Here is a 68,903-nt window from a genome sequence, read left to right on the forward strand (position 1 = left end):
ACCATGGCCATACCATGGCCGGAGTCAGGGGCGCACCGGCCGCAGATCCGGGCAGTGACCCTCGGCGGCTGGCTCATGACGGAGGTGGAGGCGGGTTCCTTTCCGGCGGGGGCAGGGGCGACGGTGGTCGGCGAGGGTGGAGGCGGGTTCCTTTCCGGCGGGGATAGGGGCGACGGTGGCCGGCGAGGATGGAGGCGGGTTCCTTTTCGGTGGGGGCAGGGAGGGTGGGGGCGGGGGCAGGGACGACGGTGGCTCGTGAGGGTAGGAGGCCGGAGGGGGAAGGGGCGGCGCCGTCCATGGGGCAGCGGCGGATTCCCCCAGCGGCGCACTCGTGACTCCGCGCGATGGAATCAGGCGGCGCACGGGCAACCACAAACGGGGCAGGGTGTTTTTTTTGGGAAAAAGGTCCGGCAGTGGGGGGGTTTAAGTGTAAAAAATGCCCACCTCTCACCGGATCCGTTGGATTAGAATCCTACGGCCCTGATTGCTAGTTTCCAAGTTTCCACACGTTGTTTGGTTTCCACATGATATGGTGCCTTCATTCAAATACCTCTATCATATCCATGCTCTAGGGCTGCTATCACTATTTTTAGTGTACATTGCTCTATTTCATCTATGTGCTACACCCTAGAGCACTTTCTAGGTCATCCATGCCATACCTATCATAGGATAACCACTTTCCAAGCTCTTAACCTATTCATGCTATTCATAGGATTCTTTCTCTAGTTAAATGCTTATTAAATCTCTTATTCTCCCTATTCCTATGCGTGTGCAGTTGTGTTCTTTGGGCTATGACAGTGGACAGTATGGGCACTTGAGCAGACTCAGTTGTAGTTAGCTTGAGGCCAAGCCTCGGGCTCATAGCACAGACACTGAGGCCAAGCCTCGACTAGGTTCAGTTTGTCTTTACTGTTGGCAGTGACAGGGGGAGTTTATTACAACTTGTGTTCTGTCAGTGGGTTTCTTGTGATTGATCATGATAGCAGACGTACAAGGAGGTAGTGGCAGTGCAGGTGGTGGTGACGATCAGCACCACCCTCCCCGTATCCCGGTAGAGGCCAAAGGGAAAGGTAAGGTGATTACACAGAAGAAGAAGAAGGTCGGACGTGGGGGTGCTGATCATTGGGACAGAGCTGTTGCAGCAGCACATGCAGCAGATGTAGTTGAGATAGGTTGTGCAGCTGCAGCTTTCAGGATCGTGGATGGAACAGGTTCATCAGCAACTCCAGACTCACCAGCAGCTCATGAGGCAGAGTTTCCACAACCCGTGTTGTGCCATTCTGGTCGCGCACGTACACAGTCTACAGCTACACCTGCTCAGGAGCCGCCTGCTTCTTCCGCTCACCGTGGAAGGAAGCGGGGCTGAGAGGAGCCACCACAGAGGCCACAACTAACTCAGAGGCAGTAGAGATTATAGGAGTTGCAGTAGCAGCAGTAGCAGTAGGAGGAGCAGTCTGAGGATGAGCAGTCGAGTAGTGAGTCCAAGCTCGAGCCAGTTCAGAGGCTACCAACTGTTGGTGAGATCAGGAGGGTGTCCGGTCACCTTGTTCAGCAGTACAGGTGCACCGAGGACCGTGAGGACTGGTTCCCATGTGAGAGAGATTGAGGGACCTTTCTATACTGAGCTACAGTGGATCTTTCACAAAGCCTTCTACTCTCTCCAAGTTCATCCCTATGACCACAGGCAAATTATTCTTAGTTGAGTGGCACCTAATATTGGGCTTACAGAGGAGCAGCTCAGAGGCTACTTCAGCTATTTACCTGGCCTTGTCAACCTACTTGAGTTACCTGGCCGCTATGTGATAGACTGGATGGAGATCTTCTATGCTACAGTGTGGATATCACCCACTAGGGACCGCATTTGTTACATGTATGAGGAGGAGGCATATACTTTGTACAAGGAGGACATAACTCGAGACCTTCGAGTTGAGCTTCACGGTGACAGACTTCACAAGCTGTGTCACCCTCTTGTCAGACCTCCTAGGTAGAGGCAGGGTACTCGTATTGTGCCATTGAGCTCCGAGATGGTTAGTATCTGCTTTAGATAGTTGTTCAGTCACGCCTCACCACAACAACCATCTGACCTCACACCGATTGCTCATGCTATACTTGAGATCTTGGGGTGGATGATACTTCCCCATTCTGGCTACTGTGAGGCTATCTCCGTGCTGTAGCAGTGGGTTCTGAGTTACATTCTGCACAGATAGGACTTTGACATAGTGGACTTTCTGTTGTGCGAGATTGAGGATACAATTGCAGATGGCATGAAGGTGGGCAAGAGACTCCCGTACGCACACTTCTTGAGCTATATTCTTGCTCGTGCGGGTCCTGAGGCTGGTCCACAATTCGACACCTTGCGTAGGTCTCATGCCTCCTTTCCGGCGTACAGACCCGCCAAGGCGAGTGATAGGTGACGAGGTCACTGAGCTACCATGAGTGCACAATAGGGTTGGAAAGAGGAGCAGAGGATGTAGGCAGCCGCAAAGGGCACCGACCTCCGTTCAACTGAGCACCAGTCAGGCTTGGAGGGTTTTCTGCAGATCGAGTACGTGTCAGATGACTCCTCCAACGAGGACTACATACCAGATATACCTCTCCCTAGCAGACCTCATGACCACGAGGCAGGTGGCTCCAGCTCTCAATCTGTTCCAGCTACAGAGGCACTAGCTCCTCCTACTCAGCCTCCACCAGCTACAGAGGCACCTCAGATCTCGCCTGATGTTCGGGCTCTGTCACAGTCGATTAGTCAGATGTCACAGATGTTCTTTGCTCTTCACACTCGCCAGACCCAGCAGTAGTAGGATCACCTCGAGGCCATCAGGGCCATACAGCAGCAGCAGACTCGCATGTTTGAGCAGTTCGAGCATAGTCAGCAGCAGAGAGAGCATAGGTTTTAGTTTCTTTGTGACAGGCTCGGGGTGACACCTCCTCCAAACATTCCTCCTCTTGGTGCCCCGCTTGCACAGAGACCCTCACCATAGTTGTTGCCTACTTCACAAGGTCTTTAGTTGCCCCTACAGACCCCAGCTTGACCACCACCGTACTCACCTCTACGGCCTATGCCATCTCCCGGTGGTTCATAGCTGAGACCATCAAAGTTTTCACCTCTACCATATATTTCGATGAGTTTTGCTACTCCAGGGTCCGTGATGCTCGGCAAGTTCTCCGCTTAGTACTTGACAGCATCAGCTACAAAGTCAGCTCTTGCGCCTCTTGGATCCTCGACAATTTCACGGTCTCTTGGGTTCTCTTACAGTGAGCTGATAGGGATGACCACACCTCCACTTGCCACTACGACTCTGACATACCCTCCAGTAGTTTTCGCTCCACCTCCAGTTTCTAGCTCCTCACCAGTTCAGGAGGTTGAGCGTGCAACAGCAGCTGGACAGATCACCACCACTCTTGGTACCTCAGCTTTGACAGATTCAATAGTTGTTACTGCTCAGGTTACCATAGAGGTTGTTGTCTCCACTTCAGTTGCTCCCAAGGACCCACCTGCACACCCTCACCAACTTCTGATGCTTAGTCCTTTTGGTGCTTGACGCCAAAGGCGAAGAGAGCAAGAGATGAGCGTTAGGGGGAGCTTTTGGTAGCATAGGCTTTTGGATCTTTTGTCGTGCTTCTCCTGCATCATGTTTACATTCGTGCACTTTGTATATATTTCCTTGCTACCATTGTGTGACATGTGCTTGCACTTACTTCGTTTATCTTATGCCATGTCACGCATTGTTTGCGTATTTGTTTTATCTTATGTTCTTTATCATACACGTTGTTGGACTTGATTTGCATGAACTTGACTAACCCCTTTATCTTATCTCAAACAAGTTCATGCACTTCAAGTTTGTTGTGCCTCACAATTTCTCTCTTATATCTTATTTGAGGAAGTGTTGTCATCAATCACCAAATAAGGGGAGATTGAAGGAGCATCTAGGCCCCTAATTCAATTTCGGCGATTAATGACAATATGATCATTGTGACTAACGCGTGTTTTGCAGTGGCAAACAATAAATTAGTGCAATGATGGGCTTTCATGGTATTCTTTGCCCCCATCATGAGATTGAAAATGTGTCGGTTCAAAAGACTAGCGTGAAAACTAAGGATAAGCTAGTTCCAAGTGTCGTTTGGCGTTGAGAGACACTTGGATTAGTATAGGTCTTTTATTTTCCTTTGATCGTACTATAAAGGGGGGCGAAGAGTAGTAGCTTGACCTAGATGAGTCCTTGAGTTGAGTGGATGCACACTTGTGAAACTAGGCACTAGGTAGCCCATTTGAAGCTTTGGGATGTGAAGAAGAAGCGGTGGAACTCAAAGAAGGTGAATTGGACGAGTTTCAAACACTTAAATAGCAGAAGTTGATGCCACCGATTGATTCGATGACAACTGGGATGTGTCACTGGTGTGTCACCGTATGTGTCGGTGACCACAGGATGCGCAGTATGCTAAATTGAACCACCAGATGGAACGGTGGGCATAGTAATGTGCCAGTGGATTAGTCGATGCATCTAGAACTAACCGTGAGGGACTGTCTCCACTGATTCGATGGTTTCCTAGTTGCCCCACCGAATGAGTCGGTGCAATCGACTCGGCTCGCGAACGGCTCAAAATCGGCTCGGGTAGTTTTTGATGGGAAATAAGGCCGCACAAACTGTTACGGTGGTAATAGTGACTGAGCACTGAATGACTCGGTGGTTGTGTCAGTTACCGTTGCTAAGTGTGCTTGCTGCTTGCACCGATTCATACGGTGACCCCTTTGGGCTGTCACCAAATCAATCAGTGCTGTTGTTTTCTGTGCTCGTGAACAGCAACGGCTAGTTTCTTTCCTTGGCCTATAAATACCTCTTGTGGTGGTTCATTCCATCTCTCTTGGCAGGCAGTGAAGCGACTGAAATCTGCCAATATTACTATCATTAAGATTACTTCATGACAAGTCAAGTCCGGGCTTGTGACAAGATTTTGATACAAGAAAGGTTCTCAACTCGAGGCTAACCTATTATATCACCATCCAAAATATAGGTTGCCGAGGAGTAACAACAAAAGACCGACTTGATATGACAAACACCTAGAAGTCATCTAAGTTGCCCACGGAGGAAGCGCTTTGTGCCGGAGAAGGAGCGTCACAAACTCGGAGCGGAGACTGAACGCCCTCGAAGTCCATGCTCGAGACACCCTCAACCTCCTCGAGGTCTTCCTCCTCCTCCTCCTCCTCCTCCTCCATCGGGTCATTCTACCCCTGCTGCTCAAGTGCATGGATTGCATTTAACTCGGCATGGTGCTCATCCAAGTGCGCATTGGCAACAGCTAGCTCCATCTCAACATCCAACTTCTCCTGTGCGAGTACCTGCATGTCGTGCTCCATATCTGTCACCTCCTCCTCCAGCTCGGTGATCCGGGTCTCCATGTCAGAGATCCGTATACCTCTCTGGATGAGCTCTAGGGGCAGAGGTACGATCACACGCACGCTGCACCTTTGAACCCCGTGCTCCTGGTACTCATGTCCTGCATAAAGGGGCAGCGACTGGTACCCAAACCACCTCAAGGTATCCCACAAGATAGCGGGAAAACCCTCGAAGTTTAGGCACGTGCAGTGGGAGGTTCCATCCGTGCCGCAAACCACATGCCCAAGAGCGGCCATCTGGAACCAAAGATCAATAAAAGAGACATGAGATCAAAACTTGAAATGAGTAACAGATTCTGGTATGTTAGAGAAAAGCTCATAACTCAACAAGAATTCATCCAAAATTCTCAAATTTTACCAGCATTTTCTTCATATACGTGGTAACAAGTTTGATATTCAGAGGTGGAGTGAAAACAGATCCTAACAGGGTGATATACTCAGGTTTTTAACAGGTGGTACATGCTGCAATTTCAGAGACAGTGCAGCAGTAAACTGAGCATAACTCCCAAACTAGAGATCCAAATAAGCTGAAATTTTACCAAAAGGTTCTCCATTCAGTGCCCCACAACTTTTCTTAAGCAGTGCCTAGCAGAGAATGTCCTTAAGGAAGTCAAAAAAGTAAAACTCCAACAGGTGCATAAACTGGGTATTTTAGTAACAAGGAGTTACAACATTGATCATAGCTTACAATTTCCTTGGGCAAAAGTTACCAAATTTCACCATCAGATTGATTAAATTTTTTTACACAAAATTCTCATATAAAGTTTCCGGAGATAACACATGAAAACAACCCAAAAGATTTTTACAAGGCAACATGCTGAAAAGGGCAGCTAGAAAATCCTTAACGCGGGATAAACTTTAAACACATATGCGGGGATGATTTAGCTTTTTGGTTTCATGAATTTTAGTTCATGATTCATGCATGACCTACATCATCTTCTCAACCAAAACAATTGCAAAAAGTTTTGGACTTACGTGGTTGGTGCCGGTGGCAAGCATCAATTACGTCTCTCCCTATAATAACTAGTCGGATTTCTAATATCGCTTCCTACGCGAACGCGGTTAGTGTACCTGCAGAAAACACAATAGAACTTGAACCTTTCGTGCTAACACTCACGAAAGTGTCCTCATTCATTACCGTTCACTATAGAAACGGCACCCATACGTTTAACGCTACATGGATAGCGCAACAACCGTGGAAATAGGTCCCTTTGAATAGAACCATATAACCCTTCGCATACTCATGATGCGGAATCATGCGCATGTATCATAGACGTGGGCGAACAACTGTGATGATAGGCTCGTTGGAATTGAACCATACCACCCTTCGCATGAATCGTCATACGGAACCTTGCACACGTGTGATAGATGTGGGCGAAAACAACCGCGATGATAAGATCGTTGGAATAGAATTCCTATCACCCCTCGCATGCTCGTGATGCGGAACCCTGCGCATGTATAATACATGTGGGTGAAAGCGCTTGGAGTCAGTAAAATAACCAATAACTAATAGCCACCTTAAATAACCCAAAGTTCGCCTAGGGCTTCTCGCACTAAGTTTATCCTTAACGACCGTACGGAATTTCAAATAAATTTCTTGCAAGTTTTATTTAGAAAAGGTGTTTAGGTTCTATTGTTTTCTCTATCATGCTTTCACGCTCTGATACTAACTATGGCAAAACCGCCCAAATTAACTTAGCCAAACCACACTTAAGTCGCCTAACACGTGATCATATACTTTAATCAAGTTAACTCGGTGGTCCGTCGGATTTCATCCGATAAACCACTTAATACAAGATCGAGAAAGCATAGCTCACACGAAGGTGAGTGGTTCCATAGATTACAATAGTCTATCCAGATTAAATAAGTGCATCAAATTATTACAACATCAAGTTCAAAATTCAAACATTGTTTGCAGAGTTCAGGCAACAGAAATAAATAGGCGGAAGCTAACGTCATTGCAGGATATCATGACGAAGCCGATCATGACATCAGTGATCCCGATCCTCGCCGTCCGAGGAGGGATTCCACTCAACCGTCCAACCAGAAGGAAGCTGGGGAGGCCAAGTGCCACTTGCAGTGAGCTTAGAGGCGTCAACATCACCTGAAAAGATGTGCCACAATAAGGCTGAGCGACTACACTCAACAAGACTTAACCGACCGGTGGTACTACTCTACCAACACCTAGACATGCAAACTTTTTGGCTAGAGGGGTTTGTTTTTGCCAAAAGCAACTAGTGTAGGTCCTAACTTTCAATATTTTAGCCACAAGTTATACGTTCATTTACCAATCTAAGTTAGCAACTATACTAAACAAGCATAGTTTCTAAATAATTAATTACAGGTAACAAATTTTTATCATCATCATCTTTCATTCTTACTCAGTGTAGAATAGCGATCAAGTAGTCCCAAACCGTGAGAGGTAGACAAATCGATTCGAATTTCTTAACCATGCATGGCGAATCTAATCTCATGACATCCGCGCACCGCGAAGAGCCGCTTCACTTGTCAGCCATCCCCATCAATTCCCAGACCCGTGTCGGGCCCACTTCCCTTGGTACAAGGCTCCATAGACCCGGCCTCTGCCGTTCTATGACTGCACTTGTCACCACATGCGGCCGTAAGGGAACTCCATTCCAGAGATAGTGGAATGATCCGCTTACGTCCTGCTTCAATCAGGTACTAGGCTTCCCCATCCCATACTAGGTACGAGCTGAGATTAGTACTTTCAAACACTTGATCACGAACACTATCATATCTTGACCTTAGTTTAATTTCATGTAGACAGACGGGGCAAACCACCAAATACCGAACATAAGCCCGACCCCGTCCATCGTCCTTATAGTTGCAACATAAGTAAAGCAATCATCTCCTATAACTCACGAGTGATAGGAAATCACTCGACTTTTACCGAGTCCTATTAAGCATTGCAACTACTCAACTTAACATACTAGTGTTCAGATCAAGGGTACTATATTCATGTATCTACGGTTTCAATCAACTCCTAGAACGTAAATGCGCAATCAAAGCAATCAATTGTATTGCAAGTATTTAAAGATAGGAAATCATGCTCCGGAGCTTGCCTTCACGCGATGAGTTAGCGAACTGGTCTTCGGCTTGCTCCGGTACGGGCTCGACTCCGACTGGCTGCAGATCAGCTACGGCTCCTTCTTCTGGCGCTGGGTGAAGCTCGTATATCCCGTCAACGAGGTTCAGCTCTACACGAAATGCAATGCATCAAGTTGAATTCCCAAGCTTTCTCATAGGATGCAAAACACGAATTAGTACTGAAGAAGAAGTTATATTAGGGCCACATTCACTTAAACAAGGTTCTACACCTTCTTTGTCTGCATAAAGAAGGTGGGTTGTGGTACAAAACCTAGGGTTGATTTGATGATGATTGTGTACATTTATGTACTTAACTTTATTAAACTTTAGATTGGAAAGTTATCCTATTTCTGAATGTTCTTTTGTACCTCTTCTAAAAATTACCTTTATCATAATTCGAGATATTCTTACATTTAGCTTGGTTCATCTTCCCAATTTTATTTCCATCCTCAAACAGCAAGCTATGAAGCCACAAATTTGACAGGAACTTAATCTTATCATAGATAAGCTACTGTATAAATTTGAGGTCCATTGGAGGTGCATAAAAGGAATTAGAAATACTTTATTACCTTAAGGTAGCATATACTTAAAAAAATTTAAAACAGAAGCCATAACGAAATTGGTCATAAAATTTTAACAATGCGTTATAGGGGTGATATAGGGCCTTTGATGAATTTTTGATAATTTTTAGTGAAGGGCATCTTTTTCCATACATTTACCCTATATATTCTTCCCTAAAAAGGAAAATGGTTTTCCTTTCTGTTTCTGATCAGGTTCCATATTTTTCCTACAAACTACACTATACCATTGACTTATTCTAATTGGTTTCACATTTTTATCATCTCTGGTTTAATTATTGTGCAAAGAGACAAGAGCAACCTTAGATTTCCATGATAAAACTAAAATAGAGATTTAACCGTCTAAGCTAGGCTCCAAATGATTTTTATAAGCTTCCATTCTCTTAAACAAGCACTTGAGAGTTGGATTTACCTTTTTAATATCTTTCTGTGATTTGTTATGATTTAATTATCTTAAACAAGGATTAAATTATATAACATTAATCTTAGCAGAGACATATGCCAAAATTAGTTTTATTAAAAACTACACTTTATACTGAGTCTAGCAAAATTATTTTGACATTTTTCTGAATTTTTTATGAGTTTTGGTGAATTTCTAAAGTTAACTACATTTTCTGTCGATTATAAAAGAAAAACCGAGGCAAACTTACGGCCCCTAGGTCTATACTTTATTTATGTAGGGGTCCCTGATCTTTCACTAAAGCCCCTTATTCGAGTTTCTAAACCGCAATCGGGTCCCTGGGTGCGCGGTGGCGGCGGCCGGCCGAAATTCCGGCAACTCGCCGGCGGCCTTGGGACGATAAGTGGCCGAGGAGGCTTACGGGCTCACCTTGGGCCGGTTTGAAGCAGTTGGGGGTGACGGAGAGGCCCGGTCGGGGCGGAACGGCGCAAGGGCGGGGAGCTTCAAGTGGCGGCGAAGTCCGGCGGTGTTCCGGCGGCGGCGGCACTCTTCGCGGGCAACGAACGAGCTCTAGAGCTGCGCGAGGGGGAGGCGAAGCGGCGGGTGGTGTCGGCGAGGTGCGGGGTCGAGCGGAGGTGGAGGCTCCACGACGAGCGAGCTCGGCGGTGTGTGAGCGCGGAGCAGAGGAGCTTGCGGCGGCGAAGCTTGGCGAGCGGGGTGAGGTTCTGGGCGAGGGACAACTGGAGCGGAGAGAGGCGAAGGGGAGCACGGTGGTGCCGACGGGGTTTATATAGATGTCGAAGCTCGTGGCTGGCCGATGGGTTGGAGGGGAGTGGGGCGCATGCTGCCGTGGCCATTAATGGCGGCGGCTCCATTGGCGCAGTCGGCGCAACAGGCGAGGTGCGGCAGGCGTGCGAAGCGAAGCGAGCGTGCGCGGGAGCGACGGCTTTGTTGGGGCGTCGGGTTGGCGAGGCTTGGTCCGAGGCGTCATGGCAGGGGTGGCGGTTGACGGAGGCGGTGGCACTCTGGCAGGCGGGCGCGGGGGCGCACGCTCGACAGGGCAGCGGCGGGACGTGCCCTCAAGCGAGGCGGGCTGATGCAGGACGACAGGGCGACCCCGACGCTTACTCGAAGCGGGGCACGCGAGGCGTCGACCTGCTGGGCCGGAGACCGAGCGCAGCAGCTCCGCTGGTGAAGTCGCGCCACGCGGCGGCGGCGCTCTAAAGCGCGCAGCGCACGTGCCCTGGCGCGCTCTGGGCCAAGGGATTTGTGGGATCCCTCTCCGGACCGATTTCCAAGCGCAAGATCCTCCGATTCTTGAACCGCATAATATTAACTTCCTTTACAAAAGTTGTAGTCCTCAGACCAAAGTTCAACTTTTATAATTGAACCGAGTTCAAATTCACGGTAGATTCAGAGATACAAAGCTGCAAAGTTTGGAGGAACGCCGGTTTTCCAGACTTGGAGAGAAACGGCGGTTTGGCCAATTTTTGGGTCTTTGGCTGATTGGAGCCTAAAATTTGAAAAGATTCTGATGCGAATTTGACCAGGATCCAATTTACAAAGTTGTTGTAAAAGCTTAGTTCTCAAACTCTTATAAAGGGTTTTTCTGATGTTCTGTTCAACTATTGAGAGATAAACCCACGCCAAAATGCCTGGTTGAGCTGTTTTCCAGACAGCCTGGATTGCTGATTGAGTCTGGGTTGACCGAACTAGCTGACTTTGACCTGGGTTTTGAAGGCCTTCTGTGCAGATTTAGAACTTACTTCTTTATTCAAAGTTGTTAAGGTCTCGAATCTCTAAAACTTTGGTAGAGAGCTCAGCTTGAGTTTATATTATAAATTTCGAAATAAAGAGCCCCAAAGTTGAGATTTCAACTATTTTTCTTAAATTGACACATATTCAAATTTTGAGTTTTTGAAGGTCTTCTACTTGGATTCAAATAAAACACCAAAAATAAAAGTTATTGGGAAGGTTGAGTTCTACAACTCTTAGTTGGACAGATTTTTAAGTTCATAAGCAAAAATTTAAGTTATTGTTTAAACAGCAGTTTAGCTTGTGAGGGGCACAAGTGTCTTTTTACCTGCCTTCTCCACTGCCAAAGTTCTTCTTTATGCTCTAATGACTTTATTTAAGATTTAAACATGGTTTAATTAGGCTAGGTTGTTACACTAGATGGCTTGGTCATGGTGTTCTTGGTGAGCTCTCAAGGAGGTGTCTTATGAGAAGCCTCAAGAAGTGTTGTGCTCAGTTTGGAATCCGCCAATCCGGAGTGGAGAATGGATTACCACTAATGAGCACTTGGTCCTTGCGTGGATTAAGGGGGAGCTATACCCTTGCGTGGGTGCTCCAACAAGGACCAGGGAGAGTGCTGATTCTTCGATACCTCAGGAAAAAATCGATGTTCTAACCCTCTCTTTACTTTCCGCACTTAAATTCCGCATTTACTTTCCGCATTTTAATTCCTAGAATTGTCATGCTAGTGTAGGGTTGGAACTAGGTTGCAAAATTTTTGTGCGAGTAGAATAGACACACTTTCTAAGGTTTTAGGCACATGAGGTGAACCGGCTTTAATTTCTGCAAAAATTTGTAGAAGTCTAATTCACCTCCCTCTTAGGCATATTGATCCTTACACAGGGCTCCTCGTCAGTAGGCAATACAGGTCCCCGAATGATGGCGATGGCGGGGGTGATGGGCCGGCAGCAGCTCGCTGACCGTTTCAGCTACGACAAGTGTGGCGGCGGCGACTTTAGTTATGTCATCGGTACCAGAAGAATCATTATTTTTTAGTGATGAGAATAGCTCCTATAGATTATCTTCTTGTTTTTTAGATGAGAATAGCTCCTATAGATTATCTCTCCTTACGTGCATGGAGATATGGAGTCCTAATACAGGTACATAGTCTGGTGTGTACAACCGTTTTTTATTTAGTTGGTCACGTTTGGACTCCTCAAGAGGGGTTCTTGCCATATTTGTGATGGATTTATTTAGTTGGTCACGTTTGGACTCCTCAAGAGGGCTTCTTGCCATATTTGTGATGGACATATTGGCAGTTTTCATCTAAACCGTTCAAGGGCTTGCCATATTTGTGATGGATATATTGGCAGTTTTCATCTAAAACGTACAAAGAAACATGGGTGGTTAGATATTTTTCTTTTTTCTCCGATTAACGTGAGAATTTCTTAAAAATCCGCTTAAAAAGTTATTTGTTAAGTCATCTAAAAGTTATTTGTTAAGTCATCTCAAAGTTACATGTGAATGCATAAGACCTTCTATTAGACAACACCAATATACTTACCTAAGTCAAGCACTGTGGAGCAGCAGTTAAAACACTTCGATTCATTGTGGAGAAGCAGTTAAAACACTTCGCTCTAAGACCGTCGTGGACGCCGCTGCGGGCGAGGCCGGAGCTTCGAGTTGCGACGGTTGAACACCTCGCACCAACCCTCCGCATCCCGACCGCCTCCATACTAGTGTATAGAAAAAGGACATACGCCACCACAAGATAACACGGATTTCAGAGTGAACCTAAACCTACTTGATCCGCTTTTATGCTACTCTAATTTCATCATATGTTCAGCACTACATTTTGGTTATCTAGACCAAGGAAATTCGGAATATTGACATTCTTTCACCATGTATATGTAGCTCGCAAAATATTCTCTGCATAGAACCCTGATGCTACTAGTATAACACAAGCCGGGTAGGGGTAGCTACGGCAACCCTGGGGATACACTGTTCTGGCCAAAGATGTCCGGGATGCCGTCCCAGTTCCCCTTCTCCCTTGCTTCCCAGTATCCACCCACATAGCGGTAGCTGTCATCCTCGTCCTTCTTAAACCACCTTGGTTTCCATCCTTTCTCTTGCAGTCGCCGGGCCTGCAAAGTGCAACAGTTACAGGTGCACCAAGTGAAGAACAGAGAATTGACTCTGTCCCCAATAATTGAATGCTGGCTGCAGTTGTTTTACTAATTCGCTGCCATCATGTTGTGCTGAGATAATGAACTATAACTGTGTTCAGTCTTAAAAGATCTGCTACTGCATCAATTTTTAATTTGCTGAAATACTGTAGTTCATCAATCCAAGCCGATCAGTACTGATACAATTCAGATAGAAAAGATTCACTAAGAGATGAACATCAGATCCACATTGCATTCCTAAGTTTATTTATGAGATGAACATAGTATGAAACTGTCAATTGTTATCACTACACGACAGCATGTGAAATTTCAGGTGCCTATGGAGCAATAAAAAGCACAAGTGAAAACATATATGACAAACAGACCAGGTCAAATCATATATAATTATTGGTTACCTGCCGTTGCAGTTGTTCAAGCCTAAGTTTCTCTGCATTTGCCATCTCATATTCACCGTTTTCCAGATGCCTTTGATCAGGCCTCAAACGAGAATCAGTAGGAGGCAACTTCTTCAATAAGTGAGGTGTCAATTCATTCAGAGAAATTGCAAAAGGAGAAAGGTTGTATCGTGTCTGATTAAGAGACTTGTCTCTCTCCCATAAAAGAACCGCTTCTGACATTGGGTCATACCCCTTGGGTTTTGCACTTGGATCCCCGAGCACATAATACATAGTTTCATCCCATTTCCCAATTAGCATAGCTACTTTTTCCCCTGTTCTATTATCTTGCACAAATCCATGCACCTGCACAATTGATTTGAACAATTTAAAAATCAGACCCTATGCTTGTTCAAATATACATTTAAGTATTTACACAGCTGCAGAATAGACTGATGATGACATTAGCCTACCCTGAAATTCAACCCAGGGAAACAAGGTAAGCAACAGCAAATTTTTTTTCCTCGAACGACGCAGGAGAACTGCATGTCATTTCATTAAGATGGAAGAAAGCGAACAAAGGGTCCAGAAAGCAACAGCAAATATAACTTCCATAACTGGTTCATAAATCAGCAAACATCACCTAGTTCTCTATAAATATCAAAATATTAAAGGGCAACCTGGAGGTTTTTTTTCCTTTTTTGCAATTTTAAAACACTCAAGGCTTGTTTGGTTCATCACCACAGTTTAGGCCAACAGGTTTAGCCAACTGCAGCTGGTGTTTAGTTCAGTGCAAGAATGTGGCTGGTGTTAACTTCTTGCCAAATCTGGCAAAAACAATAAATGTGGCAATGCCAAACTTTTGGCAAAATTATGTGGTAAAGTATGGTAAGGAACCAAACAAAGCCTCAACTGCATGCAGCTTAAGAAAGAGAATCATTTCAGACAAATTGTTATAGCTTTGTAGCAGCGTAGAAGTAGCAGGACCTATTATCTTAATTGAGGCAAACCAGTATAATCTCCTTTACACAGTACTCTATTTTTAATGTATCAAACTACTCCATAAGTCCATATAATAACAGACAGGTATTAGCAAAAGTATAAAAGTACTTAAAAATAAAGAAAAATACATGGTGCGTTCCTAGCAAGGATCAGTGGCAGCTGTATTGTCTCCTTCAATACAGTATTCTTTTTAACATATCAAACTACTTCATGCAATAACAAACATATATTAGGCAGAAGATAGCAGAACCTAAACAAAATAAAGCAGAAATATATGGTGTTCCTTCTAGAATCTTCAGTTTTTTTGGGAAAAATCATAAATGTAGGACTTCGATGTAAAAATAAAGCAAAAGATCCTTTGAACAGCTCATATCCCACAAGAATCTATATTTGCTTGATGTAAATTCACTCTATGTAGAAGTTACCAATCTACCTGGTGTGGATTGCGATCAATTATTGACTGTTCTTTGAATTTAAGCTTACAGGAGTACTGGCCACTTCCATTGATACGCATTGTGCCATAGTGATCACAATAAATTTTGCCAATTATGATATTGTAAATGGAAGTAGTCACTTTACTCCACTGAAATGTTTCTCCGTCATCAAATTGGAGGGTAAGAACGCCTATCGGATCAAGCTGAATGGACCGACCCCAGAACTTCCCTTTCAGATTGGAATCACCCCAGAATCTCCAACCTCTACCTTCACAGTGGCATGCAACAACCACTGGGTGATGACTGACCTGAAATAAATATAAGTTTGTAAAAATAATGTATTTTTAATCAATATATGTTAAGAATACTTTTTTAATCAAAAGACTTCAGAGAGCACTATAGGTTACTACTACTACTAGAAAATTTGCATGGTACTAACAAACGCAATATCAGGAACTAGGAATTACACTACTCAGAAATAGTTCATAATTTTCAGGAACAGCTATGCAACCTTTTCAGAGAAAAAGCGAACTCCTTTATCCGGATAGTCAGCTTCATATGTTTCCCCAAGTAGAGGATTGAAGGGTTTGCATTGCCGGCCTTCAGTTGAAGCATAACCTGATACTGCAAACGCTGCTACATGAAGTATCCTCATCAAGCTATCACCCTACATTGTATTTACCAAGAATCGTTATATTGCAACAAATAAAGTATTGAGGGAGAGAAGCATAGTGCTTAAAGCTAAGGTGAAGGCTACAAGAGTAACATTTTTTCATTAAAAAAAGCATATTGTATGCCATACTGGGGGGTTTGCTTTTTTTCCTCAAACAAGACAGGAGAGCTGTGTGTCATTTCATTAAGAAGAAGGTGAACCAAAGAGTACAAGACACACACCGCAACAGACACTAAAGTATGTAGCAAGCAGCAAGTGGAATAATACAATATTGAATTCTCCTATGATTAGATGTTGGCAGAAGTTCGTGTTTCTAATGATATCAGAAAATTTATGATGAAACACTTGATAGAAACTGTATTGAACAAAGCCAACACCTCAGGTCAAAAGAATGAATGATAGGGCAACACTAAAAGTAAAAATAGTAAACACATTTAGAGCTAAACATTAGCTTCTACAATTATTCAACTCTCTTATATAACCTGTTTGGATTAACCAAAACTGGCTAGGATTTCAGCCCAATCCAGGACTAAAGTTCTTTGTTGGCCAGGATTGGACAAGCAAACAAGGCCTTAAATGTTAAGTCTTTTTGCATGGACCAAATTCATTACGTCAAATGTCACACATAAAACACCTAGGCTGAGATTTCCAGAGACAATTATAGTTACCAAAAGAAATGCCTCACCCACGCACTAATAGTTACAGTTTGGCCTACATCAGGATTTTTCTCCCAAAAATGTTTGATTAAGTAGTTGAAGAAATATATGGAAGATGTTACACAAAATTAAACAGAACTATCAAGAAACACCAGAACAAATTTCCACATAATTAATCCTTTACAGAAGTGTTGAAATGGCTTAGTACTCTACCTGTTTTCCCCACTGTAGTGCATGGTCAACCAAGTAAGAGTACTCCAAATCTTCAAAACATTTTTGCAAAGAAGAGAGAGGCTCATTGAAATAAACAGGTAGACAAACACCTGAGAGATCTTTCCCTATGTTTTCTTTAATTATTGACCACAATCCTATAGGCTTCTCTTTTTCCTTTGGCTCTGGTAGCTTATCTCTGCGTAGCACAAAGGGATATTTAGTAGTTTTGACAGTATTTGTAACAGAATCTCCAACATATTCTGATCCATTGCAACCATTTGCCACAAGCTCCTTCCTTCGACATGAAGCACTTCGTAAAGATTCTGCAGATAGAAAATCTCTTGTATCGAAGTATGTTACTTCATCTTCCTCAGTTTCAACTTCGGCCACTTGACTTGCAGTGTCAGGGTCTGATTCACTTGAACTTCCTCCTGATAAAACTGAATAGAAATCTGCACATTTGGTAAACAGTCAAATATAAGCTCAAAGTGTAAGAATGTGTCGGACATAATAGACTAAGTAAACCCAAAATAGTTTCTTGTTTATTTTCGCAAACAAACTTCCATGTTTCCATACACAGGGAAAATATGCAGGATTCCAGGTGTATATAGCTGGAACAAACCATACAAATATGTGTTACTTAAGCCAAATGTGTGTTAACTAGCAATGCTTATGGGCACAGGTTATGATGCAAATTTAGCCTAATAAGGTAACTAAGATTGGACAACCAGCACATTTAGCCTAATAAGCTAAATTAAGTCAGAATTTTCTTTTTATTTGAATTTTAAATACTTATAGGCACAGGTTATGATGCAAATAAAAAAATAAGCCAATTATCAATCTAACTCACTGCTGCCTCACAAATTACTAAAGATATAAACAAAACAATAGATGAAGCATCTGAACTATTTTTCTGCTGAAAACACTCAAACAGTATTAGAGGACCCTACGGGATTACATAATTTGTATTACAGTATTCTATAGTATGGCATATGTAGTGGAAACCAAAACAAGCCACATGACTACATAATCTAAGATAAAGGAAAACATAGAATAGGATAAATATCTCGTGAGATAAGCTTTAAAGAAGATGAAAGCCAAGCATATAAACTTTATAGAAACTGTATAACTGTTTAATTAAAGCTTGCTAATTACCTTTTTTTTCTCGAACTACGCAGGAGAGCTGCGTGTCATTTCATTAAGGTAGGAGAAAACAAAAGGGTTTGGGTAGCCCCTACCCAGGTACAAAAACACACACCCACATACTCACACACCCCAGCAGGAACAAAACTAAGGCTGCACTAGAAGTATGAATAGGCGACCAGAAGTACAGAGCCTACGCACCCAGGGGTGGCGACCTGGACAGTAGCTCTTGAAGCCTGGAAGCCCCTGCCATACACCATAGGCCTCCCTCATTGCTTATGGCCCTAAGGACTTCCTGAATTGTTGGCCTAACCTTTTCAAAAACACAATCATTTCTGTGTTTCCAAATCTCCCATGCGACCAAAATTATCAAAGAATTAAGGCCCTTGCGCCTATCCTTCTGAACAGCCACGAAAGTTCTCCTCCACCTGCCAAAGAAGCGGGTCTCAGGAGATTCAGGGGCCAGATTTATGAGACCCAGGTGCTGGAGAATCAGAGCCCAAATCTGGCGGGAGAAAACACAGCCAACCAGTAAGTGATGGATCGTCTCCAGAGCTTGGTCACAAAAGGGACAGGCCTCTGGATGAGGCAGGCCACGTTTAGCCAAGCGGTCAGCGGTCCAACACTTGTTATGGAACACTAACCAAATGAAAAACTTACAACGCAGAGGAGCCCAGCTTTTCCAAATCCTCCTCCAAGGCCCAATCCTGACAGATCCCTCAAAAAATGCTGCATATGCAGATTTGCTACTATATGTCCCCGATTGGCTCAACTTCCATTTATAGTGATCTGGAGAATCTTGCTGCAGAACAGTGCTTTCCACAACATCCCAAATCTGAAGGTACTCATACAACACCTGAACCGTAAGAGCGCCCTTGATGTCACCTACCCAACAACGGTTCTGTAGTGCTTGCGCAACAGTTCTTCTTTTTGCCAATCTTTTAGGGACAGCGCTGAACAGATTGGGCGCAACTTCTGCCAATGTATGACCATCCAACCAGCGATCTGTCCAAAACAAGATACCCTGCCCATTGCCAAGTATTGCGTCCACGGCAACATCAAAAAGAGCCCGAGTGTTTCTGGAGACTTGAATTGAAAGACCCGTCCAAGGCCTGGTAGGATCAGTCTTCTCTGCCCAAAGCCAGCGGGCTCTTAAGGCGCAACTAAGCAGCTCGAGGTTAATGATTCCAAGACCTCCATATTCTAGAGGCCGTTGCACCTTCTCCCATGCCACCAAACAATTACCACCATTGGCCTGTTCCTGTCCTTTCCACAAAAAGCCCCTTCTTTTTTTGTCTATCGCCTTGAAGACCCATTTTGGGAGGTCCATGGCTATCATATTGTAAATGGGAGCAGCGGTCAAAACCACCTTCACCAAAACTAGTCGGCCGGCTCTGTTCAACAGGGAAGCTTTCCAACCTGGGAGGTAATTAGCCACCTTATCCACTAAAGACCTCTTTGGTCGGTTTGCCAATAGTGAGTGGAAGACCAAGGTAGGTACAGGGAAATTCCTTGATAGAACAGGAGAGAACAGCCGCTGTGAGAGTTAATTCTTCATCAGAGCAGTTGATTGGTGACACTGAGCTTTTTGTTAAATTGGTTCGGAGTCCTGAGGCATGACCAAACAGATCAAGAAGATGTCTGATAGTGTTTAGGTCTAAACTGTCAGGTCTGAAGAAAAGAACGGCATCATCAGCATAGAAGGAGACCCGATGCCGTGCTTGCTGGATAGCAAGAGGCCGCAGCAATGCCTCCCTAGATGCATACTCGACCATAGCATTCAAAACATCCATTACCAACAGGAACAGCATGGGGGAGAGAGGATCCCCCTGTCTCAGGCCCCGGTGATGGAATATGAAATCCCCTGGTTCTCCATTCACTAGAATCTGAGTGGATGATGTGGAAAGGATCAAACAGATGAGATTACACCATCGCTGTCCGAAACCCACATGGCGAAGGACTTCCAATAGAAATGGCCAAGAGACAGAATCGAAAGCCTTAGAGATGTCCAACTTAAGTAGAATATGAGCTTCCTTTTTCTTATGTATACACCTCACCATCTGTTGGACTAGCATGAAGTTATCATGAATACTTCTCCCTCTGACAAAAGCACTCTGATTTGAAGAAATCAGTGAAGGGAGAAAAGGAGCCAAACGGTTTGCCAATATCTTAGTTACCAACTTAGCAAAACTATGAATTAGGCTAATAGGCCGGAAGTCTTTCACCTCGAGTGCATCTAACTTCTTAGGTAGCAGAGTAATGAAGGCCGAGTTGAGCAGTCTGAACTTGAAGACATGGCCTCGATAAATAGCATCCAGTGCCATCAACAAGTCTCCTTTGATGATAGTCCAGCATGTCTTGTAAAATCGACCAGTAAACCCATCCGGCCCGGGGGCCTTGTCTAAAGGCAAATCCTTTATAGTGGCCCAAACTTCTTCAGAAAATGGCGCATCCAGATTTGATAGATCATGGTGCTGGATGCCTATTTCATCCAGGTTAATTGTAAAGTCCCTCTCAACTGCATTTCCAAGGATATTTTCATAGAAATCCAACACTGCTTCCTGCTTATCCTTCTGTGATATTACCACCTGTTCCCCAACATGCAATCTTTGGATGTAATTCTTCTTCTTTCGGAATCTAGCCTGCTGATGGAAGAAGGCAGTATTAGCATCCCCCTCTTGGAGGTATAGAATCCTAGAGCGAAGCCTGGCAATTGTTCGTTCCAGTGAAGCCAAACCAAGACAGTGGAGCTTGAGTTTCCTGCGCAGCCATTCTTCTCTATCAGATAGGACTCTAGAGTCCCTCTCAATTTCCAGACAGTGGAGGACCTCCTTAGCTATCCCAAGTTGGACTTTAATATTCCCAATCTTTCGCTGTCCCCACTTTTGGAGGCCCCTACTAAGGCGCTGCAGTTTCAGAAAAAGACGCTCGACAGCACAATTTGAAGGTACTGGAGCCTCCCAATTCTGTTTGACAGCTTCCAGGAAAACCCGGGACTATAGCCCAGAAACTCTCAAAGTGGAAACGACGCTTCCCATTATTGCTGATCTTCAATCCAAGAATTAATGGGCAGTGATCAGAAACTCCAGCCGTAGAACTCTGCAGGACAGAATCTGGGAAGATATTCTCCCAGCCCAAACAGCAGAAAGCACGGTCTAATCTAACCAGAGTAGGGGACCTTCTCTCATTCGACCAAGTATATTTACAACCCATAAGCGGAATCTCCATGACCTGAGCATCATCCAGGAAGCGTCTGAATCTCCCCATCATAGCCCTATCCAAATTTGCATTATTCTTGTCAGCCGCCTGATAAATCAGGTTGAAATCCCCAGCCACCAGCCAAGGCCCATTGCATAGAGCTCGAACATTTCTAAGCTCCTGTAAGAATAAAATCTTCTCATCATCACCTTGTGGACCATATATGCCAGTGAACCACCAATTGCGGCCTTCCTGTTCCAAGAATAAAACAGAAGCCGAGTATGAATCCACCCTGGAAGCCAATGCCTGACACACATTACTCTTCCATGCAATCAGGACACCTCCTCTGGTGCCATTCGCCGGGACATATTGGCGACCTTAGTTTCCTGCAAACAAACAATATCGGCGTTGCTGGAAAAAATGGCCTCCCTCACAGAATTCCGACGATCCTTCTGATTCAGGCTTAGTGCATTCCAAATCAATATAGCAGCAGGATTCATTTTAACCAATATATACGACCTGATGTAAGCCCAAGGTTTCACAGGCCTGTGATGACATCAACATGTCGCACCTGTCCCCCCCCCCCCCCCAACGGTCCAACCAAAAATTGCGGCTATAAACATGGGAATCAGCTAGCAGAGGATTGTAGAGCTTACAGTATCTGTCCTGTGCTTCCGGCTCAATGACTTCCTTTTCACTAAAGCCCAGTTGCCTCATCACTCTCTTTTGAGCATCTGTTACCAAAGGTCCTGGTGAACAAGGCCCGGCACCAGCGACCCGACGGCTGCACCGAGGCAAGGACCCTGGCGGGGGCAACTTCCTTCTGCGCTTCTGAATCACTGGCAGGGGGAGAAGCGATTTGATCTGCTTGCATACCTTGTTAAGCTTCTGGATTGGTGAAGGCGGTCTGCTACCCTGGGCATTTACATCCGTTGCTTGTGTATCCCCGATTCTGACTCCTCGCCGCTGCCGAGAGTAGACCTTTAGAGGGGTGGGTGATGACTCCCTGTTCTGGAATTGCGGTGTGGCCGGGGCATCATCTGGTGACAGAGAAGGAACCGGAGGCGCCGCAGGGCACTCCAATACCTCCACTTGGGGGCTGCCGATGGGGGCCACCGCCGGCCCATTCTTCAAGGGGATGCTGCCGTCAGGGAGAGGTTTGGGCGCCACAGGAAACCCGAGGTCCACCTGGGCGCCGCTGATGGGGGGCGCCGCCGGCTCGTCCTCCATGGAGGCGCCGCCGTCAGGAAGAGGTGCAGGTGCCACCACGCTCATGAGCGACTCAACCTGGGCCTCGCAGCCAGCCGTGGGAGCACTGGGCGCTGGTGAGTCCTCGTGCTCGTCCGAGGGAGCAGGGGCACCGCCACCCCATACAACAGCTTGCAGCGGTGGAGAAACGCCAACCCTGAAACATTCTAGGACTGGGTCATTGCTGGATCGAAGGTCCCCCTTGGGCAACAGGGGTTTTGAAGGCCTGCTAGGCAGAACAGGCCCACCTGGGAGCCCACCTTGTTCCGAAAAAGGCCCTGGAAGGTGAGGCCCAAAAGATAGCGCTTCACCCGTGTCCTCGTTGTCTTCATGAATCCCTTTGTCTTCAACAGCCGCCGCAATAACTCGCACAACTTTCAAAGTCCCCTCGGGTGCCCTGCCGGTGGCTGCTTGGGAGGCCGCACGCACTATTAACTCCTCCGTGGCTCCTTTATCCCCCTGGGGTTCACTTTCCTCGAGAATCCCCTCAAGCTGGCGCTCCGGGAGATCAAAACAGGGGACAGTATGCGAGGCGACGCCTCAGTCACCGCTGCACGCCGTGGGATAAGGCGCAGCCAACGCCCCATCAGCAACCTCTCCTACCCCGGTGGCCCCTTCGTGGAGTGGACCTGTCCCCAGCCTTGAATGCACTGAGGAGCGCGCCCTGGAGGGAATTCCGAGCATCGTCTGTACCGGATGCCCCTCCGGCGAGCCTCGCCGCCACCGCCGTCGCCTACGACGGCGACCCCCTTGGTGGTCAGCCGGAGGCGGGGGTGGGGGGACGTCCGCCGGCGGTAACGGACCAGGAACCGAACATGCAACCTCCACAAGATAGACAAGGCTTCGTTTTCCTTCCTGATGATTGGCTCCCGCCACTGGAGGTTCCAGGATTTCCAATTCCATGCTCTCGGGGACGCAGCTCGGCGAAACACACCATGCCAATACACGGAAAACAGATCCGCCGCATCTGGGAGCACCCCACCAACGCAGCAGAACTCATTGAGCAGTTGTTTTGCCGTCTCCACATCCCAGGCGTGAGTGGGGATGCCGCGAAGTTCAACCTCAACCGGAACAGGAAGCGCCGCCACTGTGGAGTGAAGGAAACGAGACCAGCGCATTATGTGCAGACGATGGGCTTGAGTAATGATCGGCCTCCCTCCATTGTAGACTCGTGTAGCAATATCTCCATTAGACAAGATCATCAAGAAGCTGGCTGCGCCAAAACGAAGAAAGTCGAATTCTTCATCCAACCCAAAACACTGGACGATCGTAGTCTTGATGGATTCCGGTGAATTATCCAGCGAGTTCCCGAACACTGTCACCACTAGGGCACATGAGAGTTCCTCCTCCCTTTGCGCCATTGAAACTGTATGGTCAAGAATCCGTCGAACTAGTACTGTCGGGGCTTGCTCCCCTTCGCTGGTCGCCGAGCTGGGGACATCACCGGCAACCATCTCCTCGGGGGGGAGGTCAGGCACATGGGAAGATGACTGTCCAGCCTCAGCCTCGGTGCGTCGCCCACGGCTACAGCACTGTCAGCGCCGTCTAGTTGCACCTAATGCAGTTCCATCCTTTTGTATGGTCTCCATGGAGCTCACGGGAACAGAAGTTGTCACCGCCAGGGACCTCACCAGCCTCCAGACCTTCCTGCGAACCAGGGTTGGTTCCGGACGTGGAGACAAGGGCCGTCGTCCGCAGTCGTAAGAACGGTGGCCGAGTACCCGACAATGGAAGCACCTTGGCGGAGAGCGGCATCCAACAGCCAGGTGCTCCGGTGAAAGACAATTGAAACACCTACCTCGGAGGTCCGAAGGGACTGTACGACGAGGCTGGTGAGAGACACGCAGGCGCACGTGACAAGAGCGCCGACTCTCCACCGGCCACCACCCTTCAGAGTCAGGTCCACGGCGAGCGCCAGTAGCTGAAGCCTCCTTTGCCCGGGCTCTCATGACGCGAGGCAGAAGCGCCTCTAGTGACGGAGCCTGCACGTCACGACGCGAGGCGGTCCACGGCGAACCCTGGCAGATGGAACCTCCTGCGACCGGGCCCTCACGACACGAGGCGGGAGTGCCTCCAGCGACGGGGCCAACGCGACGCGAGAAGAGGGGTTCAGCAGGGACGAGGCTGGCGAGATCAGCTAAGGAACGAGGTCTCCAGCGCGACGGTGAGCAGCCGCCGGAGAAGGTCCCTTGATAAGCACTTCCTTGAAGGATAAGAAGGGGCCGTCGGAGTCCACCGAAGAAGGCGAACCGTCCAGCCACAGCTGGACCTTGGATCGTCCAGAAGCCGTCACAGACTTGACTGTCAGACGACGAGCAGGAGGGGAGCTTCCCGACACTTGGGAAGGAGGAGCTGGCCTGGGGGAGGACCAAGCCGGAGGGGTGGCTGCCATGCTAGGAGTAGGCAACGACATGGGGCTGGTGGGAGGAAGGGTGCCGAGGAGGGCAAGGGGCGGGGGGGGGGGGGGTGGAGGGGAGGACGCTAGCTATTTCCCTTGCTAATTACCTCAAGCAGTCTAATTAATAAAAGCACGGGCAGATAAGCTAGTCAGCATTGATGTATTGGTTCTCGAACTTTCCATCTTCACTGATTAGCTATTTACAAAAGATAATATGTATACCAGATACAAGACTAGACGACTAAACAGAAAACTATGCCCATATGGCACACATTAGGCCATTAGCACATGTAGAGCAGAACATACTTGTATATAAATACAACTGCAGTGGCACTTAAGCCTTTATATATAAAACAAGGAAAGCAAATATCGAACAGCTACAATGGGACCAACACGCAAGACTGCTCAAGTTCTTAATACATTGGTATGACATGTAGATTCTTTTTTTTCTTTTCATTCATCGCAATAGAATCTGAAGAGTGAAGAAGCATTTGACGGAAACATTTTTACAGAAGGATAATTGTCTGAAGCAGTTTTTGAAAGTTGGAACATATGAACAGACCATCTTGAGAAAAATATTGAATATTGAGCATTCAGCTACAGTTGTACAACAAGTACTTCGGTGGTGAGAGCAAACAAAGCGAAAATGGTTGCGCAGTACAAACCTGACTAATGTCTAATAAAGAGACAATGATGTTTAACCATGCTCCTTAGCGGAACTTTGGCTAATTATATAAATTTAACAATTGAAACTATGACTATTATCATTATCGGATCAGCTTACATAAACTGTGGGGGAGCTAAGTCAAGCTGCATAGGCTAAATCCTTCCATTTTGCTACAAATGAATAATAAAGAAGCAAATAGAGGTTTTAAGTATTTTACACCAAATGCCGTAAGAGCTATGTCAACCATAAAAGTTCTGGAGGTTAATAATGTCATCGAAAGATGATGTTACAGGTTGCAAAACAAAGAGCTAGCAAAAATCATGAGCGATGTTAATATAGCATGAGTAATGAAACTACTAACCACTTTGTCTGCCATTGGCATAACCATGTGTTTCCCTCTCCTTAGTCTCATGCACAACTGTTCTCTCTAGCTCAACTTTCTCTGTCTGCACCAAGAAATGAACCATACATACCGTTAAAGTTATGGTCAAAGTCTTTCACTTTAGAAGGAAAAAACATTTGAATAAGTTAAACAAAAAAAAAACTTCAAGGAAGTTTGCAGCGATGCACTTATATGGTTTAAATGTGCTCTATCACCAATAAACATGCTAAATCAATTATTCCCTCCATTCCAAATTGTAGGTCGTTTTGGTTTTTCTAGGTGCATAGTTTTTTGCTATGCACCCGTACATAGTATATGTCTAGACGCATAATAATATCCATGAACCTAGAAAAGCCAAAACGACCTACAATTTGAAACAGAGGAAGTATGTCACACTAAGACACAGATAAACATACTTTGCTGCAGACCAAGTATTACAAAAAAAAAGAAACATTTTAACACAACTTGCTCTCCAGTAAATAAAATGGAAATGCAAATGAATTCCATTTATGGACAGTATTCTTATATCCCTCGATCACATATAGCTTGTGTTCACAAAATGTTTGTAACTTTTACATGCAAAATATGATAGGCACATGTTGCATCTTGCATGCATATCAGCATATGATACTGGCTGATCTCATTATGCTTGTCGCTTGTCAGCACCACATAATAAGAAGAGTGAAGCTAGCAATGATGACAGCATGCTAGCAGCAATAAGACAAAAAAAAGTTATGCAAGGTAATAATGCTAGTACTCTGCTGATTAGAAGATAGCATGTAATATTAATCCCCAACTCAGATCAAGCTCAGTTACAAATCATTATTTATATTTTTACTTCACCAAGATGGATAGAGATATTTTCCTGCTACTAGTAGTTTTTGAATAGTCATCGACAAAAAATATTCAAAACAACAACAATAACAACAAAAGAATAATCAGATCATCAAGTAAACAAACCAGAGATAGAAGACAACCTCCAATTGCCGGAGGCGGTCTATCAAAATAGAATGCTGCTGCTGCTGAGACTTTATCTGGTTGTGCAGTTCCAGCAGCTCACTCATCATAATAGCCTCACACTCCTTGACCACTGCTTCACTCAGACCCTCCTGCAGCAGCCGAACCCTCAGCTTCTCGGTGGACAACATAATGTCCGCCATGGGACCAAGATCATTACTAGTCAGCGACCGCGGGAAACGATCCTTCGCCGCCAGCAATGCATCTATCCAAGAGTTCCTGTCCTCCTCAGTTTCACACCTCAAGTGTAATGTCTTCGTCCCACTGAATATATACAGCCTCTTATCATCAGACTTGCTTGCACGAATTGATGAAACCTAAACACCAGAGAAGGAAATCCATATAAGCTTAAGAAATCGTGGTCTTGCTTGCTCCAGCATTGTGCCGGATCATTCAGATAATTCCATAGTTATGGTCAATTCCCGCATTAGGCTAAAATTTCTGCATTGACGCAAGCGTATCTATGGCCAGGGTTCCCTACCATGACATGTCATCAATTGCAAAAGGCAAAACGATAGCTAAAAAGAGTGCCCATCGCCTTCAATTGCTTTTAACAGCAAACTCATCTACCCCACAGCAGTTCTACGAATACAATATTCATCGCCCAATCATTACCCGAGCAATGCAGATTCAAAAAGCTCACTTCTCTCAGCCGCAACCCCATGGCCGGGCAGAGCAGACCCAATCCGACGCAATGCTAATGCTAAAACCAGCCGCTGCACATCCGACGCACCACCGCACCGTACCTTGAGATGTATCTCGCCGAATGGCTTCCACCGCTTCCCCGCCGCCGCGGCCTCCTCCCGCGCCCGCCGCAGCGCGCCCCCCTCCCCGATCACCCTCGCCGCCGCGAAGGCGGGCGACGGCACGGCCGCCTCCCCAGCGCCGCCGCTCCCACCTCCCGCTCCGCCGCCGCGGAGCTTGTAGTAGGAGAGCACCCCATCCTCGAGCACGAAGTACCGCGACCGCCACCCTTTCCCGTAGTTGACCCACTTGTGCAGCACCCCCGCGACCGCCGCCGGGGCCACCGGCTGCGCCGGGGGCGGCGGCGGCGCGGCGGCGAGGATGCGCGGTGGCTGCTGGTGGAGGTGGTCCGCGGCGTGCTCGAGCGAGACCGGTGCGATGCAGCAGAGCGGGTTCATCGCGACGCCGCCGATGCGGATCGGGGGCCCGCTCCCCGCTCAGGCGGAGGATACCGCCCCGCGCCGCCCGCCTCCGGCGCCTAGGGTTCGCTCGGGCATTGAGATCGCCGCGGCATCAGCAGCAGCGTAGTGGTAGGGGGAGTACTGGCCAGTGCCGCGGCGTTGGTAGTGTGTTTTGATGGCGATTAATAATAGCGACGGCAGCAGCAGCAGCAGCAGAGAGAGGCCAGCAAAGCTATCTCAGCGAGAGGGAGGGGAGGGGAGGCGAGGCGAGCGGTAGGAGGATGGGTTCTCGTGGTGGGGTAGCTTTTGGTGCGGGCAGCGCCACTCGCGCAACTGACAAGTGGGTCCACGCTGGAAAGGGGCCTACATGTCAGTGCGAGCGAGGGGGGAGTGTGGTGGGTCCAGCTGGGAACGACGGCGGCGAGGAGTGAGACGGACGGAGACACAGTTAGGGGGTCCTTGCGCGTAGGGTCGGGCCCACGGGACCACGCGTCAGTGGCGGAGCTGGCCCCTTTTGTTTTTGTGGGCGATCCATTAACGTCGCTGAGCAGCGCAGCTCGGCAGCAGCAGCAGCCCAGACAGCGGCAGCAGCGGGTGGGGCCCAAAGGCAAAGCGGGCACGATGCCCCGCGACGGCTGCCTTCACGCTGACGTGTGGGTCCATCGCGTACGTGGAGCCGACTGCCATTGGCTAGGCGGGCGCCGTTGTGAGGTGGGCGTAGGGCGGCCAGTGGGGAGGGAGTGGGGGCGAGGCCGACGTGAGTCCCGCGGGATTCCGTGTGGACGGCAGCGGCATGGCCTATCGATGTGGTCCCGTCCAGGATGAGCCACGTAAGGTGGTTCGGGACACGTGGGTGCGCGTGAGTGGGTTGGGGAGGAGGGATCCGCTGCGCGGGGGCCGCGCAGGTGCCGGGATCCCTGCAGGGGGCACGTGGAAGGGAGGGTGCCCGTGGCGTGGGGCGGGTGGCGTCGGTGGCGCGCGGCGGAGGCGGTTGGTGGATCGACGGACGGATGGCCGGACGGGGGCTTTAAACGGGCAGGCTTTAGACAAAGCCGGGAGTGAGTGACCACCTCCGGTAGGATCGACAGGCTCAACTAAACTCCGTCACGTATGTTGCATTGCATTCAACGCTCTTGTCATGTGTTTAACAATGCAAGTTCGAGCTCAGCACAGTAAATTCGAGCACAAGTGCATAACCGTCAGCGAGCTATAAGCGCTTTGGCTCTTCTTGAGGCTACCACTAATTTTCGTCAAAATAAGATTACCACCAATCAGTAGCGAAGATAGAGACTTTTATATAGCCTATGTTACGATCTATAGACGTTCTTTGAGCCATGCGCTTGGCGTGTGCCTTGCCCAATTGCCCATACACCATGCTAAGGGTATTTTTTTTCTTCGATTAACCGTGCATTAATGTGAGATTCTCCTTTAATGTGAGATTTAAAGCACATGAAAAACATAATATATTGTCGTTTCATTAGTAAAAAGATGATAGAGGTGATTTACTTGCATTGCTTATATGAAAATACCACAGAATTTCGAATGAAGGAGTTGAGAGAGCAACAGAGACCTCGAGCAGGTGAACTTGTAAAAGCATGAGGTTTAGACTCATGTTTGTTTCCTATGGAATTTGAGATATGGGGATGCAACCTTTAAGGATTTTGACACCTCTAGCCCTTTGTTTTTTTTGGAACTCTAGCCCTCTGTTCAAACATCATTGATTCAGAGAATCCCAAGAAATTAGAATCCTTCAAAGTTCATGTAGAAATCATTCCAGCAAAGGAAATCCAAGCACACCCTTAGTTGTAGAATCCATGTGTTTCGACTTTCGAATAGGAGATTGGGTGCAATTGCAAAGTGCTAGAAGCGTCCATAAGATTAGCAATTGTTGCAATCTCAATCCGCGGAAAGGTTCACCTTATATATGGTGGCACAACTAATGTATGTAAATTGTGAAAAAACATATTATAGATTTTAAAAACTAGTGGAACTCACATTGCTATATATTGTTACAATATAAGGATTAGATCGTTGTAGTCTTGTATTGCGATTTAGGTGTTTGTTTGACCTTTGAATTGTACATTTCTAATCTAGCAATAAGCAAGCTAAAACAAAAGAGGCCATAAGGCCCTAGTTGCTTATAACAGAACAAAAAGGAGAACATTGGGTATGAAAAGACACACGGATAGGATGTTTTGGTTTAGATAAATACTCCCTCCGTCCTAAATTACAATTCGTTTTGGTTTTTTTAGATACACACATTTTGATATGCAGCTAGATATATATTTATGTCTTTTTGCTATGTATCTAGAAAAGTCAAAACGAACAGTAATTCAGGACGGAGGGAGTACTATACTGTATTCACTCCTTTTTATACGTACATTGTACCCATACGTACCATCTCCAATTTGTCTTTGATATTCGTTCAAAAAAATTTATGTCTTTGGTCATTGCATTTTTTGGCATTATGAAATTGGCATCGATTATTTTACTTGTCATCAAGAATGCCACTCGTATGACTGTACTAGTGGTATTTTTATTACTTTTTAGTTGCAACCTTGCAACAATATTTCAAAGTGACCGCAAATTTTCAATTTCCCTTTAGTTTGACTGAGCATATGTTATTTAAATCTTTGAAACAACGGAATATAGGCGCCAAAGATAAAGCTACGTCGCTGTGGTTTGCCTTTAGTTTGGCTGAGCATTTGTTATTTAAATCTGTGAACGGAATATAGGAGCCAAAGATAAAGCTACGTCGGTGTGGCTAAACATTTATTACTCGTACCTGTAATGAATACGAACATGAGCTAGGACGTCCTTGGAGAAAACAAGAATTTTACATGAATCAGTTCAACTGCTGTTGGATTGAAATAAATAAAGAGGCGACCAACCATATGGTATAGCGTTCCTCTTCGGTGAGGCCAGGGAGACACCGGGTCAACATGGTGGGAATGCAAGTTTTTCACATTAAAATCACGAAACATCACGGTGCGCTTGTTGACAGATCGGTGGAGATAAGTTTCGCACTGAAACCACGAAATGGATCGCAAACCGGAAACTAAAGCCCCGTTTTCTTCCACTGACTTATTTTTAGCACCCGTCACATCGAATGTTTAGATACTAATTAGGAGTATTAAATGTAGACTATTTACAAAACCCATTACATAAGTGGAATCTAAACGGCGAGATGAATCTATTAAGCCTAATTAGTCCATGATTTGACAATGTGTTGCTACAGTAAATATTTGCTAATGATGGATTAATTAGGCTTAATAGATTCGTCTCGCCATTTAGATTCCACTTATATAATTGGTTTTGTAAATAGTCTACGTTTAATACTCCTAATTAGTATCTAAACATTCGATGTGACACGTGCTAAAAATAAGACACAGGAAGAAAACGCCCCCGTCGACGGCCCTGTTTGAATTCAGGTCATCAAAGCAGGTGAACAAAGATCAAAATACCTCTAATCGATGCACAAAATAAATGAGGAGCGGGTGAAGAACGGGATAATAATAAGGAGCAGGGGTACCCTTCTAGACCTTTAGTTCCCCTCTAGTCACCCCTAGGATTAATCCATCCTCCATTTAATTCATCTGTTTAGAAGTTTAGAGATACCACGGAACCGAACACAGCCTGGAACCACACTTTCATCTTATTGCCTGTTCATATTTATCTTGTATTTCTATCTATAGGCAAGAGGCCCAGTGAACAGGAATATTAGGCACAGCAAAACAATCTGTTCGGACTAATTAGCTGGGAAACAAACTAAGAGGGTGTTTGGATACCCCGCTAAATTTTAGCACCTATCGCATCGAATGTTTGATACTAATTAGGAGTATTAAATATAGTCTAATTACAAAATTAATTGCACAAATGGAGTCTAATTCGCGAGACGAATCTATTAAGTCTTCCGTGATTTTTCATGATTTGACAATGTGATACTACAACAACCATTTGCTAATGATGGATTAATTAGCTTTAATAGATTCGTCTCGCGAATTAAACTCTATCTATGCAATTAATTTTATAATTAGCTCATGTTTAATCCTCCTAATTAGCATTCGAACATCCGACGTGACCCTGCTAAAGTTTAACCAGTATCAAGCACCCCCTCAGTCAAATTCCTGACCATGCAACATGCAGCAAGAACATTCATAGCTACCTACTGGCTACTAGTACTGATTTTTACAGCACACCTGTTCGCTTTAGTTTATTCAGTCGGCCAACAAATCAGCCACTTCAGCTTTTCAGCCAGCTTATAAGCTGAAGCGACTTCAGCTTTTCAGCCAGCTTATAAGCTGAAGCGAACGGACCGATTATTGCTACCTAGTACTACTGATTACACAAGACCAAGAACATCCAGCACCTGATCTGATTATTACACATAGCTAGCAGCACCTCGTCGTGCATCTATCCATCTATCTACTTGCCGAAGAGCTCCTTGCTGCGGCGGCGGAGCTCCCGCTGGTACCGCTCCATCTGCGCGTCCGTGTACCCGGACACGTCGGCGCGCAGCAGGCGCGTGTACTCCCGGGCCCGCCGCGCCTGCGCCCGGCTCTCCGCCACCTGCCGCCGGAGCGCCTCCTTCTGGGCCCGCAGCGCCTCCTGCTGCGCGGCCACCTGCCGGCGCACCTCGGGGCTCGCGCCGCGGAAGAGCTGCGCCACGATCCGCGCCTCGATCTCGTCCTCCACGGGGTCGAAGAAGACCTCGTCCACCATGGCCTCGAAGGCGTCCTCGAAGGAGTCGCTGTTGCTGCTGGGGGTCGTGGAGGTGGAGGAGGAGGCGGACGAGGGGGAGAGAGAGGAGGGCTGGACGCTGGCGCTGGTGACGCCGGATTCCGCGGGGCCGGAGGCGGCTTCCTGGTTTTGGGACATTTTTGCAGTTTCTGAGCGAGGTGGAAGAAAGCGGGCTGCGTAGGAAGTGGGAGGGGCAGAGGAGACCTGTCCACGCTTTTCAGGGAGAAATCCAGAGGTTTCCGTAACGGCTAAATTTCCAACTCCCACCAAATCGCCGTTACGAATTTATGTGCCTAGAATGGCGTGAAGTTTTTTCTTCCAAGTTCACTCCTATATGCTACGCAGTGCTAGGCGGCTGGGTCGAAAGCGAGCGGTGTAAAGTTTGTCCATCTAAAATGTACAAAATATCAAAGTTAAGCTTTGACCATCGATTTTGTTATCTGTAGCTACAAAGTACTATAGACTAAAATCTTTTGAACTAAAATTTGCACTTTTTAATCCTAAACACCCAAACAGCCAAATAAAACTTAAGTCCTCTGGTCCATAAAACTGGACTAAAGTATCTTGGGATACCCTACCCCTCATTACTCCCTGTCCCACCCACCCGCCCCGCCGTTGCCCTCCCGCCCGGCTCCTGATGAGAACATCACCTGCTCGGATACAACCACATTAGCAACTTTTGATTCAAAGGTGAAATAATTTTTTTGTCATGATTGTATTTGATATATTTGATAAATTGATGCTACATCATGACGTGTGTTCATTGTCATCTTTAGAAATACATACGGATCAAAAAGAGTGTTAAACACATATGGAAGGCACGAAGGACTAAAGAAGTTGATTGGGGGCTAAGTCCAAGTATTCCCAACGTCCTCCACTAGACCACCACGTCACTTTTGGCCCAAGTAAAGAAAGAGATCAAATCCAACACGTTCTAGGGCTGGATTTGGACTGCAGCATTGTGCCAACTTGCGATGGCCGCCACGACCTCATTCGGACTCCGTTTTGGGCGTTCAAGTACTCCTTGGAATCCTTATGAAGTCTATGATATGAAGTCTATTCTCATATGGATCCAGACTCATGTCCTATCTTTTCTGAGATGGTTGCAATGATCAAATTACTACTGAGAGATTTTTCTATCAAAGGTGTTGCGTCGCCTTATTTTTGTCGATAGGCCTTGTATCAAGTCGGGTCCAATAAGGACATGTCCTAAGGTTGTAGCACGACACCAGTACCCCCTGGTCGTCCTCCTTGCTATTAATAAGGATTAGAGCAGCCGCAAACAGATTGGGTTTTGTTTTGTTGAAAGTTTAGCCGTTGCTACTTCCTTCCTTATAGACGCATGAGTCGACTAGACTATCTGTTCTACTCGATTCAGGACCCCAACTTGGTGATTTCAGATTGGTTTTCATCTCCATATTCGCAATTGAGTTGCTTGTTCTACTTGTTCTTGCTTGTTCCTCGATTGCTTGTAGGAATTACCCTAGTGGTTTGGTTGATCGTGCTCCACAAGATCGCGACGACCATTGGAGGTGGTGTATCGGTTGCTAAGGCGCAGCATCCTTAGATGGTTGTAGTCGGGTCGTAAAACGTCATCTCCATCCACCCATCAAATTATCCCACACCCTCTCATCCAAAGATCGGGAATCAATCCTAGTGGGTTCATATCAGTCGTATCAGGTTGATTCCAACTGATATGAAAAAGAAGCACGAGATGTGAAACACTAAATGTTATGCATTGCAACATAGACAAGAAATAGGATGTTGATAGATTTAAAAAAGAATCCCAAAGTTCTACCTTGTTATACAGTTTTTTCCCTACATGTGCAGAAATGGCGCGTTACATTGCTTGGAAGTAATTGAAGGAGCATGGACGACCAAGTAACTAAGGCGAAGAACTGGGTGGAGGAATGCTTGAAGAACACAAGTGATAATAGCAAAGATTTAGGAAACCTGATATAGGTCGTCTGTTCAGCTGATGTTCAGAAGATGTTCTTAGATGTTGGTGTAATGGTCAGTTAATTATAATTTTGCAATAGGTGGCCCACAACTGTAAGCTGAAATCCCCAGCAAACCTGCAACAAACTTAGGGGGTGTTTGGCAGATGGGAGCTAAACTTTAGCCCCTGTCACATCGGATGTTTGGACACTAGGAGTATTAAATATAGGCTAATAACAAAACTAATTGCAGAACCCCTAGGCTAAATCGCGAGACGAATCTATTAAGTCTAATTAGTTCATGATTTGATAATGTGGTGCTACAATAACCATTCGCTAATGATGGATTAATTAGACTTAATAGATTCACCTCGCGATTTAGCCTAGAGGTACTGCAATTAGTTTTGTAATTAGCTCATGTTTAGTCCTCCTAATTTGCATCCGAACATCCGATGTGACAGGGCTAAAGTTTAGCCCCTGACATCCAAATGTCCCCTTAGTATGCTTTCTGTAAAAGCAGGAAAACCTTCTTGAAACAAAAGACAAACACTAAAAGCAGCTGCACAAATTAAAGGTGAGTTCAATTCAACTAAAGAGAAGAAAACATTATTGATACAAAGCAACAGATTATACACAATGCTGCCATGTCTAATCCCAAATGTCATTCAGTTTTAACACCCTTAACAGAACAACAATTTTGTTGAACAAGAACATACACTTCTACCACCACATAAACAACCATCACGAGTTCTACAGAGAACCCTCGTCAGCGATTAGCTCGTCTTCGCTCCTTTCTTTGTGTCGGCGAACCAACTCTTATGCCACACCTTCCAGCACATGGGTGAACACAGATAAATACAGAAGTAAAAATCCCCAAAACAACCCACCCCCATGTATAACCTGTATAAGATGTTAGAATTTTTTTTTAACTGGCCCAAATCCTGTCCAATCTGTCCACGCTCTTCCGGCCGCAGTCCAGCTGCTCTATGTTCCTCTTTGGCCTCTCGAAGATGTCGACGCTTCTCCTGGATTTCTCAAACTGATCGAACGAGATCTTTAGCTTGTCCACCTTCTCGACGTTGCTATATCTGTGCTCGGTATTTCTCGTCCTGTCTCGGGTTGACCTTGATTTCTCCCTTCGATCAGTGCTCTTTCGCGAGGGTTCAAAGAAATCGGTGCTCTTTCGCGATGGTTCAATCCGATCCACACTTTCCCTCCAGGCTTGCCTATGGGATGGTGACTTCTCTACTGTGTGGACAAATTTCTTGAGGTGCCTGAGGTATTCTGGGAAGAGCTCCAAATCACAGTGCTTCCCTCCCCTGAGCCATAAGGGCTCATATTTCTCTTTGCAAAGTTCCCATAGTTGCTTACCATGAGACCAATCCACCACTTCATCAGCAGTTCCCTACATATCAGCAAAAGAGTTATCAACACCAGTAACCAAGCAAATATCATGCCTAGTAGATTTGAACAAACCAAGAAATGTTCAGGTTAATATGAAAACGTTATGCACTAAATCCAGCCACAATTAAGGGTAAATTGCAAACTAATCCCTGTAAAGTTCCCATCTATCCATGTGCACAACAGTAGCTCCAGTTATTTGTGTGCTCGGCGCACAAGCTCAGAACACATGAATATTGTTTGTATTATCAGATGTGCCCATTCAAATGGCATGAGCTGCAAGGGTTTGACACAGTTGATTGCAAACTGGAAATAAAGGCAATGTGCCTATGCATATTAGGCACTATGACTTGTTTAACAAATTACCATGCTCTGAGCTACACCCACCTCAAGTCTCACCTATCTGGTTTCAATGTTATAGCTCATGTGGTTGAGAAACCATGTTCTATACCATAAGTAAATACTATGTGGTTATGTGGATATGAGTTCTAATCCGCATATAACTTCACCTGGATTACATGCACATCCATTTATAAATATTACTTTCTTCTACTATTAATACAATGATACGCAGTTCTCCTTCGTGTTTGAGAAAAAAAGAAAAAAAATATAAATATTACCATATAGAATGCACACAGAAGTAGACCAAGCTATTAACATCAGGAAATCTGTGGATTACACCTTTAAACTGTTTTTTACGACTACGATACTTTCATGGCCTACTGTGTTTTTTTCCAACAAAGGAAAAATTTATTCAATCAACAGATTACTGATAGAAGGAATTTACAACATTTTTTAAATGATTCTTATTTTTGTCAAGTTAATGCCAGCTGACACACTATGTAAGTACTGCTTTTAGACCAAAATTTTCAATTTTGACTTCCAATTGAGTGTCTTGTTTGCTCTGCTTACTTGTGAAAGAATAAGTCTTGTGCGTGTGTTGGGTGTTTATCTACCTATATGTATTATCTACTTAGATACTCTTTTGATGCTTTCTGGATGCTTTGCTTAGTGTTCAAGCCACCTACTATGGTTAGTCTCCTATATGTATCTAAAGGACTCCTTTGTGGGTGGAGTTAATGAGAAAAGAGGTATTTTGGGCCAACAATTGGTATTAGAGCCTATTCTTTCTCTCTCCCGTGCACCCACCTCTCTCCCTCCCAAAACCCTACCGCCTGCGCGAGGAGGCGGAGGTGACGCGCAAGATGGAGCATCGTGACGAGATGGAGCTGAGGCACGCGGTGCAGGGCGTCGGTGCCGAGGCGCAGGGCGATCGTCACGAGTCGGAGGACGAGGACCGGCGGCGGGACGTGGGGGTACACCGGTGGGTCCAAGACCTGCGTCGAGGCGCGGACGGCGGGCGTCCTTCGAGCAGGAGGAGCTCCGTCCACGACTCCGATGTCGACTCCGGGCACCGACCCTCGAGGGTCATGAAGACCATCATCCGGGAGTCCATCGGCAGCACGTAGTGGCCGATGTTGACGAAGACCAACTATATAGAGTGGCCCTCGGTGATGAAGGCCAAGCTTTAGGTGCGGGACATGTGGGATGCGGTCCGGTATAGTGACGTTGACAGGCACGAGGACCGGCGAGAGCTCGAGGCGTTGCTCGCCGCGGTCCCGATGGAGATGGCGGCGAACCTCTCGAGCAAGAGGACTGCCAAGGCTGCTTGGGACGCTATCGCCGCGGCTCGAGTCGGCAGCGACCGCGCTTGCAAGTCCACTCTGCTGAAGTTTTGGCAGGAGTGGGATCGTCTGGCTTTCGAGCCGGGCAAGGACGTCGACGACTTCGCCCTCCGCCTCTCCAGCCTGATGCAGCGGCTGGAGCGGTTCGGCGACGACGAGATCAACGAGGAGAAGGCCGTGGTGAAGTTCCTGCGCGTCGTCCCAAAGAAGTACTCGCAGCTCGCCATCTCCATTGAGACGCTGATCGAGGAGATGACGGGGCGTCTCAAGGCGTTTGACGACCATGAGGAGATGATGTCTGGCAGGCCCGTCACCATCGGTGGCAAGCTCCACCTCACTGAGGAGCAGTGGATCGTCCGCCAGAGGGAACGGAAGAAGGGGGAGCCTTCTTCCTCGATAGGTAGCCGCAGGTGCGGCAAGCCGGGCAGGGCGCGAGAAGGCGCCGAGGGTGGCGCGCGAGGAGGCGCCCAAGGCGGTGCCGCCGCGAGCGCGGCGCGAGACGACAAGTGCCACAACTGTGGCAGGACTGGCCACTAGGCCAGGGAGTATCGTCAGCCGAGGCGCGGCCAGGCCCACGTCACGCAAGGCGTGGAGGAGGAGGAGCTAGCTCTGTTCCTGGCTGACAGGAGCATCGAGCTACTTCCAGCGGCATCGGCCACGACGGCTCTCCTCCACCTCGACGAGCCGCGCGCACACGTCTTCCTCGGCGACGGTACCGGCGATGACAAGATCGACGGCTGGTTCCTCGACAGTGGTGCCACGCACCACATGACTCAGGGAGTACTCCGACCTGAACGTCGACGTACACGGCTCCATCAAGTTCGGTGACTTTTCGGCCGTGCACATCAAGGGCATCGACTTTGTCATCCTCGTCGCCAAGACTGGAGAGCACCGACTCCTCACTAGAGTCTTCTACATCCCCGCGCTGAGAAACTCTATCATCAGCCTTGGGCAACTGGATGAGAGTGGTTCGCGCGTGGAGATCGACGACGGAGTGCTTCGCATCTTGGATCGACGACAACGCCTGCTCGCCAAGGTGGCGAGAGGGAGCAACCGCCTCTACGTCCTCTACGCGGAGGTGGCACAGCCCCTCTGTCTTACTGCTCGCCGTGAAGACGAGGCTTGGCGGTGGCACGAGCGCTTTGGGCACCTCCACTTCGATGCCCTGAAGCGGCTCGACATTGAGGAGATGGTGCGGGGCATGTCGTGCGTTGACCACGTGGAGCACCTCTGCGACACCTGCAAGGCGACGCCCCTTCCTTCGCCGGGCGAGCTTCCGAGCCAAGGAGCGGCTCGAGCTCGTGCACGGCGACCTCTGCGGGTCGGTGGCGCCAGCTACACCTGGAGGATGGCGCTACTTCCTACTACTAGTCGACGACGTCTCTAGGTACATGTGGGTGGTCCTCCTAAACACTAAGGGAGCTGCTGCGGACGCCATCAAGCACGTTCAAGCTACTGCGGAGAACGAGTGTGGCCGCAAGCTGTGCGTGCTACGTACCGACAATGGCGGCGAGTTCACGGCTGTTGAGTTCGCGTCGTACTGCGCCGACGAGGAGATCCAGCGCCACTACGCGCCGTACACCCCGCAGCAGAACGGCATCGTCGGGAGGCGCAACCAGACAGTGGAGGCCATGGCTCGAGCCCTCCTCAAGCAGAGGGGGATGCCGATCATCTTCTGGGGAGAGACGGTGCTGACGGCTGTCTACATCCTCAACCGCTCACCTGCCAAGGCTCTCGACGGCATGACACCATACAAGGCTTGGCATGGGCGCAAGCCGGCAGTCGCCCACCTTCGCGTCTTCGGCTGCCTCGCATACGTCAAGAAGCTGGGCCACGTCGGCAAGCTCAATGACAGGAGCACCCTAAGGTTGTTCATCGGCTAAGCGGAGGGGATGAAGGCGTACCGCATCCTCGACCTGGAGACACAGCACGTGTGCACGGCGTGCGACGTTGTGTTCGACGAAGGGCGAGGTTGGGCGTGGGGCAAGATGGTGGATGACGGCTCGACTCTGACATACGACGACTTCACCGTCGAGTACGGCCACTTCGAGGGAGCTGGGGGAGTGGGCAGCTCTTCTTCGCCGAGCGTGCCTACTCCAGTTCCCGAGTCTCCACCGACCCCGACGAGTACTACTCCGGCTGCGATGAGCTCTCCACTGACACCACCACAGACGACAGCTACTTCTCCGTCACCTGCACCGGCAGCTACTTCTCCGGGCACACCTGCACCACCACCGGCTCATGATGAGCACAGCAAAGTGGAGTTCGTCACTCTGCTCTCTCACGACGAGGACCGCGTCGACGCGTACCACGACGGCGAGCCATTGAGGTATCGCACCGTGAAGGACATCCTCGGCGACCAGCCGGTGCCGGGGCTGATGCCTCACGACTTGGAGGTGGTGTTGCACCTCGCGTACGACGATGGCAAGCCTCGCTCCTTCGCTGAGGCGAAGGGACACGCGGCATGGCGCGCCGCGATGAAGCTGGAGATGGAAACTGTTGAGAAGAACCGGACTTGGGAGCTAGCTGATCTTCCTCCCGGTCACCACGCAATCACCCTTAAGTGGGTGTACAAGCTGAAGAAAGATGAAGCTGGAGCCATTGTCCAGCATAAAGCTCGCTTGGTGGCGCGCAGGTTTGTGCAGCAGGAGGGAGTGGACTTTGACGACGCTTTCGCTCCTGTTGCACAGATGGAGTCCGTGCGTCTGCTCCTCGCGCTGCCAGCCCAGGAAGGCTGGCGTGTGTGTCCACCACATGGATGTCAAGTCGGCGTTCCTCAACGGCGACTTAAAGGAGGAAGTCTACGTCCACCAGTCGACGGGATTCGTCATCCCCGGCAAGGACAAGGTGCTGCGCCTGCACAAGGCCCTCTACGGCTTGCGGCAGGCACCTCGCGCTTGGAATGCCAAGGTGGATTCCACCTTGAAGATTATGAGCTTCGAGCAAAGCCCACACGAGGCAGCCGTCTACTGGCGGAGCAATAAAGGCAATGCTCTGCTGGTGGGCGTCTACGTCAATGACCTGGTGATCACGGGCACCAAGGACGAGGAGGTGGAAGCTTTCAAGGAGGAGATGAAGGCCGCCTTCCAGATGAGTGACCTGGGGCCTATCTCCTTCTACTTGGGTATCGAGGTGCACCAGGACGACTCCGGCATCACACTTCGACAAACCGCCTATGCCAAGCGCGTTGTTGAGCTGGGTGGGCTCACTGACTGCAACCCAGCTCACACCGATGGAGGAGAGGCTAAAGCTGAGCCGCAACAGCACGGCTGAGGAAGTGGATGCTACTCACTACCGGTGGCTTGTGGGGAGCCTTCGCTACCTCGCCCACACGCGGCCGGATTTGGCGTTCTCCGTGGGCTACGTCAGTCGGTTCATGCAACGACCGACGACGAAGCACCTGCAGGCTGTCAAGAGGATCCTCCGCTACATTACGGGGACTCTCGACTACGGCCTCCACTACTCGAGGTGTCCCGGGGCGGCACACTTCATCGGCTACAGTGAAAGCGACCACGCCGGCGACATCGACACCAGCAAGAGCACAAGCGGGATGCTCTTCTTCCTCGGCAAGTGCCTCGTCAGCTGGCAGTCGGTCAAGCAGCAGGTGATGGCCCTATCCAGCTGCGAGGCCAAGTACATTGCTGCCTCTTCTGCTTCGACTTAGGGTCTCTGGCTCGCTCGGCTGCTCGGCAATCTTCTTGGCAAGGATGCTGAAGCAGTGGACCTTAGGGTGGACAGCAAGTCTGCTCTGGCTCTGGCGAAGAATCCCGTCTTCCACGAGCGAAGCAAGCACATCAGAGTGAGGTACCACTTCATCCGAGGCTGCTTGGAGGAAGGGAGTGTCATGGCGAACTACATCAACACAAAGGATCAACTCGCCAACCTTCTTACCAAGTCCCTTGGAAGAATCAAGTTGCAAGAACTCTGCTCTAGGATTGGGATGATCCAGTTGCCGCTCAAGACCCGCAAGACTTAGGGGGAGATTGATAGAATAAGTCTTGTGTGTGTGTTGGGTGTTTATCTACCTATATGTATTATCTACTTAGATACTCTTTTGATGCTTTCTGGATGCTTTGCTTAGTGTCCAAGCCACCTACTATGGTTAGCCTCCTATATGTATCTAAAGGACTCCTTTGTGGGTGGAGTTAATGAGAACGAGGTATTTTGGGCCAACAACTTGATCTAAGATTCAGATACCTAGTTAGACATCACACTATTTCAACTCCGCAAACTGCACAGCTGGAATGCAACATATTCATAACTCAATTTTCAGACGAGTAGAGACACAGAAATGCAACTTGATGAATGCAAGTTGCTGTATTGTGTCAACAACGTTAGCCTAGGGCATTTACTTACACTATTAACACTAGAAGACCGCCAGTTGATGTATTTAATTAAATGCGGGACCAAAAAAATCTCAAGGGTGTACCGGTGCAACAAATTTGTTTCAGAAAAAAAAACTCACAGGCATATAGGTGCACAAATAGAATTTGAGCGTATTGAAATATTGAAGTTCCAAAACAGAGCAAACACTTTTAGTGTGCAGTTATTATTATTTTTAGACCAGTGTGCAGTTATTGTTATCTACTTATCTCATAATATCTTGGTGCCAAGCATAACAATCAGATATTCAAGAAAACAGAAAATTTAACAAATACTTGCACTTGTTCCACTATCTTGTCTTTCACAACCTTTGTATGTGACGAGACTTTAAGTAGATTAGATTTATATACTGATCTATTAGCCATTGGCCACAACTTCTCCAGTTATCAAGAAGCAACCCAAACATTTAAAAGTAAGAACTGTGTTACTTTTAAATATTTGGGTTGCTTCTTGTAAATAGTGCATTCAGTTTGGCAAACTAAAAGCATGTGATAGATCAAAGTAACAAGCAGTGTCTTGTATGAAAGTACTAACATTTAATTGCATGGCATAGAACAGAGCAACGAATAGGAGACTAATAGATTATTGGGTCTCAACTGACAAAAACAAATGCAATTAAATAGATATAAGGATTCTTAAACATTGAGTTTATTCAGCAACCAGATCCACCAAAAGCTTAATATGTTGAGGAAACGTGTGCAATATACTTAGATACTTCAACACTAGTAACTTATCCAATTGTCGTGTGGTAATGCGAGTTCATGCACAGGCTAATAATAACTTATGCAATCCAAATTTAAAGTTTTATCTCTGCTTTTTAACACATATTGAAATAATTTTCTCATATTGTAAAAAGCACAATTGAGAAGCACACATGCGTAACTATTATAACTTCACATCTACTATTGATAGTCGAATTGAATTCCAGACAGGGAAAAAAAATAAGTTGGAGATACACTTACATGTATAATGAGCACAGGACAGGTAACTTGAGGGATTTTATCAATATTCTGGAAGCAAATGAATAATAGAGAACTGTCAGCATAAAATAGAGATAGTACAGCACATGAAAACATAGCTCAGGTGACTCAGTATTGAAAGCGGTGAGTAGCAGATGATAACAACCTTGTATATGTCAAACCAATATGTACGTTTCACAGGATACATAACTCTCAGCCCTGACAATATAGGACTATGCAGGACGACAGCTCGCAGCCGAGGCAATCGACTCGCCAAATCTACTGTAGGCCCACTCCCAACAGATTGTCCATAAAGAATTATTTCTTCTTCCTTGGCACCAAAGTTCTCTATGAGGCACTTGTAAGCTGCCTCTATATCAGCATAAGTATTGTGTTCACTCGGCTGAAACCGTACGAGGGAAACACTTAGCAAAGTAGATTTGACTTGGTTTTGTTATGAAAAATAACATTGCTTATCTTCAACATACCTTTCCTGATGATTGCCCATATCCTGAATAGTCATACCTGCATAGTTTCAAAGTTACTCTTAGCCTCTGATAACAAGAAAAAACCAAGTAACAAGTTGCAAATGCTGTTTGTTCATACAGTAAAACATTACATGGGAATTGTGTTCTTTATGTTCAACCAAAATTCAAAACCAAGGAATTCCCCATGTTATCGACATGCAAACATATTCATAGCTTGAGTTCCAACTTTGCATGCCAAAATACTGTTAATTTTCCTAAATTCTGCAACCTATAAGTCATTATGACTGAGTTTCTGTCATGCCCTTTTGATTTAGGAAATGGTTATAAGAATATATTACTGAGTCAAGTTCCTTCAAATAGATTCATCTAGTGATAAACAGAGGCACCGAAGTCAGAAAAACCTGAAGGTCTTTACATATGAATTACAGTTCATTGATGAACTTCCCATAAAGGATATAATCATATAATGAAGCACTATTGAAGTATGTTGATGGACAATCAAGCACTACCAAGGCATAACATGCCAAAACAAACTCTATCAACAGTCTCATCCCATAATGGAAAAGAATCCAGCGATAGATGCAGCATAAACAGAATCTATTTAGAGACCATCAAGAAGATAGCAATAATGGAAACATATCCAGATAATGATTTGCCATGAAATTAGTATATGGGTCTCAATCATCGGCATTACCATTCCGTCTATAGCACAGCATAATTTTAAAATCCTCCAGACTTTATGCAGTCTAAGATAAAATCATCAGAAATGTCTATTTTTTATTTAAAAGAGATCAATTTAGCAACGTCAAAACCTCTCCCCAAGCAGAGACATTGAATCTGTAAAGCAGGAAGGGTGAATATAAAAGAAATGTTTAGTGCTAACAAGAACATGGCTTCTTGCAGTCCACCAGAAAAGTGAAGGCTCCAACCACTTAAAAGAGAGGAATAAATTATAAACCAGCGTTGAAGCTATTTTGCTCCACCTCGGAGTTACTGCACAGATCATATGCAAAGAGAACTCTGCATATGTAATAGTGATGCGCCACACAAGAACTAGCAAAGCTAATGAGCCAAGTCTACAAAAATGAGTATTTTCCTTTGATTTACAATAATCAGTTTGCACATCAAGCTGTCCAGGAGAAACTACACCATTTATTTCATATCAAAAACATAGGACCATCAATGTGTTCCCCCTTGGATAGGATAAGGCCCTGTTTGGATCCCTTTGCTAAAGTTAAGTTGGCTAAAATTAGCAACTTTGGATCCAAACGGGTCCAGCTAAAACGTTGCTAAACTTTAGCCCAAGCCCAAAAAGAGCTTTAGCCATTAGCCAGCCAAGAGTATATAAAACTTGCTAAAAGTGAGCAAAGTCCAAAATGCCCCTAAGGGTTCCTCAAAAATACCCACTACCACGCAGCATTAACTCCTCTGTCTCCCTCCCGATCCCCTCCCCATTGCCACCCATCGACGAGCCGCCGCCCCTCCCCATCGCCCGTGGCTCCCGCGGCGGCCGTGGCGCCGGTGCCAGCCGTGACCAACCCACCTCCGCTGGTCAAGCCTCTCCCGTGCCACCCGCCCTGCTCCACCCCCCGCTGTTTGAGCCCCTCCGCGCCGCCCGCCCAGTCGCCGAAGGCAGGTGGAGGTGCTGGAGGCGGTGGCGGCGCGGCTGCGGGGGAGAAGGAGGCCACAGAGGCGGCGCCGCGGCATGCGGCGGCGAAGGCATAGGAGCTGACCCAGCGGGTGGAGCTGGAGGCAACTGCGGGGGAGAAGGAGGACGCGGAAAAGGAGGCGCGCGGTCGCCGGCAGGAGCTAGACGCGCCGTGGAGGCGTGGAGCAAGAAGAGGATAAGGGAGAGAAGATTGATAGGAGATGAGAGAGAAGATTGATAGGAGATGAGAGAGAAGGGTAGAATTGACTGTAGCTATATGCAAGTACCGGGATCCAAACACATCTAGCTAAACTTTAGCCAGCTAACCTTTAGTTCTAAATTTTTGCTGGCTAAACTTTAGTTAAGGTGGATCCAAACAGGGCCTAAGTCAGCTCCTAATCCAATAGTGGAGTAAGCACAGGGTCAACTGGTCAACCACAACAAGAATTGTAGAATTATTTTTTAAAGAAAAAAAAGTGGCTACTGAAGAATTCCAAATCCAGCAATACACTGGCAGTATAGCAAACATTCGAAAAAAGCTGGCAGCACAGAAACTATCATCATATCAGGCCGATTGCCCTGCGCAAGAATTTGTTTTCCACTTCAAGAAAAGCTGCGATACCAAACGCCAAAATAGCCAGGCAGGATCTTGGCGGCGCAGAAGTTTCAGCATAGTGGCTCATTCCATGATGTAATGAACAGATCAGAGAAAAAACCAGAAAAGAAATAGGCGGAAGAAGACTGAACTCCCAAAGGAATATATCATCCCCCCCCCCCCCCCCCCCCCCCCCCCCCCCCCATAGATCAGTAACCCAAAATACTAAAAGAAGATTCTGAAAGCACAGCCAATTTGCATCAACTTTACTTACAAAGTACACCCAAAATTCGAGGCACGGAACCATCATATATCACGTCATGTATGTCCCCAATTCGGCGAAAGGAAGCTCGAAACCTATGGAGAAGGAAATGAATATTCCTACGCCAAAGCGTAAAAAACCCCAAATTTATGCATACTCACTCAAGATTACGAGAAGTCAACTAACGGGAACAAAGGAAAGGCAAGTGAGACAGGTATACCAAAAGCACCAAATTCATCCCAAATTTAGCAAAATCCAGACAAACTAGGGAGCAAAAGGAAAGAATTTGGCACCAAAACATGAGATTTCGCACATATACGGCGACAAATCGAGCAATCCCGTAGTCCAAGAGCACAGCGACCAAGAGACGCGTGCCTAAGAGCATCCACAGATCACGCCAAACCGAGAAGGGGATAGGATAGCAAGCAAGGCGGAGCTCACCCAAGAACGTTGACGCGGAGGTTAAAGGAGAGGTGCAGGAAGAGCTGGTAGAGGTGTCCCAGGTCGGCGGCGTTGCCGTGGGAGTAGAGCACGGTGGACGCGGCGTCCGGGTGACGCACGTACATCGCCGCCAGCGTGTTCCCCTTGCGCGTGCGGAGGCGCAGGACCTCGACGTTCTCCCGGTGGGGCTGCCCGCTGAGCGTGGTGACCCCGGCCCCGGCGTCCTCCACCAGCGCGTACGACGGCGGCGTCGGCGGGAAGAAGGCCATCTTCGCCGCCACGCTCGACGTCACCCCTCCCATCCCGACCCTCCCTCCTCGATCTCCCCCTCTCCTGCTCCTCTTTGCTCGCTCGCTCGCTCGCTCGCTCGCTCGCTGCCTTTCTAGCTCGAATCGGGAGGGGAGCTAGCTGGCCAGCTAGCGAAAGCTTCTTGTTTTTTGCCCCCCTCTCCTCCACCTCCTCCTCCTCCTCCTCGGGGTGGGTTTCCTCCCTTTTCGCGTGCTCGATGGTTTGGTACTCGTGAGACGGTGGGGTGGAGTGGGGATGGGAGCGGGCGAGCGAGCTGTGCCGGCTGCGCGGCGTGCGAGGTCCTCGAGTCAAGCTGAGGCAGTGGCGAGTCGTTTCACGCTCGATTGGTTCTGGTTTTGGACGGTGGCGGGTTGGCTGCACTGCAGCTGAGCTCACCTCGGCTGCTGGTGCGGCGGCGGCGGCGTCTTCCACAGCTGGAGCCTGGATAGATCGCACATCCAGTAACGCAAAGAAATTTTCAGTACAGGCAGTCAGGCACCCTTTCGGGATTAAGTAGTGAGTAAATGTTCTAATTTTAGAAGTAGCAACTGAATGATTTGGAGTAGTAGTAGAGTAAATGATTTCGATAGGAACATATGCTTTCTATAGCAGTTCATGATAGGATCCGTTACTATACCTGCTTTGATTTGAAGTTCACCACGAGAAAGAAAATATTATGGACCTATTACTTATACATCCTTTTCCGCCTATTTGGCATGTGTTATCAAATATGAAAGCAATGCGATGAAGTCCATATGACCTTTTGAACAAGTACACATGTCATTGGTAGCTCTCTTAACGAATGTTTATAAGACACGCCTCCTGCAACCCAAACCTCTAAAAAAAATCTAGAATTATCTTAGTCGATCAATGTGAATGCACCAGTATTGATAAGCTTCAAGATTAAATATCAGGAAAGAAAGATTTCTTGATGTGGCGTTTCTCAACTTAAATTGGAGCCTTGGCGATAGACGAGCTCGACTAAGGAGACGGATGTGGGGATGTGACAGCAAGGTAATAGGAACACAAATGGCCATGGGCAGTGTGGACTACGGAATGCGAAGGGATGAGGCAGGGGTGAAGATATTGCTGGATTAGCATAGTAGGGATGAGACCAGTAGCAACGGGGGCACTGGTAGGGATGGAACTGAAAATGCGTAGAAGACAAAATGAAAGCAGGGAGGGACACACGGGAGATGGGTGAGCAAGGTTACGAAACAACCTCAAATTAAGCCAAACAACCTCAAGCGTGAGAGAGTAGTTGTCGGATGCGGTGTGAGGAGATGAAAAAAATCAAGGAAGATTAACGTTGAAACTGTGCTATTGGACCTGGATGGAATCGACTATGTAATTATATACTATAATATTGGAGATAAATCATATAATATAATGTTAATGACCATGCAATCAACATCATATCAAAGTATTTTCAAATATAAATCCAATTTTACCAAAAGTGTGTTTAGATTAAGTGTTAGTCAAAGACTAACAAGTTTGAGTTTTCAGCTATATATGTGAGGCATGTTCGTTTCAGCTTATAAGTCAGCTGAAAAGCTGAAACGGCTGATTTGTGATGAGAGAAAAATATTGTTTTGTGGCTGAATAAGCTGAAGCGAACAAGTCCTAACCAGCACACCACTCCGTTCGAATTAAATTCCTTCAGTGAGCACTGTTTCCAGATGTACCTTTCCAGATCATGTACCAGTGAGAAGTAACGTACCTTTCCAGGTTAAATGTTTAGCATTATTTAGCAAGAACCACCGCTACTCAAACCGGAGGATCTCTTTTGACAGTACAAATATTCATGGAGCTTTTGGAGCCTGACGGGAGTGAAAAGTGCCAATTAAAAAAATAATCGTTATCGACGTCGTTTTCAACGGCCGTAAAAGCTGGGGGCATGATGTATGTATATCCAAACATATGAATAATCTAGATGCATAGAAATCAGAGTTGAAAGGAACATTGGTGCTAAAGAATCTTTTGACAGAGACGTTTCAATGATTGCTAATGAAATGTACTGAAGGGATTAAAAAGGAAGAGTTAAAAAGAAAATGCGCTATGATAGTTACAGCAGAGCGTGATGATATGAGATTCAATCATTTAAATGAGAGTAAAATACACGAGCATCATCTTTTTTTGAACGAGGTACACGAGCATCATCGAGTGTGTCGTATATATACCCTTGAATCGGTTAGATTTAGAACCCCAAATTTTCAAAGTGGTTAACCCAAGATCCAAACAATGCCCATTCACTGTTGATATGCCTACTTGGTATCTATGTCACCCAACTTTATAACGGTATTGCCCTACATGAAAAACCAACGAGAAAAATCTTATATCATGACCCAAATGTTCTCTTAAACATCCTCCACATCTCTCCCGCTCTAGGAAGTCAAGGCGAGAGCTTCAAGTTGATCCGAAAGGGCGAAGAAATATGACATAATCATCACACCACGTAGCCAATCATATGCTAACAATTGATATTTGGACCTTGAGTGATACAACTAACAAGTTTAGGTATTTGAATTAGTTCGGGGATCTATTTGGCATATAATAGATGGAGGTTAAAACCTAAAAGTACCAATTCTAAAATAATATTGAATCTTCATATAAAGATTATGGATTGAGAATTTTTACAAGAAATTTACAAGTCAAGGTCAACTAAATGCTAAATATTTTTATGGGACTATGCCAAACTACTCGTAAGTGTTAAAATATGAGCGAATCACTCAAAAATCCTTGCCAACCTTAATTTTTGAAGCTGCATTTGATATGTCATAAAAAAAATTATTTTAATTTATAGTTATTATACCATTTAGATAAAAATTGTAGAGATCCTATTGTATACCTTAATGTTTGAAATTGCTTTTTTTCAACATAGTATAGACAAAAACGATCACATACACGCAAGCAGACTCACCATGGGACGCATGTACAATTATACACCCCAATATTATGAGCACTTTTGACAGACTGAGGTAGTACATCATGAGATTGATGATGTTACCATATGCGCCTTGCTATGGACATGCATGTGCATACTAGAAAATGGTACTTGCTCAGTTTGCAAGTAAGTTCAAAATTTTAGGTCAACTAATTGGTACATTGAACTGAAAAATAAAGGGATGTGTAAACATAACAATAAACAAAATGTTGATTTTTGTTTTTGTGGTTGACAAAATAACACTCTTAAGAAGATTCTAGAACTGAATCAAACATTAACATCCAATCAGAGTTTGAGGGAGGAGTCCATGTAGACCAAATATGATTATCTATGCAAATCAACCGCCAAAACAACCAAGGGCATGACGAAGTTATTCTTTCTTCTCTCACAAGAACCTTGCAGATGCTCTCAAATCCTCAAGCAAGGTACAAACATTGCACATGTAAAGTGATGTATTGAATGAAATGCAATTACAAGCACACGAGCATTTATTGCACTTTATTTCTATTTTTGATGTTTCTTCTTCATATTGCTAAACGCTACTGTATCTCCAATGTATTCCCTCCGTCCTAGGATACAAGGCATCAAAACGTTCAAAATTTGTCCTCAAATATAAGGCATTATTGTACGCATATTTGGATGATTGCTCATTTAATTCTTCTCGGAATTGATGGAATAAGGGTGGCTGATTGGCGGAATAGTTTCCGTATTATCTGCAACTGCTATTAAAATAGACAAACAACATAACTCCCTACATATAACTCAAGGGTACATGCATCTTTTGACACTTCTAGTAATCTGTCATGAAATATTTGTATTTCAGGATGGAGGGAGTACTCTTTTAGCAGCAAGCAACCTCTCATTTCTTTTTCGCAATCACAGTCCTATTACAACAAGGAGGGTTAACTCGGTATTGTCTGCGTGCGTAACGTAGGATCAATGGTGAAAGTGCAATTCTATAGGTCAAGTCATTCCTTAATTAGGGGTGTTTGGGAGGGGGGCCTAAACTTTAGCCCCCCCCCCCATTTTAGCTAGATTTTAGCCCCTTCCTCCCAAACAGGAGGGCTAAAATAGGGGGGCTAAACTTTAGCCCCCGATAATCCATTAGCCTCTCCAAGGGTGCTAAATGGGCTAAAAGTGGTCCTCCTAAACCAATTCCCCCTGCCCCTCTCCCGTCTCTCTCCTCCGCGCCGCCTCCGCTCGAGCTCTTGCCGCCAGTGCCTCCGCCAGGCTCCGCCGCGCCGCCGTCGCCACGCCGCATCCGCCCGCCACCCGCAGGACCCCGCCGCCTCCGCCAGTGCCTCGACGGGGGTCACCGGCGTGGCCTGCTGGGCCGCTGACTTGGCCGCCGCCGCCGAGATCGCGGGACGGGTGATGCGGGACACCACGACCTCGACCTCCTTATCGACGCGGTAGTCGAAGAGCCCAGCGAGTAGGTGCGGCGGTCGTCACCCGCAGTGGTTGCTCACGCTGCCGATCTCGACGCGGAAGCTCCTCGAGTTGTTGTTGTTGCTGCTGCCGACCCGCGAGTCGAGCGGCTCTTGCGCGCCCGGCCCCGCCGCGGTGGCGGCGGCGGGCGCAGCGGTAGGGAGCGGTGGGTGCGGGAGCAAGATGGGCGCGAAGCCGCCACCTCCTTCGGGTGTGGCGCCACAACATGCTTTCGGCGACGAGCAACTGAGGGAGGAGAGGGCAGTGATGTGGGTTCTCACCGAGGGAGGAGGTGGCCGCTCGCATCGTCCCCGCTCAAGCTCGATTCGCTCGCCTATCACCCCAAATCATGGCACTGCCACTGCGCGGGAAGATTACTGCGGTGGCGGCCGTAGCCTAGCAGGAGCATACGGCGGCGGCTGCCACGGCTCAGCTCGGCAGGTGCCTCCGGCCAGCCCCGCCCGACCCCGCCTTCGCCTGGCCCACGGCCTCCGCCGGCCCCGCAGCCTCCACTCCGGCGTCCGACCGCGCTTCGGGGAGGAGCAGATGTAGTGCCTGGCCGGTGGAAGAGGAGGGGGGGGGGTAAGGAGAGGAGGTAAATGAGGGTAAAAGAATCTTTTGACAACCAAAATGCTAAAGTTTAGTTCCCCACCCAAACACCTCACAATGCTAAAGTTTAGCACTCCATTTGAGGGGGTTAAACTCCTCCCAAACAAGGCCTTAGGTACCTTCGTGCTTTCATTTGCCTTGGCCATCCGGGTACCTGAGATGCCGTATATCATGCCACGTAAGCAAATAGCATCTCGATCGAGCAGTAGTGGGCTGTTCCGGCATCATTGCCTCAGCTAGAGGCTTGGTGCAGTGCAATCACTGTGCACAGAGTGCACGCACCGTACGACCTTGGTTGGGCACCCCTCTGACGACCTTCAACAACGTTCCATGATTTAGCACGTGTACCGGAGCCTCTGGAGTCTGGTTGGACCACACGTCTTCCGGCCGGTCCGGTCCCTCCTCTACGATCCTATCCGCCTTGAAGAGCGACATGATGCATCAGCCTCATGGCCGCTGCGCCGAAGAATTGCAGAAACGCGACGTTCAGTCTGCAGCACGGGCGGCGGCATTTCCGGCCAGTTCAGCCACAGATCGCAAGTCGGCCAGTGTTGATCATCTAGAGGGTTTGGAAGAACAGAAACAGATAAGAAGTAGGCAAGTATATTGGAGAAAATGGATGGAGCACGGATAATGGACAAAAGAAATGGTACGTACGTGTTCGACAAATGGCCATCAGTGTCGTGGTTGCGTGCGGAGCGAACACCGGCCCCATGCATCTCAACTGCTGCACGTCCGCGGCAAGCCCCAACAAACCGAGCACTGTTGCCCGTCGCTACCCGGAACCCGTGGCTCCGCACCCTCATCCGGGGGCCCCCCGCCATGCCGCCCGATGCGAGCAACGATCCAGACCCACGCCCCACCACGTCTTCATTGCCGAAGTGACGAACAGAGCAGGGGCCGCACCTGTCCGTGCACACCGGGCGCGAGCTCGGCGTCGGCAAAGGAAACCAAGGCTGGGGGATCGCGTGCGGCGGCGGTGTCCTGCCGCGCGCGGGCGGGGCAGGGCAGCTAGGCGAGGCGAGGCGAGGCGCGGCGCTCGCTCCGCTTTACACCGCGGAGGCGTGGCGCGGAAGCGTGCCGTCACGTTCCGGCAATGATGGCCGCCTGATTAATAGATTGGGAACTACTAGGAAGAAGGCGACGGCCACGCAGCGCCCGCACGCACGGAAACGGCATCGGTGCGCGGACGCTGCTTCTGCTTGGTGCTTGCTCGGTCGGTCGACACGCACGGCAGAGCGAGGCGGCTTTTGGTGTGTCCAATCGCCGGAAAGCGAGGGAGAAAGGGAGGGGGGGGCAGCGCGCAGGCAGCGCAGCGGCGTTTGGGGATCCGCGCCCGTGCAGGGACGAGGCGCCCCACGGGCGCGTCCATCCGTCCCTGTCTGTCACTCGCTCGCCGCTCCCGGGCGGCCTGCGCTTTCCGGACGGCAAAGAGGCTCCACGTGCGCGCGTGTCGCGTCCCTTTCGCTCGCCTCCCATTCTTTGTCAAAGTTGGGAGGTGCCAAATTACTGTTACAGCACTGTAGCACACTGTAACGTTTCATTTGTATTTGTAAATTATTATCCAAATATTGACTAATTAGGCTTAAAAGATTCGTCTCGCAAAGTATAACAAAACTGTGCAATTAGTTTTTAATTTCATTTATATTTAGTACTCCATGCATTCACCGCAAATTTGATATGATGAAGAATCTTCTTTTTGCATAGTGCTAAAGTTAGAAGTTAGGGGTGAAGTAAATAAGGACTTTAGCGCCGGACGGGGACTGGCGGCCGAGCTTTACCCTGCCGGCCTCTGCCTGCACCCGCCGCTTTGCCGGCCACAGGCCATGGCCAGCGGTTCAGCGTCGTGGCTAATGGCTGCTGCGGTAATGGATTTCGCAACGTCTCGTGGTGACATGGCGCCGCACGTCCAGTTTCCGTCTTGTATGTTTACCATAATAACCACCGAAATACGAAACAGTAGTAAATAGACACAATCGTGAATCGTCCTACCACCAAATTTGTTTACTCGTATTGAAAGCTGGGAATAAAAGGCACTACAGAGGTCTGATGGCCCTATCCCTATGCCCCTCAAGTTTGATGGGCCACTAAATGCGACCACAAACAATCGAATAAAGGCCGTGATCTAGTTGGGCTCGTCACCAGCCCTTTCTCTCCACCGTGTAAATAACAGCACACGCTCCTAGGCCAGCCCAGTTCGTAGATCCAAGCAAGGGACGTTACCCGGGGAAATCCCATCCATCTTCTGGAAGATAGATATATGTAGCCCAGACTAACCCAATAATTGGGCCACAACGGTCCAACAAACTATCTCAACATTTTAGATGGACCATCTTAACTTTTTTTCATAAAAAAATCAATAAATGTAAAAAAAATGTTTGTTAGTGAAAAAAAATTGTTGGTGAGCGCAAAAAAGTTAGTGCACGTAAAAATTGTTGAGCAATAATGTTGGTGAATGTAAAAAAGTTAAAGAAAATGTTGGTATATAAAAATGTTAGTCAATATCAAGAAATGTTGATAGATGTAAAAAAATATTGTAAATGGACCGTATGAGCTTTAAAGATAAGTTGCTTATTTAACTTTTAGAAGACATATAGGAACCCTGTCGTGGCTGTCGTGAACCTGCCCAACCATAGATATCACGCCATGGTCATCAGACTTGGCCGTAGCAGCAACCGCCTGCCGTCGCAGGCCGCAGCGACGTCGAGGGCGTCGACCTCCAGCGCGTTTGCGGCCGTGCGCGTTATGAGCATCATCTTGACACTTCTTTGGGAAGCTCGATCCGGGACGTGTCGTCTCCACGCGGTGCCCGTGCCTGCAGGAGCTCACGCTGGAGGGGTTGCTACTCGCTCGGGTCAGAAGGCGTTGCAGTCCTCTCGATATGCTCCATCTCGCTTGAGCGTAGGCCTATCCATACTCTCTCCCAAAATCCACACCCACTTCAAATGGGAGGGTATGGGTAGAAAATTATATATCCATCAGAAATGTGGATGGGAGGATATGATTAATCAATTAGTTATGTATATATACAAAATACAAAGTTAATTATCCATTGGATATGGGTGGAATTTGGGAAGGTAAGGTGTGAATATAATTATTTGAATTTTGACGTAAATAAAAGTGGGTTTGGCCGTACGTGGCAGGCACTACTAAGCGGCTCGAGCTTCCCGTCATCGTGAAGGGCCAGCTCACGATCGAGGCACCAAGGTTAGTCCGGTTAAATGCTTTCGGTTCCTACAATGTCAGTTGTCAGCTTCAATAGCACCGCACGCATCATCGCCCCCAAGCTCGAGGAGGTGATCTGGCACATTGCTTACTACTCAAGCTGTGATCGGAAAGTAGTGGCTGCGCGCCATCTCCGGATATCGGAATTGAAGCCTTTTTACGAAGGCGGAATAACCATTTTCATCCTCAAACTAACCAAGGTTTAATTTCATCCTTCAACCATCAAAATGACTGTTGGAGGTCTTAAATTTTCTCAACTGGCTCAATTTTATCCACCATCCTATGTATTATCCCACGGCACCATGTCAGCATTCAGTCAGCTGGGTTTCGTAGAATGGCATTTCTACCATGTATATGAATATATGATACATATATCCATGCCTGTCCGGCATATGTAAACACTCTAGATTTAATTTTTAGTAGGATTTTAAAATTTTATAAATTTTGTTAGAAATTAATAGAGTACGTGCAATTATTTGAAAATAAAATTAATTTCCAAATACAAGTTAAATAAATATAGGTTACAAAATATATTTGTTGCATTCATGCTGAAAACTTATAGTGTTATTCTATGAAAAAGAGTTTTAAGTTTTCAAAATTCAAGTTGGATTCAACTTAGGGTCAAACGGTGTTTTCAAAAATCATGAAGTCCATTTTTGACCACTCAACTATCACCTCGGTTTGGTTTCGACAATTGAATACTAAAATCAGAAATCTTTGACCATTCAATTATCAAAACCATTTACATTTTGCCATTTGGTGATTTTGATCGGTAGTTTTACTGACGTGGCTGACATATGGCAGTGGGCTCCACATGTTAGCTTGTTTACCTCTTTTCTCTCCTCTTTCTCCCTTCCTTCCCCCTCTCTCCTCTCTCCTGCCCGCCGCCGCCGCCACTAGAGTGTCTGCCCGTAAGCTATGCGGCCACGGCCACCGCCTCTGCCCACCCGCGCGTTGAGGCTGAGGGTCATGCCCCCGTGCGCTACCGGCTATCGACGACTGCACTTCTGAGCCGCGATGGGCCCCACCTCCACCCCACTAGACTCACGCTGTGAGAGGGGGAGGGGGGGGGGGGGGCGCCGGCGGCCGCGGCCTGGCTCCGCCAAGATCTGGCGCCCCCGACGGGCTCTCCTCGCCATCACCCAGTGCCACCGCTGTGCTGCTCCAACAGCATGCGCATCCGCCTGTGCCGTCACGGAGACGAGCCACGGTGTCGGCCAAATTCACCGCCCACACGCTACCTCCGCCCAATTCCTCCAGCGCATGCCTCCCTCAGCTCTCCAGCTTCGCCTCAGATCCGTCCATGATGAGCTCCGGCGACCGGACCACTAGGGATTTGAAATCCCGTGGTCGTCTAAGCCGTCAGCCTGCCATGGCTGCCCTCCCGTGGAGCACCACCGTCCCTGAAACGACCTGAATTCCCATTTTTGAGAATTCAAGTCTTTGCACCTCTATGATAGTCCAGGAAGCAGCTATCACGTGCAATCCCTATCTCAGATAGTACAATTCCATACAAAAGTGAATGCAGCGGAAAAAATCAAGATAATACATACATATATTGTACAACATCTTTGCACGTGCTGGTACAAGTCCATCAGGATTGAATCAAACATAAGAAAAAGCTTTACGAAGCGCAGCGCATCAAGCGAGTGGATCTCTATATCCAACGGGCAACTTGAGCGAGGGACAACGCTCTAGTCTTCTCCTCCACCTTCAAGTCGTAGTCGGCTGAACCTGAAAAGCCAAAGTCTACCCAAGAAGCGGGTAGGCCAGGTCAACTCCCAATAGCAGCAAGTCGGGGTGATAGGAACCCGCTAGGGTTGATTTGCGATCTTTCAATGAGAGGGCATGGGATAACTCGATTGGTGGATGGAGATGACATTCACGGCCCGACTACAGCCTTCCAAGGAGGTTGCGCCTTAGCAACTGATACACCACCTTCAATGGCCGCTACGATCTTGTGGAGCGCGTCACCTGACCACTAGGGCACTCGTCCTGTTGGAGGTATGCCCTAGAGGCAATCATAGAAATGATGATATTCCATTTGTATCCATGATTTGTATGTTGTGTTCATTGAATATCCATTGAAGGCTACTTGAATTGATTTGCAATTATGTGAATTGTATGTGAAACTCTTTACTTGTATGGTTATTCTAAAGTTGTCCCTAGTCGGAGTTCATGTGAGGACACACATGAATATTAGACTAGCACATGTATTAGTTGATGACTATGTTTCACAAGTCATGGACATGGAGATGTTGAACTAATAATGTGGACACATGTGGAGACATGTGTTAGGACTGACCCAACACGAGAAGTAGTTCTCTCTTTAAACAACATATACGCTTTGTCCTTAGACCTGAGATTGTCGCATGTATTCTAGATGTGGATCGACCTACTTAGGGGCTATCAAACGCTACACCGTAACAGGGTAGTTATAAAGGTAGCTTTCGGGTTTGTCAAGAAGCATGCTATGAGACATGGTCAATCAAGATGGGATTTGCCCCTCTCTGATTGAGAGTGATATCTCTGGGCCCCTCGAGTGATCGGATCCAAAAATGCATGGCCATGCTACGTACGGTTAAGAGTTAACCTACAAAGGGATTCCGAATCACAGGATCGAGAAAGAGCGGTCGGCTTGAAGCTAGACCAAATATCGTGAGGCAAAGGGAATAGCATGTATATTATGTTGTGATGGTTCGTCTGATATGATCTTCGTGTGCGTATAGGAGTTGGCACGTCTTGCTAGAGGCCGCTACCGACTATTGGGCCGAGTAGGAGTACTCGGGCCATGTCTATACGTATCCGAACCCATAGGGTCACACACTTAAGGGGCTGGAAGCCCAATTCGGATCTGATCCGAGTTGGATTAGGTTTAGGAGTACTAATGGGCCTCGGATCCAGAGGCCCATCAGGAACCTCTATAAATAGAGGGGTGGGGGCGCCCTAGGGTTTACACCTTTTTGGCTAAACACACTTGCCGCGCCTCCCACGCCCTCGCCTGTTGCAACTCGCGGATCTAGCAATCCGGCTTGCGACGCTTCCTCCCTGCACGTGTGGATACCTTGGAGGTGTTGCGCCTGCAGCACTTGGACGAGCCATCGACGAGCCGCCGACGAGCCACGACGAGCCGACGACGAGCCGCGGCACCGAAGGCGATCTTGCTGCACGTGGACGAGCTGCTGAGGAGCTGCTGGACGTGATCGACTACGTACGACTACGTGATCGTCTTCACTGCACCGACACATATCTACATCTTCCGCACCAGTAGTGCATCGAGTGGTAATCCCGTGATCCTTATACGGTAGTTCTTCCTGGTTATACGCGGTAGAAATTTTGATTTGCGCTAGTGTAGCCTACCTCGTATCCCAACAGTGGTATCAGAGCCGTAGCTGCTTAGTTTTGGATTTGGGATGTGTGCATATGGAGATATGCGAGTTCTCTGTTTGATCTATGTCCTGATTTCGTGCCCTTGCTGCAATGGTAGTGTAACGACATACTCCTACCGGTCGGTTTCCGCCATCGGAGTTAAGTGATACACGTAAATCCAGTTGCAGTGAGGGAAGATCAATATGATTGGTCAAATCGAAATCCAGGGTCATACGCCAGGCGCATTAGATGTGCAATAGTAGATGGGATCTACTGCCGGGGTCGGGATTTTTGCCGTATGCGTATGCTTCGGTAAATCAGCTGTAACTTTTCGGTACGATCTCAGATCGGGGCGATTTTTATACAAAAATTGATCTACAGAAAAAGTTACACATGAGTTTCAACCGCTTTGCCGTTTTCGGCGAAATTAGATTTCCCAAATTCGGCTTGGAAGATGGAGTTTCGGGCCTCCGAAGTTTGGAACGTTAGGACGCCTAACTCTGTTTTGCAGGATGTATGTATGTATCTTGTGATCAGTATGGCCCCCTTGTGTATGTGATGCATGTGTGTAACTCATTCGTGACCTGCGTGTCACGCGTACGGCAACACGGCAGGAGCCATATGTGTTGTCACTTTATTGTATTTAATGGTCTGCGTACCAATCTGTGATGATCCAAGCAACTATGTAATCTTCATTACTAGATTCTTTACTAGCTATTAGGCGTAATAGCATGCTCTAGTTCTTGGAGGACTAATCACCAGGAGAATGGCGCACATGGAACATGGAGATGGAGATCACCATGGTGAACAGGTTCTATGGAGATGGAGATCACCATATGAAAACGGGCCATACTGTGTCACAACTATGTGAATGCTATTCTATTTATGTTTTACTTTCTGCATGCTGTGATGTTAGAAGTAGAACGATCCCTCACAAAGTTTAAGTTAGTATGCCCTCCCAACTAAAACTTGCACCGTCCCATGTCTTGTACAATTAGTTGTGGGTCTATGAAATTAGGGTGCCACTAGTTTTCCTTGACTAGACGGGTTTGTGTCGGACACTTACACGCATAAGGGTTGGTTTGCTTAACAAGGTTATCTTAACGGTTAAGGACCTTGGGGCATAAAGGTTGGGTGCCGAGACATGGAGATGTCACCCAACAACAGGAGTCATATGTGATATGATTAGCAAAAGTTGCTTACCGATCTACCTCGTTTGCTAGCGGTGATGCTAAAGCTCACTAGTGGACTTGTTAGTTGTGGATCCTGAATCACTAAGTTTCAATAGAGGGATATTGATTTTAGTGGGAGTAGATTCTGTTAAAATAGTTTAATGTAATTTGCTCTATCATGGATACGTTTGTCTTAGTGTATTTTGCATTACTTTTGTTGTAGATTAAATGGCACCTAGCAACACCACCACATCGTTTGCTTTGCGTTCGGTCCTTGAGAAGGACAAGTTGAATGGAACAAACTACTCGGATTGGATCCGTAACCTGAGAATTGTTCTCAGGGCTGAGAAAAAGGAAGATGTTCTAGACAACCCACTACCAGAAGAACCTGCTGATGATGCACCCGCTGCTGCTAAGAATGCTTACAAGAAAGCATGTGATGCTAACCTCGAAGTAAGCTGCCTTATGCTTGCTTGCATGGAACCCGAGCTGCAGATGCAGTTCGAAACAAACCATGAGGCGCACGATATGATCGTGGCGCTTAGAGACATGTTCCAAACACAGGCCAGGACTGAAAGGTTCAATGTGTCTAAGGCCTTTGTTGAGAGCAAGCTAGCAGAAGGCGCAGCAGTAGGACCACACGTAATCAAGATGGTTGGTTACACTCAACGGTTGGAGAAGCTAGGCTTCCCACTGGGCCAAGAGTTGGCCACTGATTTCATTCTTTCGTCTCTTCCGCCTAGCTATGGGAAATTCATCTCGAACTACCATATGCATGGGACGGAGAAGGGTCTGAATGAGCTGTGTGGTATGCTCAAGACAGCAGAGGCTGACATCAAGAAAAGCGCTAGTACCAGCCATGTGATGGCGATACAGAACAAGCCCAGCTTTAAGAATAAGGGCAATTCTTGGAAGAAGAAGGGCAAGGCTGGAACGTCCAAGCCAAACCCACCGCCCAAGGTTAAAGCTGGACCTGGATCTGCTCCAGACAAAGAGTGCTTTTACTGTCATGAACTTGGTCATTGGAAGAGAAACTGCAAGCAGTACCTAGCTTCGTTGAAGAATGGCGGAAGTAAGAGTACTTCTACCTCAGGTACGCTTGTTGTAAATGTTATAGACAACATATTTCTCGCTGATACAATTATTAATTCTTGGGTATTTGATACCGGATCGGTTGCTCATATTTGCAATTCGATGCAGGGAATGATAAGAAGTAGAAGCGTGGAAAGAGGAGAAGTTGATTTCCGCGTGGGCAATAATGCAAGAGTTGCTGCGTTGACCGTCGGGACGATGCAACTCCACCTCCCGTCAGGATTTATTATGGAGTTGAATTATTGTTATTTTGTTCCTAGTTTAAGTCGAAACATTTTGTCTCCTTCATGCTTGATGAAGGATGGCTATTCATTTGCGAGTGAAAACAATGGTTGTGTGATCTCTAAGAATAATATGTTTATGGCTTTTGCACCCATTGTGAATGGATTATTTGTTTTAAATCTTGATGGTTCACCTGTCTGTAATGTAAGTGCTAAAAGGCCTCGGCCTAATGATTTGAGTCCTACCTACTTGTGGCATTGTCGTTTGGGTCATATAAGTGAAAAGCGCATGAAGAAGCTCCATTGTGATGGACTTCTAACTTCGTTTGATTTTGAATCATACGAGACATGCGAGGCTTGCTTGCTAGGCAAGATGACCAAGACGCCTTTCACAGGATTTCCTGAGAGAGCAGTAGACTTGTTGGAACTCGTACATAGTGATGTATGCTGACCAATGAGCACGACGGCTAGAGGAGGATTCCAATACTTCATAACTTTCACTGATGATTTTAGTAGATATGGCTATGTCTACTTGATGAGGCACAAGTCTGAAACCTTTGAAAAGTTCAAGGAATTTCAGAATGAAGTTGAAAATCAGCGTGGCAAGAAAATTAAGGCCTTACGATCTGATCGTGGAGGCGAGTATTTGAGCCACGAGTTTAGCAATCATCTAAAGAGTTGCGGAATTGTTCCACAACTTACGCCGCCTGGAACACCTCAGAGAAACGGTGTGTCCGAGCGACGTAATCGAACTTTGTTAGGCATGGTTCGATCAATGATGAGCCAGTCGGACCTACCGTTGTCATTTTGGGGATACGCTCTAGAAACAACAGCTTTCACACTTAATAGGGTACCATCTAAATCCGTAGTTAAGACACCATATGAGATATGGACTGGAAAGGTTCCTAGTTTGTGTTTTCTAAAGATTTGGGGATGTGAAGTGTTTGTCAAGCGACTTCAGTCGGACAAGATCACACCCAAGTCGGATAAGTGCATTTTCGTGGGATATCCAAAGGAAACTTTGGGATATTATTTCTACAACCGATCAGAAGGCAAAGTGTTTGTCGCTCGGAACGGGGTTTTCCTAGAGAAAGAGTTTCTCAAAGGAGAAAAGAGTGGAAAGACAGTGCATCTTGAAGAAGTTCAAGATGAGCCGATCGGGCAAGAATCAATGAGTGATGCTAACGTAGCAGAACAAGTTGAGATACCCATGGCAAGAGAAGCACCGCCACAACCACGAAGGTCGGCAAGGCTCCGCGAAATGCGGGAAATATTATTGTTGGACAATGATGAGCCTGCGACATATGCAGAAGCAATGATGGACCCAGACTCCGAAAAATGGCAGAGTGCCATGCAATCTGAAATAGAGTCCATGGGAGACAATCAAGTTTGGAACTTGGTTGACCCGCCTGATGGTGTTAAAGCCATAGAGTGCAAGTGGATCTATAAGAAGAAAAAGGACATGGATGGAAATGTTCACATCTATAAAGCACGACTTGTCGCAAAAGGTTTTCGACAAGTTCAAGGAGTTGACTACGACGAGACCTTCTCGCCCGTAGTGATGCTTAAGTCCATTCGGATTATTCTAGCTATAGCTGCATATTTCGATTATGAGATATGACAGATGGATGTCAAGACAGCTTTCCTGAATGGAAACCTAGCTGAGGACGTGTATATGATACAGCCCGAGGGTTTTGTCGATCCGAAAAATGCTGGAAAGGTATGCAAGCTTCAGAGATCCATTTATGGATTGAAGCAAGCATCTAGGAGTTGGAACATTCGTTTTGATGAAGTGGTCAAAGGGTTTGACTTCACCAAGAACGAAGAAGAGTCTTGTGTTTACAAGAAGGGTAGTGGGAGCTCTGTAGTATTTCTAATCTTATATGTGGATGACATATTACTGATTGGAAATAACATTCCTATGCTTGAGTCCGTAAAGACTTCACTGAAAAATAGTTTTTCGATGAAGGCCTTAGGGGAAGCGGCATATATTCTGGGCATTAAGATCTATAGAGATAGATCGAGAAGGCTTATAGGTTTGAGCCAAGATACTTATATTGACAAAGTGTTGAAGCGGTTCAGCATGGAAGAGGCAAAGAAAGGGTTCTTGCCTATGTCACATGGCATACATCTCAGCAAGACTCAGTGTCCTTCGACTGCTGATGAGCGGGATCGCATGAGTAGAGTGCCATATGCCTCGGCTATTGGATCTATCATGTATGTAATGATAAGTACTCGCCCAAATGTTTCATATGCGCTAAGTATGACAAGCAGACACCAATCTGATCCAGGTGAGAGTCACTGGACAGCGGTGAAAAACATTCTTAAGTACTTGAGAAGGACTAAAGATATGTTCCTCGTCTATGGAGGTCAGGAGAAGCTCGTTGTAACAGGTTACACCGATGCTAGTTTCCAAACCGACAGAGATGATTCAAAGTCACAATCAGGATTTGTGTTCACGCTAAATGGTGGTGCTGTTAGTTGGAAGAGTTCCAAGCAGGAGACGGTGGCCGATTCTACGACAGAAGCCGAGTACATCGCGGCTTCGGAAGCCGCGAAGGAAGGTGTTTGGATAAGGAATTTCCTCATTGAGCTTGGTGTGTTCCCGAATGCGTCCAGCCCATTGAATCTCTACTGTGATAACAATGGGGCAATTGCGCAAGCAAAGGAGCTAAGGAACCACCAGAAGAATAAACACGTAATGCGGCGATTTCATCTCATTCGAGACTTCGTTAACCGGGGTGAGATCAAGATATGCAAAATACACACGGATCTGAACATTTCTGATCCGTTGACAAAACCACTCCCGCAGGCTAAGCATGATGCGCATGTAAGAGCTATGGGTATTAGGTACCTTCTAGATTGACTCTAGTGCAAGTGGGAGACGATTGGAGGTATGCCCTAGAGGCAATCATAGAGATGATGATATTCCATTTGTATCCATGATTTGTATATTGTGTTCATTGAATATCCATTAAAGGCTACTTGAATTGATTTGCAATTATGTGAATTGTATGTGAAACTCTTTACTTGTATGGTTATTCTAAAGTTGTCCCTAGTCGGAGTTCATGTGAGGACACACATGAATATTAGACTACCACATGTATTAGTTGATGACTATGTTTCACAAGTCATGGACATGGAGATGTTGAACTAATAATGTGGACACATGTGGAGACATGTGTTAGGACTGACCCAACATGAGAAGTAGTTCTCTCTTTAAACAACATATACGCTTTGTCCTTAGACCTGAGATTGTCGCATGTATTCTAGATGTGGATCGACCTACTTAGGGGCTATCAAACGCTACGCCGTAACAGGGTAGTTATAAAGGTAGCTTTCGGGTTTGTCAAGAAGCATGCTATGAGACATGGTCAATCAAGATGGGATTTTCCCCTCTCTGATTGAGAGTGATATCTCTGGGCCCCTCGAGTGATCGGATCCGAAAATGCATGGCCATGCTACGTACGGTTAAGAGTTAACCTACAAAGGGATTCCGAATCACAGGATCGAGAAAGAGCGGTCGGCTTGAAGCTAGACCAAATATCGTGAGGCAAAGGGAATAGCATGTATATTATGTTGTGATGGTTCGTCTGATATGATCTTCGTGTGCGTATAGGAGTTGGCACGTCTTGCTAGAGGCCGCTACCGACTATTGGGCCGAGTAGGAGTACTCGGGCCATGTCTATACGTATCCGAACCCATAGGGTCACACACTTAAGGGGCTGGAAGCCCAATTCGGATCTGATCCAAGTTGGATTAGGTTTAGGAGTACTAATGGGCCTCGGATCCAGAGGCCCATCAGGAACCTCTATAAATAGAGGGGTGGGGGCGCCCTAGGGTTTACACCTTTTTGGCTAAACACACTTGCCGCGCCTCCCACGCCCTCGCCTGTTGCAACTCGCGGATCTAGCAATCCGGCTTGCGACGCTTCCTCCCTGCACGTGTGGATACCTTGGAGGTGTTGCGCCTGCAGCACTTGGACGAGCCATCGACGAGCCGCCGATGAGCCACGACGAGCCGCCGACGAGCCGCGGCACCGGAGGCGATCTTGCTGCACGTGGACGAGCTGCTGAGGAGCTGCTGGACGTGATCGACTACGTACGACTACGTGATCGTCTTCACTGCACCGACGCATATCTACATCTTCCGCACCAGTAGTGCGTCGAGTGGTAATCCCGTGATCCTTATACGACAGTTCTTCCTGGTTATACGCGGTAGAAATTTTGATTTGCGCTAGTGTAGCCTACCTCGTATCCCAACATCTACAACCTCCTTCGCCATACCTGCAACCCGGAAAATATAAGTACGCAATGAAATATTAATAGTGGCAAAACATTTCAGTAACTTGAAATACTACATAAATGAAATACAATGCACTACATATGATATATTCAAAAGACATCATAAATGAAATAGTACGTGATATGCAAATATTACAATATCTTACTACTACAACCTAGGTTACATTCCACAATCTGTCGACATACATCAAACATCATGAATTACATTACATATGAAAAGGTTCACCTAACGTACAAGTTCATAAACATACAACACAATGAGTTCACAAACATACAACACATGAATCACAAAAGCCCGTCATTGTTGCTACGTGCACGACGACCCCGACCACGCGCTGGAGCATTTGCGTCACTTCTTGATGGTCCAGCTTGGCTACTCCCGCCTCCATATATCGTTGCAGGGCAGTTGTTGTAGGTGTGACTGGCTTCATGGCACTTGGAGCAGAGGCGGACATCTGGATCGGCTTCAGATTGATTCATGTTGTTCCGGATGCGTCTATTCTTGCATCGCCCGACACCTTGGAACATTTCTAGATTAGGGTCAGGAATGCAACACGCGGCATTACCAAGATTGTTTATGAAGTTTCCTAGTAAACAATATCCATAAACCTCGTTCCTCCAAGTGTACCATATAGTTTCCTTTAGGAAGTGATGTGGCACAAATCAACGAGGCTGAAGTCCTCCTGCCTCGATACATGTAGCAATGACATGGGTGCAAAGCTTGTGCAACAATCTTGGCTTCTGGCAAGAGTAAACACACCTTCATTGGTGATGATACACTCCTGTGTGTGCTTCTCCCGCCTCCCCCCAATCGACCTTTGTCCCTGCAAACAACCTCGAATCACTATTCCACGGCTCCCACTTCATTAACACGATACTTATGAGCCTTCTTAATCACCTCCTCCATGTACTTTGTCATCTTGTATCCATAAATTTTGTGATTGTCGCGCCTTGAGTTATCAGCCACCTCGTGCCTTTCCCTAAAGTACTTCATGGTGCAGTACAAGAAGAATTCCATGATACCAACAAGGGGCAGTCGCCGAACACCGTGCAGGACTCAGTTGTAAACCTCAGCTAGGTTTGTAGTCATTATACCCTACCGAGCACCTCCTTCGTCATAGAGTACTGCCCACTTTTCTTTCAGCTCATGCTCAATCCACTATGAGAAGCTCTTGATGGACCTTCCCCCATCTTCGCCTGACATTTGGACCATCGAGTCCGACATCCTCCAGAGACACAGGGTGGTTGGCCTCGCTGTTTACCGCCCTCTTGCCTAGCTCTTCATATTGTTTCTTTGTAAGCTCATCAAGTTTCTTCCATAGTAGGTTGAATTTTCTCTCCTACTTCTAGGTACATAGCCGCTTGAACATTTTCATAAGGGTCGCATTCTTGAATTGACTATGGAAGTTTGCCCCATATGCCTCATGCACCACCTACTCTTCATGTTCGGCCATATCGGCACCCTGAAATGCTCCATACTGCCATTCTGTAGGTCTTCGATTGCTTGTACAATGCTGTTATGCTGATCATGAATTAGACAAACACCCTCCACGTCCTTCACAATCATCTGCTTCACCCTCTCCAGGAACCAATACCAACTATCTCCAGACTCCTTCTCCACAAAGGCGATCACCAGCGGCAACACCTGATTGTTACCGTCGGACCCAATAGCTGTCAAGATTGTGCCTTTATACCTTCCAGTCAATACAAATGACTGGGCGACATCACTTTATACCTTCCAGTCAATACAAATGACTGGGCGACATCACTGAAAAGCCTCAATGCAAGGACCCAAGGCCAAGAATGACCGCTGCAGGACCTGTTTGCTTGGAAACTGAGCAGATGGATAGACTTTCAGGTTGTAATAGCTTCCTAGGTTCCTCTGGCATATGGTGTGCAGCAGGAGAGGGAGGTTGTCATATGATGCTTCTTACGTACCCCACTTCATCTCCAATGCCTTCTGCTTGGCTCGGTAACCTTTGTGATAGTTAATCTTATACTTGAACTTCTCCTCTATGGCACAAACAATCGAATTGGGCTCGAAGCTGGAATTCTCCACTATTTGAGGATACATGTATTAAGCAATAAAATTAGCAGTGAGGTTGCGATATATTCCTTCCAATTCATCTAGCAAGCATTGGTGCTCAACCACTCTAGTCACCTCCTAATAATCCTTCCACTTTCCCTTGTATGTGTGCACCTTAAACAAGCAATTGCTTCTCACACAGCAGACATCATACACCGTCGGGTTGCTCTTTAGCACCCTGAACTGCCGCTACAAAGATATAGTGGACCATTGCTTCATATCTGCCTTCACCTCATCCCCACTAGGGTACAAAGCACCCACGCAAACCTCATTCTTCCTATACTCCCAAGGGACATTTTCCCCTACAGTGACTTGTAGGGCAGAATGGTCATAAGTTGACAAGTTTCGCGGGACAGGGTACGCATCTTCCTCATCTAACGAGTCATCATCCATGGCACCATTGGCCTCTTCTCCTTCCTTCTCCACCTGCTCAACTAACTCAGGGATGTCTTCCCCCTCATCATCCTCCCCATTTGGCTCACAGGTTGCAACATCATCCTCTGCATCTCCCTCTTCTACCCCATCTTCATCATCTTCTTCATTTGGGCCATCAGTACTCTCCACACCTTCCTCGGCTTGAATTTCAGCACCTCCCACTTTTTCTTCCATCTAACTGTTAGACCAACCTTCGTGAACACTTGAACATACAATATCAGCGGTAAACTGCTCTTCGTGCAACCATTTACATAAGCTTGGTAGTTCTGGGCTCCTTTTAGCGGGATCAGCTCCCAATAGTTAATGTCAGACTGTCGCCTCACTACAACCCTAATAGACAGATCCACTTGATCTATATCAAGATCGAAAGCCGTACAAAGCCACTTGCATATTGAACCCCAAGTCCTCTCTCTTGCTCTTGGTAAATTCTTGCAGAACGACTGAAATTCAGAAAAATATACCCCTTCTGGACCATATCTAACCTCCCCCAACCATAGAACACTTGGAAAAATAAACATTCCGATATGCCTACCAATATACACGACACGAACAGTGGAAATTACTCTCAAGAACTTAAATTAGTTAACTCCAACAACACCTACATTTCAATATACGGTACAAACATCTAACTCTATCATCGACAGTAATGACCATTTTAGAGTTATCCAAAATTACGAACTAATTCATTTCATTTTACCCGATCAATATACACGATACTACCATATGCAATTACTAAATATTACTAAATTAGTCTAACCCTATACATGACAAGAACAAAAATTCTAACTAAATCTAATAATTCTAACTACCCCTGAAACAACAACATTCTAAATACCTATACATAATATAACCCTAGCATTGCAAATAATATTCATCTAAAATTAATTTACATAAATCAACAAACTAATTTTACCGCCAACTAAATACCTAGGCTAAATCCACTAAGCTGACTAAGCTATATTTTTCTATGTCTCAAATCCACTAGTATATTTTTCTATGTCTCAAATACACTAAACTAACTATTAGATCTATCTACTACGAGCTAACCTAAACTAGGGGATTAGAAAAAATATCTCTAACGCAATGAGGAACGGGGCTTCAATCTCCCCTCCCCTCCTTCTCCCTTCCTTTCTTTCCTTTCTCCTCCCTCCCTTCCTCTTCTCTCCACGGGCTCGCTCTCCTGCTTTTGAGCGGGGGGTTGGGGGGGGGACCGAATGAGTGGACGTGCGCTCGGCTTTGA

The 68,903-nt window shown here is 46.8% G+C and overlaps 2 protein-coding genes across 3 annotated transcripts; both read right to left on the minus strand.

Moving 5' to 3' along the window:
• Positions 1–12,864: 12,864 nt before the first annotated feature.
• Positions 12,865–28,198, minus strand: LOC101761342 (oxysterol-binding protein-related protein 1D). 2 transcript variants are annotated; one of them, XM_004962537.4, is made up of 9 exons: positions 27,553–28,198; positions 26,767–27,123; positions 25,769–25,853; positions 16,754–17,205; positions 15,723–15,878; positions 15,211–15,519; positions 14,249–14,317; positions 13,797–14,141; positions 12,865–13,359 (listed from the first exon to the last, which is right to left on the minus strand). In XM_004962537.4, the coding sequence occupies exons 1-9, from the start codon at positions 27,946–27,948 to the stop codon at positions 13,195–13,197; spliced, it is 2,334 nt and encodes a 777-aa protein (XP_004962594.1). In that variant the 5' UTR covers positions 27,949–28,198; the 3' UTR covers positions 12,865–13,194. The 2 variants fall into 2 exon arrangements, with proteins under 2 accessions (XP_004962594.1, XP_004962595.1); XM_004962538.4 differs by lacking the exon at positions 14,249–14,317 and having other exon boundaries at positions 27,553–28,194.
• Positions 28,199–35,188: 6,990 nt separating this feature from the next.
• LOC101762002 (protein ABHD17B) lies at positions 35,189–47,170 on the minus strand. Its single transcript, XM_004962539.4, has 5 exons — positions 46,491–47,170; positions 43,545–43,581; positions 43,223–43,459; positions 43,060–43,107; positions 35,189–36,033 (listed from the first exon to the last, which is right to left on the minus strand). Exons 1-5 carry the CDS (start codon positions 46,790–46,792, stop codon positions 35,554–35,556), a joined length of 1,104 nt encoding a protein of 367 aa, XP_004962596.1. The 5' UTR covers positions 46,793–47,170; the 3' UTR covers positions 35,189–35,553.
• Positions 47,171–68,903: the final 21,733 nt, after the last annotated feature.

This window comes from Setaria italica, chromosome III (assembly GCF_000263155.2).
Source record: "Setaria italica strain Yugu1 chromosome III, Setaria_italica_v2.0, whole genome shotgun sequence".
NCBI classification, from domain to species: domain Eukaryota; kingdom Viridiplantae; phylum Streptophyta; class Magnoliopsida; order Poales; family Poaceae; genus Setaria; species Setaria italica.

Excerpts from the sequence above, each read along its gene's own strand:
- LOC101761342 (XM_004962537.4), bottom strand. The coding sequence starts at position 27,948 with ATGAACCCGCTCTGCTGCATCGCACCGGTCTCGCTCGAGCACGCCGCG. Across the intron at positions 25,854-26,766 it reads ACCGCCTCCGGCAATTGGAG|ACAGAGAAAGTTGAGCTAGA; the intron begins GTTGTCTTCTAT and ends TTCTTGGTGCAG. Across the intron at positions 13,360-13,796 it reads TTGAACAACTGCAACGGCAG|GCCCGGCGACTGCAAGAGAA; the intron begins GTAACCAATAAT and ends TGCACTTTGCAG.
- LOC101762002 (XM_004962539.4), bottom strand. The coding sequence starts at position 46,792 with ATGGGAGGGGTGACGTCGAGCGTGGCGGCGAAGATGGCCTTCTTCCCG. Across the intron at positions 43,582-46,490 it reads CTCCGCGTCAACGTTCTTGG|GTATGACTATTCAGGATATG; the intron begins GTGAGCTCCGCC and ends GAAACTATGCAG. Across the intron at positions 36,034-43,059 it reads GTCCTGTGCTCATTATACAT|GGAACTGCTGATGAAGTGGT; the intron begins GTAAGTGTATCT and ends GCTGATATGTAG.